Source organism: Arvicola amphibius, chromosome 11 (assembly GCF_903992535.2).
Source record: "Arvicola amphibius chromosome 11, mArvAmp1.2, whole genome shotgun sequence".
Classification (NCBI taxonomy): Eukaryota; Metazoa; Chordata; class Mammalia; order Rodentia; family Cricetidae; genus Arvicola; species Arvicola amphibius.
In genome coordinates, this window is record NC_052057.2 from 109,419,568 (window position 1) to 109,480,515 (window position 60,948).

Genomic DNA, 60,948 nt, shown 5'->3' on the forward strand with positions numbered 1-60,948 from the left:
TACATAGAGAAACCAAACCAAATTTCAAAAAACAAAAACAACAAAAAAAATCAATCTCTCTAAAAAACCTAAAATCTCTTTTCAACTGTGGGCTCTTTAAAAATCAAAATTAAATACCTTCTTCAAGAGGAAAGAACAAGGGCATAGTCACAGTCTGAACCAAGCAAAACCAAACTCCAACATATAAATTAAATAACTCAATGTCTAGTTATCTGGGAGTCATGGCTCCAGCTCTGCCCTCTGCAGCACACATGGCTTGTCTTCTAGACTCTAGCTGCCTCCACTCCACTGCTGCTGCTGTTCTTGGTGGTCATCCCATCATGGTGGTACTGCATCTCCAAATGCTGGGGTCTTCTGCTGCAGTTGGGGTGCACTTTCCCATAGGCTATCTTCATGGTGCCAAGCCTCAGCTGCTCTCCATGACCCCTTCATGCTTTCAAAACCAATATCGCCTGGGTGACTCTTACACCACCAAGTCTGGCTGCTAGCACAAGGTAGAACCTTTGCCTTTTTTGGAACAGTTTGTGTGTTCTGACTCTAAGGAAGCACTTCCCAGAAGATAACGCCTCAGTGATCCTGGTCTCTTCTCAATCACCGCTAACCTCTTAGCTCTAGCTAACCAGCAGCAATTGTCCCAGTAACATCAAGTAACATCAAGGTTTCCTTCAGTGTTGCCAGCCTCCCATTAATCACAGCTGACTCTTCAGCCCCACCTGACCAGAACAACAGAATCTCAATTAAAAATAGCAAATGGCCCTGACAGAGTCTTTAAACTTCCTTCTGAAACGTCCAGAGCCAGGCCCCCACCCTCTACCCCACCCTCCACATCCTTATCTTCCAAGCTTTCACAGAATAGCCCACTGAGCTGTCAACTCTCAATGGCTTTTCTCCCCCAAAGTTCCAAAATCCATCATCCTCAAAACATGGTCAGGTCTGTCATAGCAACATAGCACCATGGTGGTACCAACTTGTCTTAGTTAGGGTTTCTACTGCTGTGGTGAAATACTGTAACCAAAAGGCAAGTTGGGGAGCAAAGGATTTATTCAACTTAGAATTCCATAGCACTGTTCATCACTGAAGAAATCAGGACAGGAACTCAAACAGGACAGGAACTTGGAGGCGGGAGCTGGTGCAGAGGCCATGAAGGGGAGGGGAAGCTGCTTACTGGCTTACTTCCCCTGACTTGCTCCGTCTGCTTTCTTATAGAACCCAGGACCACCAGCCCAGGGAAAGCACCACCCACAATAGGCTGGGTCCTCCCCCTCAGTCACCAATTAAGAAAATGCCTACAGTCAGATCTTATGGAGACATTTTCTCTATTCCCTCTTCTCAGATAACTTTAGTTTGTGTGTGAAGTTGACATAAGACTAGCCAGCACATCATCTTTGCCTCTCCAGTTTACCCTTTCTTAAAAAAAAATGGTGGGGGCACCTCATGAACCTCATGTAACTCAAACTGTCCTCACTATGCAGTCAAGGATGACCTTGAACGGGCCCTCCTACTCCCGAGAGCTGCCTTGCATCCTTGAACGACCTTCATTTAGAATTTAGAAATAATCTTCCAAGCCTTTTAAATTTATCTGTCATTTCCTTTCTGCTCTCTTTGATCCCAAGGTTATTTATTTTTACCGCCCAAAATATCAAACAATGGAAATGAATACACAATTTAAGAAACAAGCAAATTGCTTAAATTCTGACTCTCACTTCTTTGTGCATTTCTAAAATGTGTAACTTTGACTGTATGAAAAGTAAATCACACACACACACACACACACACACAATGTGTTGTTTGGAGAAAGCACAGAGTAGACATGAGGTCTCCTTTCATCTGCAGATAGGTTTCATATTCCACCTGCTACTGACTACCGTCTGTCCAGTTCAGCCACTGAAGGCAGGAAGCACCCTCACCTGCCCTGGGAGCCCAGCGAGGCCTAGTCTTGGCTAAAATGAGTGGGGTGCTTTCTGAGGCATAATGGTTTCAAAAACATAGCTACAATTTTAGTAATTAAGATGAATAATATTTAATGCAGCTTTTCAAATGAAAATAAATGTCCTGGAGGAATAAACATGCTCTAACCTTTTTGTTGTTGTTGTTGTTGTTTGTTTGTTTGTTTTGAGACAAAGTTTCACTACATAGCTCTGATTGGCCTAGAACTTCCTTTGTAAACCAGGCTGGCCTTGGACTCACAGAAATCTGCCTGTCTCTGTCTCCTGAGTGCTGGGATTAAAAGCATGTGCCACCAAGTCTGACCTGCTATAAATTTATCTTGTGGCAATGATTGTACAACTTTATGAATAAATTGAAAGCCACAGAATTGTGGACTTTTTAAAAAGATGAGTTTGTGCCAGATGGTGGTGGCATATGCCTTTAATCCCAGCACTCCTGGGAGGCAGAGGCAGAGGCAGGTGGAGCTCTGTGAGTTCAAGGCCAGCCTGATCTACAGACTGAATTCCAGGTTAGCCAGGACTACAGAAAGAAACCCTGCCTTGAAAGACATACATATGACATATATATGACAAATATCAAATTTATAATAAAAATAAGGATCAGAATTTTCCCAAAGGCACCAAGTTCTACATCTCAAGAGCACGTATTGCTGGGGCTACAAGATGCGAGAGGGAAGGAAGGGGCCTTGCACAGCCAGGAGGACCGTCACACTTGCACTTCCTGTCTCTGTGCTGTGTTTTCTTTAATTTCCAAAACCTGCACAGCAGTTTCCTCCGAAGGCCTCTCAACAGCTTCATCCAGGCTCTTCCTTCCCCTTCTTCCTTTTCCTTCCCCATTCACAGTAGACGGTGAGGACGAGAGCTGGTCGGTGAGCTAGCTCTGAGCGTGGAAGTCAAGGCTTCTTCGTTTGTTTCGGGTGGAGGAGGACTTTGTAAGGAGAAGACAAAAAAAAAAAAAAACGCTGTTAATTAGCACTTAAATTCTTTTCTTTTTTTTTTTTTTAGTTTTTTGTTTTGTTTTGTTTTTTCAAGACAAGGTTTCTCAGTGTGGCCCTGGTTGTCCCGAACTTACTCTGTAAACCAGGCTAGCTTCAAACTCAGAGATCCACCTGCCTCAGCCTCTGGAGTGCTGGGATTAAAGGTATGGGCCACCACCACCTGGCAACAATTAAATTCTTACATGAGGAAACTTGGGAAGGAAAAACCTCCAGACTGTTTGAGAGTAAAAACTGGTGCTTCGTGGGCCTGGCATGGTGGTCTATGCCGTAATTCCAGCCCGTGGAAGGTAACGATTAGAAGTCCAGTTCCTCGAGTACACAAGAGTTTGAGGCCAGCCTGGGTTCTATGAGACTGTTTCAGAAAACAAGAAGCTGAGAAGCTGATCCCTAAGAGTGTGTATAGACTGGTGACCAGCTTGTGGGAACTAACTTGACAACCTTGGTCAAAGAGGAATTTACCTGAAGAAGTTGCCTTTAATCCCACCACTCTGGAGTTTGAGGCGGGTAGATCTCTGAGTTCAAGGCTAGCCAGGTCTACAGAGTGAGGTGCAGGCTGGTCAGAGCTACAGAGACAGTGTGACCCTGTCTCCACAAACAACCAAAAACTAAAGAAAGGGTCACATGCAAAGGAGACTCTGTTGGAGCTGGGGATGCAGCTCAGAGGCCAAGAACTTGCCTAGATCCTCACACTGAACTGAAGATAAGAGAGGAGTGGACAGAGGGCTGGAGAGATGGCTCAGCAGCTAAGAGCACTGGCTGCTCTTATAGTGAACCCTGGTTTGATTCCCAGCACCCACATGGCAGCTCACATCCAGTACTGCTGACACCCTCACACAAACATAGTGCAGGTAAAACACCAATGAACATAAAATAAAAAGATAACAACAATAAACAGATTATTTTTAAAAGAGAGGAATGAAGAGATTATGAATCTACTATAGGTATGTATATTAATTTTTAAAACAGGTAAATCTAATTGATGTTAACAGAAGTCAGGAAAGTAGTTACCTTGTGGGTTGGTATGACTCAAATGGGGGCATGAGGGAGGTTTCTGAAGTGCTGGAAATGTTCTGGGTACATGTTTGAAAACATACCAAGTCATTTTGGGTACCTTTCTGTATGCAAGTTCTACCTCAACAGACATGAAAGGGGCAACACTGCAATAGGCACACTGTCTGCAATGCTCGAGGACCAAGCAGGTCCTCTCTAGGTGCTAAGGAAAGTGGGCCGTCATCTCGGATGAGGACGGGGCCTGGATCAGGTGATAGAGATAGGCAAATAATGGTAGAAAAGGTTGGAAAGAGGAGGCGGGAACTCCCTGTGTGCGGTAGATGATGGGAAGAGGTGTTTGGGTGAGACAGGGAGCCCTGGCTTGGACAGTAGGCTGGTGGATGTTGGTGGCGTTCAATGAGACAGAGAGCACAGGGACTGGAACAGCTTGAAGTCGTCTGGCCAAGCAAGAAAAACTCTGGGTGTAGCCAGGACAGGCCAGCCACTCTCCCCGCCTATCCGATGAGAGGTTTATAATCTTAACTTGAGTCACCTGTGTTTTACTGGCAGTGGAAAAGCAGGCTCAGGCCAGTCAGAGCAGTTGAGAAAAGACTTAAGGGCTCGCTGTCACCTCGTGAAAGGGATCCGGATCCTGTAGTTTGACAAGAACTGTAGGGGAAGTTGACTTAAGTCAAGCTATTTCCCAAGTGCCAGGAAACAAACAGGTGAGGGCAAGCCACATAACCGGTGTAAGACCAGCACGGTCTTTAGCCACCTGGTGAGACACAGCTCTGGAGCCTTTGAGAATGGGCTCAGGTGTTGGTGTGGGGTTAGGGCTACACCGGGAGGGCAACTCCAGAGCAAACAGAGGTTTAATCTCGTCTCTACTACTCACTAGGACTCTTCCTGAGAGCAAGCCAGTCAGGTAATAGCAGCATCATTTTTCTCTTTGGTTTTGTTTTCTTTTGTAAAAATTTCTCAATACCGTATCCAAAGGTGATATTTAAAGAATTCACATATGTAGGACAAGCTTAGCAATTGTAATTGCCCAATTTACATAGTTTCTCTATTTTCTTGTTATGGATGAGATATGTGATCCATCTTCACGTCCTGAGGGGTAAAGCTGGTCTCTCTAGACTCACTTCTCAAATACAATGGTATTTTGGATATAGTGGGTTTCAACCCTCCCACTTTTTCTTTCAGTAGTGAGGGCTGAACCCAGGGCCTTGTACATGCTGGGCAATGCTAATCCCACGGGTTGAGAATAAGGCCATTACCACAATTTAAAGACCAATTTGAAGCAAGTTTTGATTAAATATTGGCCAGGCAGGATGGACTCCAGCCAGGTCCATATCTGGGTTCTCAGAAAATGAGCACAAGTAACGTTTGTCAGGGCCTGAAAAACACAAACCCCACAAGTCACATTCCCCAATACCCAGTGCCATGTCCAGTCAGGAGCAAGCATACATCCTGACTTATTTCCTGCCTTCATACCTCCTGTCTGCATCCAAGAGGGCAAGCATACGTCCCGATGCATTTCCTGCCCACATGTCTCCCACTGTATGCGATCAAACACATCTGGTGCAGATGGCTCAAACATAGGACAAACAGGAACTCACTCTTAGCTGCAAACAGAACCCCTAACCTACAGAACATATTTTTCCTGTTTTGGTGTCATAGCAAGTGCTTTACCGTTGAGCTACATCCTCTGCCCTCAGAAAGCTTTTCTGTTTTAGTATGCCCCTTGTATACGCGGTCTGAAAAGGGTAACCCCTGCTTGTTAGGGAAGCTCTCTTTAATCCCATCCATTCCATTTTCGATCATCCATCTCTAAAATACTATTAAAGATTGTTTTCTAAGTCTCAGAGCTTTATAGCTGTAGTTTCAAGGCATAATAAATTTGAAATGTGTGGGTTGGATGACTTGGGCAGCATTTAACCAGAAGATTTATAAGAGCAATGATTGTGATTACAGAAATGGATTTCTCTCGTGCATCTGAAGTCCAGAGGGAGAAATTCCCGGAACGGCCTGGCAGCCCTCTAGGAACAAAGGGCCTCCATCCACTGTATGTCTGTCTGTCTTCCATCTCAGTGCCCGTGTACTCACCTGCAGTGTTCTTGTGGTGCACGACGACAGCTTCAGATCCAGGCCAGAGAGCGGAGAAAAGGAGAGGCTGCTTCCAGACAAGGCCTTTGTGAAAGTCCTACAAACCTTTCAGTTCGTGTTTCAGTGACCAAACAACGCAGGTGGTGAGATGCCCAGATACAATTTAGCTTCTGGAACTAGGGAGGTAGAAAAGGCTCTGTGTTGAAAGAACAGCTAGTATTCTTTTCTCAAGGATTTTCCTTGGTCAGTATTCATTGTATGATCTTCGTTAGACACCACTCCTAATATCAAAGGAAAATAAAAGGAACAATTCCTATCTTCATAGAACTTGCAGAAGCAATACGAAATGTACTATATATTAATATATAAACATATAAAGTAATTACTGTGTGCTAGATGTGGTCCTTTATTGAGATGGGGGTCTCTCTGTGTCTTGAGTGGTTCTCAGCCTGTAGGTTGCAATCCCTTTTGGGGCTGAATGATCCTTTCACAAGGGTCACCTAAGACTATCAGATAAATACCAGATATTTACAGTATGAGTTATAGCAGTAACAAAATTACAGTTATGAAGTAGCAACAAAAATACTTCTATGATTGGGGTCACCACAATATGAGGAACAGTATTAAAAGGTCACGGCATTAGAAAGGTTGAGAACCACTGCTCTGTGTTGTCCTAGCTGGAACTCACTATGTAGACCAGACTGACCTCAAACTCACAGAGATCCTCCAACCTCTGCCTCTAAAGTACTGGAATTAAGATAGATGGTCTCATGGTTTGTTGCTGTGAAATCAGGCTAGCTGGCCCAAGCGTCAGGAGTTTCCTTGTCTGCACCTCGCGCCTCTCCGTAGGAGTCCCGGGAGTACAGATGTGCACTACTGCTCCTGGCTGTTTGTGGGTTCTGGGGTTTTCAGCCCAGGCCCTCATACGTGTACAGCGAGCCTTTTACCCACAACCCATCTCACCAGTAAAAGAAGTGCTGTGTTCTGTTTTCAGTGTGAAGTATGCTTAAAGTTCATCAGAGTAAGACAGGAGACCCCAGGCATAGCTGGTAGTTGGTGCCTGCTCGTCTTAAAACTCTGATACTGTTACCAGCCACCAGCTATGTGACAGAGGCCATCCTCAGAAGAGGGGGCAGTCTCAAGTACCAAATCATTGATTACACATGACCTATTTTGGTTCTAATACGATGGGGCATTTGGAAAGAAGGCTTTGCTAGATTGGGAATCACTAAAGACCCAGCTGGTGGAGGAGGACAGGGTTTTCTTCTGGGTGGGGATTTTAAAGCCCCTGTCTTGGGCTGCCAGCACACCAGCTCTTTTTGCCTTTTCTCTACGTTGGTAACCCTCTCTGCAGAATGGCATATTAAAAACTGCTTTGTGCTCACCAGTCTCTTGATTTTTTTACTATAATGAGGATCTTACTTCTCAAACTAGCATAAGAAGCAAAATTTGAATATAAACCAACTTGCTCCAACATGCATGCCTTTTAACCTCTGTACTGTAATGATCTTTCTTGATTTCTTCTTATGTTTAGTTCATTTTTCTTTTGTGGTTAACAGTTGCATGCATATAGTGGAGGCTTAGACTTGGGGCTTAGTGCTTACACTTGTCTCTGGTGGTGCTGAGAGGTGGTTGAACGGGGGAGGAGCTGGCTATGTCCATCTTCTCAGGCGTGAGCAGGGGAAAGCTGTCGCAGACAGGTCTAGAAATGATTAAGCTTGGATGCCCTCACAAGTAGGAAGTGTCCCTTTTTCTCTTTTAGGAATTGTAACTTCAATTGGGGACAATGATGACATCACTAGTTGCTCAATACAGAAACCCAGATGTCATCTCTGACTTTTCTGTCACTCCCACATATGATCAATTTGTGCTTTTGACTAAGCATCATAAATATTTTTAGATTTTGTTGTCTCATTTGTACCTCTGCAATCACATTCTCAAACCCATGGCATTCCCCTCTCTTGCTGTTCCTCAGAAGCTGGCTGGCTGTCTTGTCATAAAGCTGTTTTGTGTCTTAGCATTTCTTCTGTACCCAGGTCTTCTACTACCCCTCCTAATCTCCTCGTGTCCCACTGACACCAACTCCATACCATCCTTTACTGGAAGCCTAGACTCTTTGATTGCACCTCTAAGTCTTTCTAAGTCTTTCATTCTTTTTTTTTTTTTTTTTTTTTTTTTTTTTTTTTTTTTTTTTTTTTGGTTTTTCGAGACAGGGTTTCTCTGTAGCTTTTTTTAAAGCCTGTCCTGGAACTAGCTCTTGTAGACCAGGCTGGCCTCAAATTCACAGAGATCCGCCTGCCTCTGCCTCCCGAGTGCTGGGATTAAAGGCGTGCGCCACCACCGCCCGGCTAAGTCTTTCATTCTTAAAGCAGGCTGAAGAGTAATGAGTGACTTTGGAGGGAGGTTTCTTGTATCTGTGAAGGTGAAGGGAAGGAAAATGACTGGAGAGATGTTCAATTGTCATGTAGTCTTTAAAAAAAAGCAGAAAAAGCCGGGCGGTGGTGGCGCACGCCTTTAATCCCAGCACTCGGGAGGCAGAGGCAGGCGGATCTCTGTGAGTTCGAGACCAGCCTGGTCTACAAGAGCTAGTTCCAGGACAGGCTCCAAAGCCGCAGAGAAACCCTGTCTCGAAAAACCAAAAAAAAAAAAAAAAAAAAAAAAAAAAAAAAAAAAAGCAGAAAAAAAGAAAAAGAAAACAACAACAACAAGAAAATCAAACAAACCTCAGCTGCTGTTGTGGCCCATCTGAAACTGGGACTCAGAAGAATTGCCTAAATTGGGGCAAGAGAGCTGACCTTTGTATCTCATATTGACTGGCACTGGGCAGTTGCCTGGGGAAAGGGGCATGGCCTTGGATGAGGTCATCATGCTTTTTTAAGCCTCTCTCTGCTAACTCAAAACCTTTTTGGAAACAGTGAAGTAAACCTAGCACTTGTGCGTGCCACACCCTTGAGCCCTTGGGACTTGACAACTGATTTCCTCAGTATATACTGGAGAGAATGGGGTGAAAGGCTGACCATGTGCCAGTTCCTCCCCCCCCCCCCCAGATCCCTTATTTAGATGCTTTGGAAAGACTCAGCCTATGGCCTCCAAGTGCCCTACCCTGGGCTGCATCCTCTAGCCTCGACTGCTATCTAGGGTCCACTCTGCACTCTTGACTTACCTATATCCCTCTGCAACTCCTGGGTTCTTTTAACCTGGTTAGGGATTTTATTTCCCTGGGTTTCCTTTGACCCAGCTACAAGCAGACATTATTTTAGGGAACCTCCAAAGAACTTAGGCAACATCGAAGGTCAATGCACACCACCTCCCTTCACTGCTAATCAATCGTGTTTTGTGTGTGTGTGTGTGTGTGTGTGTGTGTCTTCACTTGGACAATGGGGAGAGTGGTCTAAGCAAAAGAAGGAGAAATAACCCAAATAGTTTAAAAACAAATTTTGCTCTGCTATGGATATAAGCTTTCTCTATCTCCCTCTAGCCAGATTTCTCCCTCTTGCTCCCTATATATAATATATATTTACATTATATATGTATGTATGCATATACATGCGCACACACACGGGGGGGGGGGCTTCAGTCTATTATATAGAGGCATTCTGTGAAAGAAAGTTATTTTTCATTAATTCTTGGGCATTCTCTAGGGTACTGATACAGAGTATCACTGATGTTATACAGGATTTACCCATAATCTTGCTTAGGAAATACTAAGTTGCACAAAGTAAGATGTAGGTGAAGGAGCCCTGTCTCTAATAATAACTGGAAGATAAGCAGCGACTAACCATAATTGTTAGAAACTGTGGGGGAAATTCATAACTGTAACATAATTGAAGTTTTAGCCTGTTGAGACTAAGTTTGATTGCTCACAATTAGGCCCTATTCCCATATCAAAGGATATGCTCTAACGGGCATCTCAAAGGGTCAATACTGGGTAACATCCACTCATTAAGTCATGGCTTATTAGGAAAAGCATACTTCTTCCAAATGAGCAGGATGACCCTGGGTAGCTGTTACTAGAAAGGAACACAGGTCAACTTCACAAATAATTGTGACATTATCTTTGCTAGGTAAATCTCCCACTTATCCAAAATGACCAGACTGGCAGTCGCCTGTCTCTTTTTAATTGCCCAAAGTGTAATGTGGGCCTGGGACCTAAAAGAAATTTAATGATGACAGGATATGTAGAATGTTAAATACTAGCATATAAGCTACGTCCTGTCTGTGGCTGGTTTCTCTTAGCCAAAATTGAATTTATGCTGTCAAAGAGCTTTTTCCCTATTTCCTGAGTGTCTGGAATAAATTCTCACAGGGGTGGGTTAGGGTGAGTGGGAGCTTAACTTGCTGCTTCTGTATGGCCTCGAGAACAGACTCACCATGACTTTCGCCTTCCTGAATTTTTTACACTGCAGGCTCAGCCACCTAAAACTCTCATCAAGTGCTGAGCCACTGCCCTCAGAATCCCCTCTTCAAAATCACACTCCCACCCCTAGACAAGCCCCTCAAGGGAAAGGGACACTTTGCTAAACTAATGCTTTGAAAAATGTATAATTTTCTAAAACTAGAAGGAGACTCGTCTTTACATTCTAATGGGCACAGTGAGTGGGGAGCTGGAGAGGACTCAGCAGTGAGGAGTGCTTGCTGCTCTTCCCCAGGACCCACGTTTTGTTCCCAGCACCTAGGTCAGGCGCTGTGCCACCCCCTGTAACTCTACCTCCAGGATGGCTCGTGTCCACAGGTACCCTCACACCTGTGTGACCCTCAGACATGTGTGGGGATACATGCTGTAATTCTTGCACTCCAGAGGTGGAAACAGGAGGGATCAGAAGTTCAAGATCATCCTTGGAAAACCAGGGGGCTTGAAACTAGCCTGAGCTGTATGAGACCCTGTCTTTGAGAAAAGCCAGAAAGGGAAAGGATTACCTTTCTTAAAATTGTTGTTGAAGGATTGCCCATAGGGAGTCATCTTGCCTGGCCCCTTCTCTCTTCTTTAGAAGGTTATATATTGGGAATTGATATTCAGGTTAAGTCTGGTAGTCCAATAATTTCAACATTGGTGTCACCTCTGAGTCTATATAAAACTTAGAATAGCCCCTTTCAGTCTTTCATTTTGAATATTTAAAACCCTGTGGTCCAGACTCACGTTGTTACAAATATAAAGGAAACAGAACAAAAGTTGGGTGTTTAAAAGATAAATCTGATTTACACTAATTCCTACACAATGACAGAAATCCATAAGCTCATATGAAGAGTCAGAGGAAAGACAGTCACCCTTGTGTGAACGGAAGCAAAGCAATTCCCCTGTGCTCTCTCCCACATCTCGTCTTCTGCTTGTCCTCTTTATTGACTTGACTCTTACAAGCTTTCCTGATGAAAGTGAACAGTTGTGGTTAGTGAATGAAAAAAATGAGGGCATGATGCTCCAAGGCAAGGCTGGGGAGAAGGTTTATGGTAGAGAAGAGGGAGAAAACAGCCAGAGGCATCTGGAAGGGTCCAGACTGAATGAATTGGGCCCTGAGTGGGAGAGAGAGGGTTGTGGGGAGACTGAGAGCAAGGAACAGGAAGGGAACCAAGAGAACCGAGAGAGAAGAAGAATCAAGAGGACTCGTAGCCAGATGCTGGATTCTAGACGACTTAGAGGAGCTGGGGAGGTGAGGCTCAGCGGCTGGAGGTGTTTTGGGTAGGGAGCAGAGTGTGCCAGCCAGGATGAATCTGAGAGATGCTGGGGAAAGCTGGCAGTCAGCGTTCATTTTTATATCTTAAATAGATACCACAGTTATTCATTTGTCCTGACTTTCTTTGAGACCTAACAGTTAGAAATAAGAAAAATGGCCGGAGAGAAGGCTCGGCAGCTAAGAGTATTGGCTGCTTTTCCAGACAACCAAGGTTCATTTCTGTCCTGAATAGTTTTATGTCAACTTGATACAAGCTAAAGTCATCTGAGAGGAGAGAGCCTCAATTGAGAAAATACCTCCAGGAGATAGGGCTGTACGGAAACCTGTAAGGCGTTTTCTTAATTAATTATTGACGAGGGAGGGCCCAGCCTATGATGGGTTGTGCCATCTCTGGGCAGGTGGTCTTGGGTTCTATAAGGAAGCAGGATGAGCAACCAATGGGTAGCAAGCCAGTAAGCAAGGCCCGCCCGCCCCTCCATGGCCTCTGCATCAGCTCTGCCTCCAGGTTCCTGCTGTGTTTGGATTCCTGTCCTAGCTTCCTTAAGTGCTCGTCCATCAGTGATGTGGAAGTATAAGCAAAACAAAGCCTTTCTCCCCAACTTGCTTTGGTTGTGTTGGTTTCATGTGGCAGTAGAAACCCTGAGACGGGTGCCCAGCACCCACATGGTGGCTCTCTACCAACCATTGGTTAATTTGGAGCCCTCATCTCCAACCTCTTCCCCAAATACCTGTGAAAATTGTATTGGGGACCAAACCTTGAACACATGAGTCTTTTGTGCCAAACCATAACCATTGCCTCATGGGAATATAATAGGCTCAAGAAAACATGATATTTTGTAGGTTGCCTGGCTTGGTTCATTCTGTTGTATTATAGTAGGAATAATGTTCTTTTGAAGTTTTTTTTTTCCATCGTAGCATAGCTTCTTCATGAGATAGATACTAAATTAGATAATTAGGGGGACATTATTTGTGTTGTTTGAAAAAGAACTCGTGTTGCCGAGGTTGGCCTCAAACTCCAGCTTCTTCTTCACAAGTGTCTAGATTACAGGGAAGTACCCACCAACACCAGCTTTCTAAAACTATTGGTGTGTTACTGGAGAGGGGGTACACAAATGTGTGGATGTGTGCATGGGAGGGTATAAATGTGTGGATGTGGGGGGCATGAGTGTGCGTGCATGTGTGTGTGTGTCTGTGTGTATACACATATATGCACTGAGAAACGTTTGAACATAGTGAAAGAATATAGAATGAGAAGCAATTACCCCTTCAAAGTCATGTTCTGGTCAGCCTTCTTGCAGGCAAACCATAGCTAGCAATTTCCTGGATGTCCAACCAGAAATTTCCCTACTTCACAAAGCTATGTGCACATCAACATGCTCCTTTACTCAAAATAGATGCTTTCCTGACCAAACCCCCACTTAGCTGACACAGAAGATTAACCAGCGAGCTTTACTTTCTTTTGGAAGGGCAGTGAATGTCTCCAACTTCCTCGGTTCAGCTTTCCCCGGGTGAGTTTCCAAGTCAGCCTTGTTTATGCTAAGCCTTCGTCTGCCAGCTCTGGTTATTATCATATTCAAGTCATTCAATTAATTGTTACATTAACTGATGTAAGTGAATTCCAAAAAAGGTCACTGCTTATTTATACAGAGGTTTTGGACATACTTGGTAAAGAAGGGGGATTTTTGTTTGATTGGTTTTTGTTTTTCAAGGCAAGATTTCTCTGTGTGATCTTGGCTGCCCTGGAACTCCCTCTGTAGCCCACATTGGCCTCAGACTCACAGAGATTCACCTGCCTCTGCCTCCTGAGTGCTGGGATTAAAGGTGTGCACCACCACTACCTTGTTAAGAAGGGGGATTTTTAATGTTTGTTTTTGGATTTATCAGATTAGCTATAGGACAAGTAACCAAAAATTTTCAGGGGGCAGGACTTAAAAGTCAAAAGAGCTTTGTGTGGAGGTTTCTGCAAAGTTGTTTAAATTTTATTCAGAAATACTTAGCCTCACGGTGGTGGCGCGTGCCTTTAATCCCAGCACTCAGGAAGCAGAGGCAGGAGGATCTCTGTGAGTGCGAGGCCAGCCTGGTCTACAGAGCTAGTTTTAGGAAAGGCTCCAAAGCTACAGAGAAACCCTGTCTTGAAAAACCAAATAGCAAGTTCTCTCACTACTGAAGCATCACTCATGAGTGATGTCCCCAGTATAAACACTGTTTTAAAGATTGAAAATTCCTTTAAATATGTCATTGAAAATATATTTTATGTTTAGTTAATGCAGGAGAGAGAACGTGAAACTACTCAAGTTCAAACCCAAAACAAAGATTTTAACTTAAAATTATTTTGATTTACTTTTAATTTTTTGTTTTTTGTTTTTTGAGACATAATTTCTCTGTAGCTTTGGAGCCTGTCCTGGAACCAGCTCTTGTAGACCAGGCTGGCCTCGAACTCACAGAGATCTGCTTGCCTCTGCCTCCAAGTGCTGGAGTTAAAGGCATGCACCGCCACCACCCAGTTAATTTTCTTTTAATTAATTTTTAATGACATGTTTAGTATGTGTCTGTGTATGAATCTGTGTATATATAGTCAGGTGCCAAAGGCATCTGGAGCTGGAGGAATAGCCTGTTGTGAGCTGCCCAACATGGATGCTGGGAATTGAACCCAGGTCCCCTGGAGGAACAGCCAGAGCTGTTGACCCCAGAGCCATATCCCCAGCTCCTCCAAGATCTCTTAAAAATGTAAGTCAAATCATGGCATCGCATGTGTCCCACACTCCAGTGCTTCGTATCTCTAAGTAAAATCCAAAATCACAACTATGACCTTCAGAGCCACCAAGGGCTCTTCTGTGGGTACTTTAGACATGTAGCTTCTCAGTACACAGCATGTTCCTTATTTATACAATGTCATGGCTAAATTGCTCATTCATTCAGCATCTTGCTCAAATGTTGTCTTTAATGAACCCCACCAGTCAGATCAGGACACACATTGATTGATTCTCTGTCTCCCCTCAGACACCACCAGTCAGATCAGGACACACATTGATTGATTCTCTGTCTCCCCTCAGACACACCCTAACGGTTCATTTTGTTGGTGGTGTCGCATGCTTGTCCCACTGAGTTCTGTGACAGCTGGAACTTAGCTTACTTCTGTGTTCCTGTCACTTGAAGCCGTACTTATGACATAACAGGTGTTGGATAAGTATTTGTGGATTGAATGAATGAGTGTGCTCAGCTTCTGGGGTGCGTCCACATAGAATTCCAGAAGATGTTCAATAACGGCTCCAGAGCAGCTTTGTTCGCATAGAATAGCACTTCTGCTAGCATTGATCATGAAGTGACCCAATCACACATCCAGAAAAAAGCATGCAATTCTTCAATCTGCCTTTCCCTCATTTTCTCTTATCACCACCCAGAAGAACTATGAGTTGCCAAACATAATTTAAAGACTCTCTTTCTGTTCCATCTTTAGAATATTAGTTTATTCCCTATCTCTTTCTTGAATTTATGACTTAGAAATATTCTTATTTGTTCTTTGAGAATTCATCTGTGCATACAATGCATTATCATATCCTCTTCCATTTCTTTCCTCCATCTCTATCTGGAGCACCCAGCATGCCTCCTTCCCAACTTAATGTCTTTTTTTCTTGTTGTTTGTAATGACCCACTGCAACCAATTAGTGCTACGCTTGTGTACATGGGTATGGGTCTATCTGCTGGAGCATGGGCAACCTACAGTGACTGCAACCCCAAAGAAAAATAACTACCTCTCTCTCAACAGTCAGCATCTTGCCAACTTGGATTGGGGTCTTGGGAACTTGTCTCTCGCTGATGTTGGGGTTTTGACTGGCTCAATCTTGTACACCAAGCTCTCCTTCCTTGCACGTTTGCATGGCCGATTCTTCTGCTTCGTTCATCTCAGCTCAAATACCATTGAATAAGGGAGGCAATAGCAGATGTTCGTGAGTTCTTGAGTGCAAAGCCATGGTCAGGAAGATCCTAAAGATCTACAAAAGCAACCACTGGCTACTGCCATTGCTCTTTGTCGTCTAAAGAACTAAGTGGAGAGACTGTGTTGCTGAAGGAAACCGTGCAGTTTGGTTGCAGGATACGCAACCTCCCTGTTGACTCTCTTTCATAATGCTGGAAGGTGCAATGCAATCTTCCAGGGGAGAAAAGATATCAATGATTTTATCCAGCATTGGAGCCTGTGTGCTACAATATTAGTCTGTCAGGCAGGATGTGCTCGATGGCATAATAATGTTGTACTGGCTGGTTTTATGTCAGCTTGGCGGAAGCCTGAGTCATCAGAGAGGAGGGAGCCTCAGATGAGAAAATGCCTCTGAAGATCTGGATCTAGGCAAGTTTGTAGGGTATTTTCTTAACTGTGATTGGTGAGGGAAGACCCAGCCCATTAAGGATGGTGACATCGTGGACTGGTGGTCCTAGTTTCTATAAGAAAGCAGGTTGAACAATCTATGAGGAGCAAGCCAGTAAGCAGCGCCCCTCCATGGCTTCTGCATCAACTCCTGCCTGCAGGTTCTTGCCCTGTGTAAGTTCCTGTCCTGACTTCCTTTGATAATGAACTGTCCTGTTGTAGTGTAAGCTGAATAAATCCTTTTCTCTTCATGTTGCTTTGGTCACAGTATTTCATCACAGCAATAGTAACCCTAACTAAGTCAAGTGGCATGATATTATGGGATAACTAATCACTTTCTGGTTGCATTTAAGGCCTGCTCCATACAAGGGAATTCTTGCCTGGTACAATAAACCTGGACAAAGCCCATGGCTTAAGTAAGAGGTCATAAGCCCTAGGAGTAACAATTTTTTTTGTAAATGGTCATATAGTCAAACTGCCTTCTAAATATTTATGCTTATACTCATAGACTCGAGCTTTTCTCAACCTTGCTTAAAGAATGGTCAGGAGTTAACACAGAGACTCGTAATTGGTCAGAGTGCTGAAAATAAATGACTGAGAGTCCTAAATGAGACATCTCTGTCAACCCGTGTCCCACCGCAGGCTCAGGAAACAGCTTTGGGAAAGGGGAGGACAGACGGAAGACCTGAAGGATAGGGCAGAGTACCATGGAATGCTGACTTCAGAACATGTTTGTGTTTTTTATATTCTTCTGGCAAGAAGCTAATTTCACTGAGAAATGCATGTACTGAGTAAATGCTAGTTAGTACGGTAAATGATGAAGTAGCCAGGCAGTGGTGGTGCACACCTTTAATCCCAGCACTCCAGAGGCAGAGGCAGATGGATGTCTGAGTTCAAGGCCAGCCTGGTCTATAGAGCGAGTGCCAGGACAGCCAGGGCCACACAGAGAACCCCTGTCGTTGTTGTATTTTCTTTTACTCTAGCCCCAAGTTGGACGCCAGAATAAAGTTTGTTGCTTTTTACTTTTTTTACTCTTTGCTCTTCGGGGACTCATCACCTAGCTCCTAAATAAATCATACATGGAGGCTTATACTTAGTTATAAATGCCCAGCCTAAGCTTGGCTTGTTTCTAGCCAACTGTCCTTAACTTAAATCATCCCATCTACCTTTTGCTCTGGGCTTTTTCCTTTTCTTCTTACTTTCCCTCTCACTCTGTAGCTGGCTTAGCGTCCTCCTCTCCTTGTTCTCGTGTTCCTTCTCCTCCCATTTATCCCCTCGCCTGCCAGCTCCGCCTATCCTTGCTCCTGCCTCACTATTGGCCGTTCAGCTCTTTATTAGATACTCATGTGTTTTAGGCAGGTAAAGAATCACAACTTCCCAGCACTTGGGAGGCAGAGGCAGGTGTGTCTCTGTGAGTTCGAGGCCAGCCTGGTCTACAGAGTGAGTTCCAGGACAGGCTCCATAGCTACTGAGAAAGTCTGTCTCAAAAAACAAAAGAAGAAGAAGAAAAGAATCATAACTTCACAGAATTAAAAAATGCATCATAAACAAAAGCAACACACCTTAAAATAATATTCTATAATACCCTGTCTCAAAAAAATCCAACAAATAAATAAATAGTTAATAGAGTAAGTCAAAGCCATGATCCAGATATACTCACAAAAGTTATAAAAGATTGGGAACACTATGGCAGCACAAGAGTATATAAACATTAGTGAGAATTCCCTTCCCTCCTCAGTGTTGTACGGACACAGCCTGATCTCCAGTGAATATGCATGCCGAGTAGCCAGTAAAATATCTCGTTAACAAAGTATTAGATTTTAGGGGCTAGGGCGGAAGGCCACAGGAACATATGTTTGGCATGTCAAAGGCTCAGAGTTCAATCCCCAAACCACAGAGAAAAGGAAGGAGGAGCGGGAAAAAGGCAGGATTGAGAAATATCTCTAGTGCTAAGGTGCCATAACTATGGGGCGGGGGGGGGGGGGTGGAGACTGGAGGTTGGACAGAAATGTGAACTGGAATGAGCTCACACAGCCAAGAGCTTGGAAGAAGCAAGCAAGCATGCATGTGTGTACATGTGCGCCCACACACACACACACACACACACACACACACACACACTGTAACGTTATCCTAGGATCTGAGGATAGACCACTAGGAATAACGTCTGTGAACCCCGATGTGGATGGCAGCTCATCAGCGCTGGCTTCTCCAAGCAGGAGCTGGAGAGATGGCTCAGTGGTGAAGAGGGCTTGCTCTTCTCCTAGAGAACCCACGTTCAGTCCCCAGCACCATGTCAGGTGCTCACAACTGCCTGTAGTGCAAGCTCCAGGGGATCAGACTCTTTTTTTCTGCCCTCTTTGGAACACCTACATCTGCGCCCTAAGCACAAAGAGACACACAGTCTCTCTCTCTCTCTCTCTCTCTCTCTCTCTCTCTCTCTCTCTCTCTCTCTCTCTCTCTCTCTTTCTCTCTCTCTCTCTCAAATAAATAATAAAAACGAAAACAGTATGCATTTTAAACTTGATTGATGTTGCTTTCTAAAGACAGAAAAGAGAAAATATCATTTCTTACCAATAAACAAATTTGACTATTTTAAACTGTTCTGTCCACAGCTTGACCCTATGAAAGTGCCTAGTTTGACAGGACTTCTGAGTTTTCTGGTCCAGATACAACTATGAGAGGAGAGGGCCTTAGCACAGCCATGAGAGCAGCTGGAAAACCCTCTCCCCCAGGACAATGCAGACTCTTGGGAAACCGGCTAACAAGGACTGTTTCCGAACTCCAGAAAGTACCGAAAGGGCTGAAATGGCCAGAGGAGACTCTCTGAGGGGAGGAAAAAAGCTGGCTGTAGGCTTAAAAAAGCAAATTTTGGGAGAGGAATTTGTAGCCGTAAACTGATGTAGGATGCCCCTCTGTATGCTGGTGAATCTTTGTGGGTTCGAGGCAGGCTGCTGGACAGAGTAAGTTCCTGAACAGCCAGGACTGTATAGGACATTAGTTCTCCACCTTCCTCATGCTGTGACCCTTTAATACAGTTCCTCACGTGGTGACCCCCAAACATAAAATTATTCCGGTTGCTACTTCGTAACTGTAATTTTGCTGTTATGAATCAGAATGTGAATATCTGACACATGACACGACCCACAGGTTGAGAAGCACTGGTGTTGAGACCCTGAAGCATAATGAAAATGCTAAACAGAAGTATAATGAGAAATGATAATGAAATGGTCATTAAAAAGCCAACAACTGCAGGACCAGGGAGACTGCTTACTAGTTATGGCGCTTGCTGCGTAAGTATGAAGACAGGCGTTCAAATTCCCAGGTGAATGGGTGGGCAGGGCAGTCAATTGAGGATTCTAGCCTGGCAGGTTTGGGGTGGTTGGGGAGGTGTGGCAGGATCCCCAAAGTAAGCTGGCAAGCAAGACTAGCCATATCAGGGAGCTCTGGGTTTGATTGAGACATTACTTCAATGACTAAGATAGAAGAGCAATCAAAGGAGATCCCTGGTATAAGCCACAAGCCTCCACGCCACATGCGTTTACACAGGTGCATACATAATGCCCCTCAACATGCAAGTATGCATGCAAGCATATACCCACCTCCACGCACACACGCGTGCACGCGCGCACACACACATGCATGTATGCACGCGAGCACGCGCGTGCACACACACACACACACACACACACAGCAGGGCAAGAAAAATGACTTAGCAAGTAAGAGCACTGGCTGCTTTTGCAGAGGGCCCAGTTTGGATCTTCAGCACCTACACTGTGGCTCACAATTGTTTGTAGCTCTAGTTCCAGGAGATCCAATGCCCTCTTCTGGCCTCAGCAGGCCAGAATGTATACCAATGCATGCATACATACATATGGTACACAGGTATATACAGGAAAACACTCATAAAACAAATAACAAATCATTTTAAAAAACCTATGTCCCCTTGTGAAGATCCAAGCTCACATGGCATTACCACTGAATTCTACTAAGCATTTAAGGACAAATCATATAATTTTTTAAAAAATTACAGGATATTTACTTATTTATTTTAAGACAAACTCCAAGCTAGGTGAATCTTTGAGTTCAAGGCCAGCCTGGCCTACAGAGTGAGCTCTAGGATAGCCAGGGCTACTCAGAGAAACCCTGTCTCAAAACAAACAAACAAACAAACAAGACATACCCTCAGGCTCTCTCTCTGGATGTGGACGTGTAGCCAGGATGACCTCTAAGTAGCAGAGATTCCCCCTGCCTGTCTCCCGAGTGTTGGGCTTAAAGGCATGAGTCACCAGACTTGGCTTTATAGTTAATTTTTTTCATTTATAATTTTATAGTAGAAAACAGTTAAAAAACAAAAGCAAAAGCTAGTAATCTAGATGAAATGAGACTGATTGGGTGAATCATCCTTATGAAGGAAAAAAATAAAACCTTTATAGAATATAATATAGCTGGAATTATTATCATGCACACAAATATGTATGTGTGTGTTTGGTAATACACTACAGTCTATTTTCCAGACAGAAGCACCGAGGTAATTGATTTTTTTCAGGTCACAAGACAAATAAATGTTAGAACTGAAAGTCAAACCCAGTCTGACTTTTCAGTGTGCCTGTGCTTAATTGGTAGAGTGCTTGACTCCAGTTGAGCTTACCGCAACAGTCTTTGTTCCTTCATGAAAGTTAAATTTGCTGAGCACAGTGGCCTGGGCCTTTAATTGGAGCACTCAGGAGGCAAAGGCAGGTAGATCTCTGTGAGTTTGGAGCCAGCTGGTCTACAGAGTGACTTTCACATTTTAATAATATTGTTAGTGATTTTTTTTGAAATAATTGTAATGGATTAATAAAAATGCTGCAGATCCCCGGCAGCTGCAGTGGCAGAAACACTGCAGGTCACTGAGCAGCAGCAGTGGCAGAAACACTGCAGGTCACTGAGCAGCAGCAGTGGGCAGCGCGTCCTGAGAGCAGCCAGTCCTAGGCAGGGACTGGTGCAGTTCCCCCTAGTGGCTGCAGCAGGCCATGAGGCAAGATAGACAGCTGGACACGCCACAAGACCACGCCATGAGTCCACGCCGCAGGTCTCCAAAAGTGACAGGGCAGGGAGCCACGCTGCAGGCAAGAGATAGACAGATAGGCATGCCATGCTGAGTGAGGTTGGATATTTATTTAGTGGGTTATGGAGGGGAAAGGGAGAAGGGGAGAAGAGCAGAGAGGCAGAGAGAGAGAGAGAGAGAGAGAGAGAGAGAGAGAGAGAGAGAGAGAGAGAGAGAGAGAGAGAGAGAGGAGAGACAAAAGCTGCCTCTTTGAGAGGGAGACAGAAAAGGAAGACACTCAGGCTGGAAGCTAAAGATCAGCTTGCCAGGGGAGGGAGTGGGCGTGGCTTGTCTCTTAAAGGGACAGGACAGATTAATAAATAAAATTAGAAGTAGAGGCTATGTGTCAGATGATATCTTAAAATATTAACTTAATTTTTATAGCAGTCATGGGATATATAATTGGAAGCCAAAAAGATTAAGTGAAGTAACTGCCTTATAGATCTGATAAGTGAGGGAGATGGAGTTTGGACCTAAAGCCAGTGTTGATTACGTGACTAAGCAAGGGCAGTACTGAGTTAAACACCATATAATAGACATTCAGTCCTCAAAGTGCCATCTGCAAAGACAATTTTTGTCTGTTATCATTTAGTGTAGTAAGCAATATCATGTACATATTAGTCTTAACCTCTGAAATGTAGCAAAATACACTGTGAGAGATGCCAAAATACATTGGCAATTTAAGCATCTTGGTCTTTCCTTCTAGCATATCGGTTACTTCCATTAATAGGAAGTCCAAAACACTCACTTTGGAGAGCAAGGGGCAGGCAGAAGAGTCAAGAGGGTGCTGTCTTTCAGGAGTGCTTTCTTCCAGCCGGGCATGGTAGCGTCTGAGTAGTAATCCTAGTACTTAGAAGGTTAAGGCCAGGAGCTCGGAAGATGATGGCTCAGTGGATGAAGCGCTTTGAGGACCTGAGTTGAGTTCAGGTCCTCAAAATTTATGTGACAATCTGGCAGCAGCAGTGGGTGTCTATAAACCCAGTGCTGGGTGGAAGTGGGCAGGGGAGGATCCTGGGAGCTCAGTGACCAGTCAGTCTATCTGAAATTATAGCCTTCAGATTCAATGAGAGGCCCTGTCTCAATGAATGAATGAATGAATGAATGAATGAATGAATAATAAATAAATAAATGATAAGGTGGAGAAGTGACTGAGGAAAACACCTGATGTTGACATCTGGCTCTCCACAAGCACTGACACAAGCAAATACGCTCTTGTGTATACACAAGCACACACTCACACACATACGCACACCTTCTTAGAAAGTGTTTTCTGCTCAAATCAGTTTAGGAAAATACCAACAACATCTGTTTCTTCTTGTTGGAAATAGGAGAAATATGGCTAAATAATAAACACATATTGATGTTCTGACTAAGCAAACTGTGGTTTAGCAAAATACATTGTAAAATCAAATACGAAAAAAAGAAAGTAAGTGTATAATAAGGCAGATTTTAGCTGGGCTTTCAGACAAGAGCAAAGCAGCCGAAGAGAATTTGAACTCTAGTGACCTGTGGGCACTCCCCTGGACCACACCCACATAAAGGAACATACCACACCTACAGTTTATCAACAAGACCCACAGAGGCCTGAGCAATCAATTTGCTTGCAACCTTTGTAGCACTTGAAGGTTGTTCAGGGTAATACAGGTACCCCAGGATCTAAAGGCCTCTACAAAGTAAATGTTTTATGGGAAACAAAGATATTCTCATCACCTCAGCTGTACCTAAACACCATGTTTTCCTAATTCCAATTAGAACAAAGGAGAAATAGTATTTCCCTTGTCAATTAGCATCAGGAATTAAGTGTGCCTTTGAAACTTCAAATTTACTCAATTCCTGGGAAATAACTTTCTGCACTTAAATTTGAAAAGCTTTTACAGGGACGAAAACTTACAAATATACATCTTAACACAGTAACACTTGGGAACTGCATTGCTGTGATCAGTATTACTGTGGGCTGGTTTGTGGAGACCTGGTCTCTCTGGGTCATCTGGTCACTCCCTCTAACTCGTCATCTTTCTGCCTCTGCCTCTCACATGCAAGGGTGACTGGTGTGTACCACCATCCCAGCTCTGAACTCTGATTTTTAAGATGTTTATATGAAATATTAAAAAAAAATATTGCGGACAAAGATAGAAAACTTGGTCAACATTGAAACAAAAATAGAGCTGTTAACTCAGAGAATGGATTTTCTATGAGGCCTTCCAGCTGTGAACAGGTAAAACCACACAGGAATCCTCCACGTTGGCGTTGGTGCTGGGATTAAACTCAGGCCCTGAGACTGCCAAGGTGACCTGCCACAGAGCTAGACTTCTAGGCCTAAATATCTTTACTCAGTTTCATGAATTAACTTTGTGAGAGGAAGGAAGAACTATGGTGGCTAATATTTTTTTTCTTTAAAACACAACTTTTTTAAAATTGAAGAAAGAAGAAGAAATCTGAGCAAATTTACCAGTGACTTCTGTCAATGTTGGTTAGTTTATTCATGCACTCCACAAATATTTTAATGCTTGCTTACAAGGTATAAAGTTATTAGCACTCATTGATCTTACTAGTTCAGACTTACAGCATTTCCTGTTACATACATTTACATAATTAGTAAAACATATTTGAGCCGGGCGGTGGTGGCACATGCCTTTAATCCCAACACTCAGGAGGCAGAGGCAGATCTCTGTGAGTTTGAGGCCAGCCTGGTCTACAGAGAGTTCTAGGACAGCAAAGGCTATATAGAGAAACCTGTTTTGAAAAACCAAAAGCAAACTAACAAAAAACAAAAACAAAAAAACAAAAACAAAAGCATTTAATAAACAAAACAATAAACACATTTAGCTATTTGAATACATTCAATACATAGGTTTATATATTATATAACATATGTACGTCACTATTTTTAAATGACTTTAGAGTAGCTTTAAGCTCACAGCCAAACTGAGCAGAAAATCTGGCATTCCCACACATCCCACTGCCCCTCTCTCCAGGACTTCTCTAGTGTCCAAATCTCACACTAGAGTGATACATTTATTACAACTGATGAAACAACACATCTTTATCACCCAAAGTCTACACTTAATGTTAGCATCCACTCTTGCCGTACTTTCCGGCCTGTTGTTAGTATGTCATATTCCATCACAGGGCCACGCAGAATAATTGGCAAACATTGGTAGGTATTTTTTGTCTTTACTTTGCCATTCTCAGAGGATCAATGTTGAAATCGTGCAGTACGTTGACACAACTGGCTGCTCTTCCAAAGGACCTGAGTGGCACCTACTTGGCTGTTCACAAACATCTGTAACTTGTTCTGGGGATCAGATGGGGGAACCAGACGCCCTCTTCTGTCCTCCATGGGCACAGCATGCATCTCCTAGCCTAGTCCTTTGAAAGAGTAGCAAGTGCTCTTAACAGCTGAGCTGTCTTTCCAGCCCCTAGGGCTGTTGTTCCACAGCCAGATTTGAGCAGACTAAATTTAACCAAGATGAAGTGCAACATAGTTGATCTTTATTGGGCTTTACTGCACAATTACACCAATTTTCTTTGGCTTTTCTGTGTTGCCCACGGTACCCTAATGAATGCTTTGCTGTAAGGGTTCAGGAAAGATTTGGAAAAATGAAAAAAATGCAACAAAATGCACGAATTGAGCAATTCATGTCATTGGCCACGTCCAAGGGAGTACTGCTAACACCCAGTATTGTTTTGTATATGACTAACATGCACATTTTACTTTTTTTTTTTTTGGTTTTTCGAGACAGGGTTTCCACATTTTACTTTTTTAATGATTTTTTTTTATTTTATGTGCATTGATGTTTTGCTTGCATGTATGTCTGCGTGAGGGTGTCAGACCCCTGGAACTGGAGCTACTGACAGTTGTGAGCTGCTATGTGGGTGCTGGGTTGAACCCAGGTCCTCCAGAAGAGCAGCCAGTGCTCTTAACCGCTGAGCTATGTCTCCAGCCCCTATAACAAGCACATTTTAAGGAAAACAAACCTGGCCTATAATTTTATTTGTAAGATTTCCAAAATGGAGATGCATTTCCATTTTGGAATTTTGAAACTGCTTTAACAATTTTTTAAAAGTGGGTTTTAGGATTGATTAATCACAACTGTGGCATTTAAAACCCATGCTACTGTTTTCATGTACGGATTCCATCCTACTGTAATTACCAACAAGTAATTCTCGACAATGCGAAATTAGTGTGATTGATTCTTTCTCACTGATTTTACACCAGTAGAGCAAACGACATTGCAAACCTTAAATTCTTGTAATTGTAGTTTATCATGCAAATCATAGATTGAGGCTGCCCAATTATTATTAACTACAGTCAATAGCAAAAACAAACATCTTCAAACTGAATCAATTACAAAATACCTCGAAGAAGGTCGTGGATTATTTTTTTTAAAAAAAATAACTGGAATAATAAACAGTTTAAATCAGAACAATAGTAAGCAATATAAATGTATCCTGTATCCAGGCTGAAGAAACAAATGGAAACATTTACTACCAGCCTCTTCCAGGACTGGTTTAAAATTAGAAAATTAGAATACCGTTTTGTTTTTCCACCGCAGGGGTTCTCTGAATTTGCCCAGTCTAGCCTGAAACTTGTGTGCTCAAGTGCAGGTAATCCTCCTGCCTCAGTCCCAGAAGTAACTGAGCTACGTACATGCTTCCCACACAGTGCCCAGTCTCTATTTCCCCCATTTCAGTAACGTGCCCGCGTGTAATTAAACGTTTAAGCACTAGCAACATTTTTAACAGCCTTAAAAAAAAGTAATGTAATTTAACCCAGCATGTCCAAAATCGAAAATCTATCATTCCAGCAAATAACACAAGATTTATGAATGAGACGGTTTGTCGGCATCTGCGGTGTACTGGCAACACTAACAGCCCAGCCCTGCTTGAACTAGCTACATTTCCATAACTCTCTTGGCTACATCTTAGCCAAGTTACACTCAGCTGCCCTAGTGGACGTACAATCTTGGGCGATTCCAGCATCCAGCATCCAGGGATTCCAATTCTGAATCTGGGGATTCCTTAAATAACACAGACTCTTGGCTCCTCCGGATTTGGCCAAGAGAAAGTGTAGAGGCGGCGCGCGCTGCTTAGAGACGATGCAGGGGGCGCACGGAGATTGAACCCGCGGGCGCGGGCGGCCGCAGCGGTTGGCGGCTGCAGGGCGGCGAGCACGCGGGGGCAGCTCCGCCCGTGGGCGCGCGGGCGGGCGGGCACCTAGGCGCGAGGGCACCGCCCCAGGGGGGCGGGCAGCGGACTCCGGAGGGCGGGGCGGGGCGGACCGCACCGTGCCGGGACTCGGGCGCTGGCGGCGGGTACGGAGCAGAACGCAGAGTCGCGGCGAGCGAGCGGGTCGACGGCGGCGGCGGCAGTCGGAAGGGTCAGGACCACGGGAGTCCGAGCGCGCGGCAACGGCCGCCTGGAGCGCGCAGAGCCATTAGCGCTGCGCCCGCAGCACCCCTAGCGCGCGCACGTTGAGGAGCGCGCGGTGCCGAGCGCGCGCCGAGCGGCCGGGGGCGCGCAGGCCCTGCCCGCCCCTTCCGTCCGCACGCCCGCCGCCCCGCCGGCCCTTCCTCTCCCACCTTCCATTCGCGGCCCGCGCCCCCCACCCGGCGGCCCCCGCGTCCTCCTCCCGCGGCAGCGCTGTCCGCGGCGGCCGGAGCGGGCCGGGCCGGGCCAGCGGGCCGGGGGATGGCGCTGCTGGACCTGGCCCAGGAGGGAATGGCCTTGTTCGGCTTCGTGCTCTTCGTGGTGCTGTGGCTGATGCATTTCATGTCCATCATCTACACGTGAGTCGGAGGGTCGGGGCCTCGGGGACCAGCTGTGCTGGCAGGCGTGTGCGTCGTGGCGGCTCGCGGGCTCCGGGGGTAGAGAAAGCTAATCCTCAAACGGTCCCCCCCCCCCCTTTATCTCCTTGGGGCGGTGCGGCGCGGGGTCCTGGAGAGGGAATAGCGCTGGTGTCGCGACCTGGCTCCTGGGTTGCAGGCGACTGCAGAGAGCCAGCCCTGGGGAAGGCTCCTGCTTCTGTGTCTTGGTGGATGGTTGCCTGCTCGGTCTGATTGTGTGGCGAATTCGTGTGATTTTTTTTTCCATCTGGGCCAGGATGTATGGTGTATTGTGGGCTTTCCCCCTCCCTCCGTGCGGGCCACGTCTCTGTTATGGTGATGGTCCTTAACACTCTTCCGGGAGCTGTTTGGCACCACCGGGAGACTTCCCTGTGGGTTTTCTCCTTCCTGGAAGAGCTGTGTGCTTACATAGGTGTGGAGCACCTGCCTGCTTTGAAAAACGTCAGTCTCCGAGTCCTGTCAGGGTGGCGTTTCAGTATGATTTTTCTTCCTTCCTTTCCTTTTTCTTTTTCATTTTTTCCAATAATTCATTTATTGGCTTGTTAGGAGTTGTATCCTTTCTCCCTCCACACAGAAAATTTTATTTGACAGGTATTTCCCGAGGCCTACTAGATACCACCTAGCATTGGGTTGGGGACACAAATGAGAGCAGGACAAAACTCCTGCCCTCAGGAAGCTTACATTCTAAAAGAAAGAAGCATGATAAAAATCCAAATAAGATTATTCCCTATAAAGCTTCGGAATAAAACAGAACAGGGTGAAGGGCTGGAGAGAGACATGATATGGGTGGCTAGTTTTGATCCTTCAGTAAAATGCCTTTAAAATGAAGTCTGTGTAAATAAACGAAATACATGTGTAGAGATGAACTCATTTGGCATTTTAGTCCGTTGTGTGTGTCGGGTGGTAGATTTTTACCACAAAATAGAATAGGATCGAATAGGATGTTAGGGAATTACTTTTAGTTGCTTTTCCCACTGTAGAAAAGATGTGCTTTTCTCCTTTCGGTACGCCATTTCTTGATACTGAGAAAGATGACACCTTGTACGAGATAAACTAGCAGGCTTTTTTTTTTTTTTTTTTTTTTTTTAAAGTGAAAGAAAACATACTCCAGTCGGTATGGCATTGCTGACTTTAGAATTTTTAAGTTGTATTCATTATAACTATATGGGCTCTTTAAAAAAATAGTTACTATTTAAGGAATTTAGTACAAAAAGAATTAAAGAAGATAGTTATAACTTATACCAAAATATTACGGTGTTAACCTTCTGTGCCTACCTCCCCAGTTATATTTAATAGGCAGAGGAGGAAAGAGGAGACCACATCACGACTCTCATTCTATAGCCTGCTTTAAAATCTCACCTACTTGATAAATGATTTTTGACAAGCAGTACAGGCCACTGTTGTAGGTGCTAGAAGCAAGCACAAAGAGCCAGACACACCAGACTGCTGCCCATGGGGGGGGGGGGGGCGGCCGCCTGAAAAGTGACTTCCTATTTTTTTTTCTGGATCAACAACTGTGTGAGCTCTTTCCATCGTTTCAGGAATTTTAGATACTGAGCTATTAATATTTATTTGTTGTTATTGGTAGGCAATTCAGTTGATTCCAGTTTACTAAGCAGTGTTTTAATGATTTTATTTGTATTTCTTAACTTTTTCCTGCATGTTGGGCAAGTAAGTGCTTTATCCCTGAGATAGGTTACCAGTCCCTGGGATGAATTCTTATCCATACGTCTCTTTAGTTCACATTTCAGAGGGAGGAAGTATTGGACTAAAAATGGTCCATCTTTTCATCTTTGGTACGATGTTGCCTTATAAACAATGTGATAGCTACTCACAGTCCTGGCCCTGGTGGATGGGGGTTATCATCTTGCTCTGCATCCCTGATTCCTCACCATTTCTTTTGTTTTGATTTTCATCCATTTGGCTACTGGTTCCACTGAGTAGCTTTTCAGATATTTATACGCTAGTTTCATAAATTATGCTAGTCATAAATCATGTGGCCATACTCTTTTGCCTGTACTGCAGTCTGTTGCCAAGTTCATCTGTTTAATGTGGTGGTGACTCCTGTGTTCATCCGTCTGTCACATGCTGTAATTTCCCCCCAGTCTGTTTTATTGTCTCAACGTGAGCCTGGGGTGTTAAGTGGACAGGTCTTCTGTTTTATATTTCCTTTCACCGTCTACATTCCCAGTTATATATGACAGTCATATATGTTAGTCTGCTTTCTTCCAATGTTGTGAATTTTCTTTTGATTTTTCTCACCTTTCACACTTTGATTCTCTCATCATTTTTTATGTTATACAATGAGACCTGGAACCCTAATTTTAGTTTCACTTAAATATGTACCCAACTTGTTCCCAGGTCATTTATCAAGTGGTCTCATTGTTCATTTGTTTAGAAAAATAACAGCCTTTTTCATAGACTAAATTCTTTGCACTTTGGTTCTAGTGCGGTTCATGGTCCCATTGTTTTTTTGAGCAAGATCTATTCTGCTTTAATTAATGCAGTGTTATTAACTGGCGAGATAGCCAGCCCTTTCATTCTTTTGCAGACTTTCTTGACTTTTATAAATACATTTCTTATTTAGTGATGAATTTTAAGATCTTGTTTCAGAGTCTTTAATTTATTAGTTAAAATATTAAATTTATAGCTCACCCTTAAACTTAAAGCAAACCCTTTTACCGAACCTTCTGGAATCCTGCCCCCTCCAGTCTGTGCACACAGTAAGCATCGCACTTCCTGAACGTTAGCATGATCGATGTATCTGCTACTTCAAATAGCCAGCCAGAGGGTGTTTGCTCCTTGCCTTCAAAATTTTTGTGTTTCATTGTTTATTTGTTTATTTTTTGTGACTAATGTGTTATAAACAGATTTTTCTCAAAATAATCTGACTTTTTTGTTTGTTTTTGGGATAGGGTCACACTGGGTTTCTCAGTACTTATTGTAGACCAGGCTGACCTTGAACTCACAGAGATCCACCTGCCTCTGCCAGAGTGCCGGGATCAAAGGCCTGAGCCAACCATGTCCAGCTATAATTTTACAGTTTTGAGCATGGTATAAATACACATTTAGCTTCCTTGAAGTAAAAAGGCTTTGTAATTAAAAAAAAAAAATACTCCAGGACATTACCTTTAGACTTTTAAAAAGTGTGTGTGTGTGTGTGTGTGTGTGTGTGTGTGTGTGTGTGACATGGTTTTGGAGATGCGATGATAGCCTGCAAGAGTTAGTTTTTTTCTGCCATGTGGGGGCTGGGATCAAACTCAGGTTATCAGGCCTGGTGACAAGCGCCTTTACCTGCTGAGCCATATCTCCTACCAACTCCTTATTGCTCTTTTTTTTTTTTTTTTAAACTGATAACGTTTTCTGGGGTTGGGTGTGGTGGCAGACATGGAAGTAGATGTCTAAATTCAAAGACACCCTGGTGTTGATGGTGGGTTCCAGGAGAGACAGCCAGAGTTACATGATGGAGAGACCCTGTCGCAAAACAAAAATAAAACAAACCGAATTCCTAAACAGAGATGCGCAGATCAAACAAATGAAACATAATTAATTTACAACAGGTTTCATTTGCTAACTATAGGCCTTGTAAATGCTCTTTTGAAATGGATAAGTGAGTATAAAACAAATAGGCAGAGTAGTGACCTCGGCACACACCCGTCCTCTCAGCAGGACTGTGCAGTGACCCCAGCCTGAGGTAGACTAAAGCAAATAACCAACAGAAGAGTTTGCTCATAAATTCACACATTCTCTTTCTGTTGTTTGCTTGGCTGGTTTTTACCAAGCATCTTTTTGTGACTGTCATTGTCCGCTTTTTTGTGTGCGTGTTTTCATAATAAATAAATAAATAAATAAATAAATAAATAAATAAATAAATAAATAAGCAGGGTACTTCCCAGCTCGATAAGAATTATTTTCCAGAAGAGGGCAAAGTCTTTTTTGTTTTTTCTTGCCCTTTCCTTACTGTGTAAGTAAAATCACAGTTGAGTCTCAGCATTTAACCAAGTTAAAAACTATGTAAATAATATTTTGGTTAAAACAGTGTGCAGAATGGGGACCTAGTTATTTATCTGTTGATTTAGGTTTTCCTATGTTGCTCTGGCTATCTTGGAACTCCCTCTTATAGACCAGGCTGGCCTTCTTCTGACTCCCCCAAGTGCTGGGACTAGAGGTGTGAGTCACTACCACTTGGCTTTTTCGGTGGGGAGGGGGAGAACCATCTTTATTTTAATGAAAGGACGTGTTTTCTGAATGAATGTTCAGCTTTATCCTCCCTGTCCTTTTAAGTATGACAAAAATGAATGAGCATGTGTTGGTGCGTCCTCCCCCCGACCCCAAAAACTTGTACTTGCAACTGGTTGTCTTGCAACCCCCAGGTTTCTAAACACTGGCACAGACCTTGTATCAGGTGTCAGGTCAGCATGAGGGTGGACTCCCAACTGTTAAAGGTGCATGCAGAACACTGATATTGCACTGAAAATGTAAGGAAAACTATTAGATACAGTGTATCAGTGGCACACACTGAATCTGTTCTATTGTATCTTACCTTTAGATAAAAGTCCTGGCCTGCATTTTAAGCAGTGTTGCTGACTTCTGATTCACACATTGACTAGCTCTTTGGTGAAGTTATTTGTTCTGATTTCAGAAGTCTCACAATTCCCATACCCTCATTCCCCCCTCCTGCCATTTTTGAAAGACTAGTTGGCTATCAAATAGAAACAGGTGTTTCCCATGTTAAGAATCTGTCTCTACTCACGGATAGCTCTACCACCCGCTGTGTTCCTGTTCAAGTTTAATACCAAACTGAGGCACAGTCATTTCGTAGTATTATTTTAGGTGGCAGATACTTTTATGGGAAGGGTCTTATTCCCAAGATTTTGATTTTCTAAAAATAGCAGGTGATTATAGTCTCAAGCAGTCAGTGCAGGCTAAGTGCTCTTTATGGGTTATTTTGTTTTTCCTCTTGGTCAGAGTGAGTTAGGTTTCCTAGTTGGGAACTGAGATGAAAGCATACAAAAGTCTCAAAGCAGTTGTTTTCTTCGGAAGCGGAGCCATCCTTTTTGATGATTGATGTATCTCCCATCCATTCTTGCTCTCTCTTCTCCATTGTCCCTTCCCCTCTGTGTGTAGTGCTCTACTGATTGACATTAGACTTTGATGTTTTTGTTAATTGTAAGTGCCAGCCCAGCTTGGAAATGATGCCTTTTAAAAGAGACTTACCTATTTAATTTTATGGCTATGAGTGTCTATCACTGGTACCCACAGAGGCCAGAAAGAAGGAACTGGAGTTACAGTCCTGTAACATGAGCCTCTGTGTGGTGCTGGGAGCTGAACCCAGGTCCTCTACAAGAACAGTAAGGTGGCTGCTGAGCCATCTCTCCAAACTCAGAAGTACTTCTTGCTCTTTTCGAGATAAAGTTTCCCTGTGGAGCCCTGACGGTCCTGGAACTTGCTCTGTAGACCAGGCTGGTCTCCAACTCAAATAGATCTGTCTGCTTCTGCCTCCCAAGTACTGGGATTAAAGGTGTGTACCACCGTCTGGCTCATGTGATGGTTCTAAATAGCAAAATAAAAATTCTAATTCAGTTTTACTACTCACTGATGGTTCTCTTGATTGGTTGTCAGTTTCCCTACACATTGACTCCCCTGCATTGTTGGAAACATTGCTGCTCATCAGTATCTCTAGAGTTTTGCTCTCTTTCTTCTTCAACGTTTTGTATTGTCACCTTGTTGTCATTCTGCAATCTAGGGTCCTGAACTTTAGCTCTTGCCAGGACTCCCCACTGCCTTCAGGTAGGCTTCTTACCTGTCCCACAATTCATTGGGGACATAGCCCCGCCCCTTTTCTTCAACAGCCTCTGATTATTGGCATTCCCGTGAGTGCACTGTACTGTCTTCAAGATTATCACCCCTTCCTCTTTTCTCCTCCCTTTTAAAAACATCTTGTTTTTCTTTAATTTTTGCATAACTACTTTCTTTAGACTTTGGTTTTGTAAGGGGCTTAGAGTGGGACTTCTTACGTCTTTCTGTGGTTTGGGGGAATTACCCATTTAAGTAGAAATAGAAAGTGATTTTCCCATTTCATGTATGCATTGTAAGTTATTGAGAGTACAGAAGTTTTGATATGTTGACTTATTTACCACTGTATCCACAGGATCCTCTAAACATTAAATTACTACCTGTTGAATGAATGATCTTTGAGTTTTTCTAATAGCAGTACTGTGTATGTGTGTGTTAATATCTTCATTATTTCATTCTCTGTTGGTAATTGTGCTTTGAGGCAAATGGTCAGAATTTTTGATGCTTTTAGTGGACATAGATTTTAATGAAAGCGGACCAAGTAAAATCATGTTCTCACTATGTAGCCAGTAGCAGCAGGTGAAATAGAACAGATTCATGTCAATCTGTTTACATCAGTCTGTGTTCAATTTTCCCTCAAAAGGTTTTCCTGAGGGACCAGTTGTCTTGCTAAAAATAATCTTTACATTCACTTCTGTCCTTTGGGGAATGTAGAGCCCAGAACTAGCCAGGGTTGGCTCACAAATGCGTTTTCTTCCAAACACAGAGTAGTTTAAAGGTTAGGGGCTGCTTTGAATGAGAATTGTGTAGGAACAGGGACCACTCATTGCATGCTCAAGAGAGCTGTGGTGTTTTTTGTTGTTGTTGTTGTTTTGTTTTTTGGTTTTTTGGTTTTTGGTTTTTCGAGACAGGGTTTCCCTGTAGTTTCTAGAGCCTGTCCTGGAACTAGCTCTTGTAAACCAGGCTGAACTCAGAGATCCGCCTGCCTCTGCCTCGGGAGTGCTGGGATTAAAGGCGTGCGCCACCACCGCCTGGCTCGAGCTGCGTGTTTTTGAGCATTATCTGGTGGCTCCTTCTTCTGTGAGCTACCTTTCTTGGTTGCTCTCAGCAAAACACGTACTGTTTTCTGTGGACCAGAGTTAATTGTAGCCTCACCAGAGAGTTAGTGAGGTGGGTTGTTTTTGTTTGTGAGTCTGTTGTTGAGATCTGCTGGCTTCCTGTGGTGCTATGACTCCTTTATATTCCGTGATATGTGAGTCCATTGTCCAGAGGGGACAGTTTATGCTGTCCTGTATGGTTAGATAACGCCTGGTTATTTCTTTCTCATGGGAGCCTACGTCAGCAAAGTCACAGTTGCTTGAAGAAGGTAGACTTGAGCTGCTGAAGCCCATTTAGGTGCCCATCTTTAAATGATAAGCTCTCTGTGGCAATAACATGAGTCACAACCCAACCCATGCTGATCATAAACAGCCTTCCAGAGCCCAAGTGGCGATGATAGAGGCCACTAGTCACTGGGGATGGCTGTGATGGCATGCTGATCCCACACTCAGCCTGATTTGATGTGCGATATTAGTAGTCCTGGTGTGGAGCACAGGGGAGACATTGCTGGCATGGAGCAGTTGGTTTATTGGAATCACAGAGCAGAACTTGTAAAACGAAACAAACAAAATAAGAGCACAGCCTGGGGCTATGCAGCAAGGTGACCTTTGCCCTTGCAGACTGTATTCTCTTGGAAGCCCTAGGCAAAGTCCTGGAGCCTCACCCTTATTTAAGATTACTGCCAGCTGCCTGGAGTGAGGGATCAGCCCTGCCCTCTGCAGCTAAGCCCAAACAAAACTGCAAGTTGGGGGGACAGTCAAGCCTGAGCTGTAGGTGGGTGAGCCTGAAAGATGGGAAGGCTGAAACGAGGGGTTAAACCATGGAAACCATAGCAGCATCATAGAGCTTGATAGTAGGAGGAAGCAGACATGAAGCCTCAGTTGGAGCTCATCAAGTCAAAGCATGGTGGCATCTAGCAGAATCCCTGAGTGTTTCTTCCTGTGGCTCCTGAGTAGACATGTTTAGCTCAGTGGAAAAGGTGAACTCTAAACCCTTTTTCTCTTTTTGCCCGTGGCTTGCTGCTCATAATGTTCATGTTAAGTGGGTCTCAGCATCCTAATGGTGCCTCCAGCTTCACTGTCCCTGTAGCTAACAGAGCCAGCCTTGCACACAGGGCACCTCTCTGGGACCTGACTTGACAGTGGCCTTTGAAGAGTAAAACCAAATCCACAGCCTAACTATATAATAGGGTCATTCACTTTGTACTCATTATATTCCTGAAGTTGTGATAAAAGCTGATTTCTGAAAGCAATGAATGTATTTGTTCACAGGGAAGATACTTCACTAGAATAAAAAGTATTGTTAAGAAGCTGGGGATGGGGGGGGTAGCACATGCCTTTAATCCCACTACTCATGAGGTAGAGGAGATGGGTCTCTGTGAGTTTGAGGACAGCCTGGTCTACAGAGCTAGTTCCAGGACAGCCAGGGCTACACAGAGAAACCCTGTCTCAATAAAACAAAATAAAAACAAATAAGAATATTGTTAAAAATCCCAATTACAGCTCATGCTGCCACTAAGTGAGATCCAGTGTTCCGGGTATTAAACTAGGTCGCAGAGAAGGCTCTCACCTCGAGTGGCATGGAAGTCTGTGGGGTAGGCTCTGCTCTGGGGACTGCTAGACCGTGTATATAGTCTCTGCCTAGATCCTTCACGAAGTCTGATCAGCTTGGAATTGCATGCTAATCAAGAGTTACCTTGAATAGTGTACCTACTGCAGGATGGACATTATCCTGCCTGGGTCTCAGTTTGGCTCCTTCCTAACCTACCAGTGTCACGTGAAGGGGCTTCTTGTGGTTGGGGACCAATATGCTGAGGCAGGTTTGAAGGATGGCACACAGTCGGGGCTCTGCAGAGCCTCTGCCTGCTTGAGAACCCATCTGTCTTTGAAAGTAGAACTCGGCTTAAACCATGCAAACCAAAGGGCACCAGCAGTCCTTTCTTAACTCGTAGTAACTTGCTGTGTGTAATGTTTCTTAGTCTCATCTTAGTTTTAGACTTTTGGATGTCCATAAAGCATTTGTTCATTGCAGTGCTGAGAATTGAACCCAGGGCCTCACATGTGCTGGCCAAATGCTCTACCTACCCCTGAGCTATGCCCCCCCCCCTAAATCTTTAGATATTTCCTAAATATTTGATATAATTTTTTCACTTTAAACATTACATCAGCCTATATATTGGCTTTCCTTCTGTTTGTTTAGGCTCTTGATGTCCTTTAACTTGGGATCCTACTACCGTAACCTTCAGAGTGTTGGAATTTCAGGCACATGCCTCTTTGCTTGACTCTTGGGTAGGGTTCTAGACCGTATTTCCCCTTACTCTGTTTTCATCACGTGATCACGGTCCCTACACACATGCACATACATACACGCCATCTAGTTCACTTCTGTTCCTCTCTTCCACTGTTTAACAGCCCTAAATCTCTTATCTGAACCTCGGTAATTCAGAGAAGCCGCACACAGCAAAAACACCCTTGAATTACAGCACTGGCCCTTTTTTTAACTTCTTTTTTCCTGTTTGTTTTGGGCTGTGTTTAGTATTAGCTGTCATTGGGTGTTTACTTTTCAGCCTGTATTTCTGGACCTACCCTGCCATTATGCACACATAAAGAAACAACTTGCCCAAGGGCACACAGCTGGGCTCTGAGATAGAAACCCAGGCAGCCTGCCACCAGTTCAGGCTTCTAAATCACTCTCATCTACACCGCCAGAAGCAACCTAAAAATAACCCGGAAGTGAACGAGAGGGAGTCCCATAATGGCTAGGGGATGTTCCCGACAATTTGTGACGCTCTCCTCCCAGTCTCATAGAACTGTCTTTGTCCATCTTGCTCCTCTTTCTAAAAGCTCTCCCCTCCTTTCAGGAACCCGGTCTCTTAGGTCTGTGCTTCTCTGCTTTGTACTTTGGAGTTGTCAGGAGGGGGAAGGGGACTTAACAAACCTCAGCTGCGAGGGTCTCACGCCTGGAGGTTCAGATTAAATTGGTCTCAGCGTTAGAAGTTTTTAGCTCCTGGGCGATTGTGATGATTGTGATGCGCAGCCCCTGGTGGCTGTCCATCCACAGGTGTGTCCTGCACTGTCCCCTCTCGGCTTTCTTCACTTCTCCACGTAGCCCAGAAGCCACAGTTTGCCCTCACCCTTTGCCTTGCCTCACCCTGCTCGGCGTCCTGTATCAGTTTGCCCAGTTGTCCTGGATCCATCCAGTGGCTTTAGCTTCTCAGCTTTCAGGGTCCTGCAGCAGGCCGTGGCTGACCACGTGGATTATTACCGCTACACATTCATGGTCTCAGATCACCGTCCAGAAGCACTTGTGTCTGTATTTAGTGCTCTCTCTTGCACCATGTCTTCACCATCCTACTACGTTCTTGGCAGATTGCTCTAATCCTTGACTGTGTTGTAGATTCTTTAGCCTTAATCTGTATTTGCAGATATTCTTACAGAATCCCTCCAGGGAAGTCCCCCTGTTCCATCTGGTCACTCTTGGGCCCTTTCTCTCAATTCTGCTGTTTTAGAGAAACACAACATTTTCACTATTATCATGCCTTACCTCCTGTTTATTTACTTTTCCTTTTTAAGATTTTTTAAATTATGTATGTATTTATTGCCATCTGTATTTATTGGGAATGCCACGGTGAGCATGTGGCTGTCAGAGGACAGCTTTCAGGGGTCTGAAACCTTTCTACTCTGAGTTTCTGGCCCTCAACTCAGGATGTCAGTCTTGGCAATAATTTCCTCTTACCCGCTGAGCCATTTTATTAGGTCTAAGGACTTACATTTTAAATCTGCTTTTAAAAAAGATCTGTCTGCTTCTGGGCTCCATCAGATGCTTCATTGCTGCTAAGGTGCTCAGAAGTCAGCAGGCACAGCCCTAGTACGGTGCACACTTTATTGACACACCCTCCTGGCAGCATCTGTGCTGTTCTTTCCTTAAAGAGACCTTTATGTGTCTTTCTATTTATGTGTTTATACGTGCCTGCCTGTCCGTTTGTGCACCATGCTCAGACTTTATGACTGTCACGACTAGTTCCTTGAGCTCAGCCCTGGAGTCATCTAGGTGCTCGCTCCACCATCAGACAGGCCCCGTGGATTCTTCATCTGCAGTTCCCTTTGACCCTTCCTTCCCCACACTCCCTTTTTCTAGCATTCTAAACTGTACAGCTTGCATTTTCTTTTTTGTTCTGGACGATTGTAATATCTTCCCCTGCCTTCCATCTCCCTGACCTGTACTTGGTTCTTTTCACTTAGTGCAGAAACAATCCTAGCTGTTTCGTTTTGGTCTTTCATGGTTGTCCCTTGCTGTCTCTTCAACATTGCCTGTGAAATGGAAGCATTTTACAGTGGGAAGAGACAGCCTGGCCAGACTTGGATGTGCTAAAACCCAGGTTCTGTTTTAGCGGAGGGTGGGGCAGTGGAGTGGGCCACACTCAGGCAACACTAGCAAGAGCCTCCGCCTCTGCCTCTCCCTCTCCCTTTTCCTTCTCCACAGAGGTGGGAGCTTGCTTTGCTGGTACTCTGTTACAGCTCTAATCTGAACAAGGTGAGAAACACCCATTGTGTTCTGGGCACTTAGAACTGCTGTGATAAGGACGTGTGTGTAGCCTGAAGGCGAGAAAGGGAAGCCAGTCTTGTGTCTTAAGCAGAAGGAAAGCTCTAGTCCCAGTAGCATTTCCAGGTTTGTTTCGGCTTCTTGATTCTTGATTTTGCTGCTTGGTGTGTTTTCCCAGGTCCTTGCATGCCTGGCTGTTTTTACAAGATGCAGACATTTTGAATTTCACTCTCTTGGGTTCTGGCTATTTTTCTGGTCTCAACTCTGTCTCCTGCATGTAGGGGAGTGCTCAGAAATGTCCCTGGGGGCTCCCTGTCCCACACTGGCCAGGAGGTGATCTCAGAGGAGTAGCTTGGCCCTGCCTCTTCTGTTCCTGTGTCTGTGACTCTTCCTTAACCTAGTGCCCAGTGTTGTAACTGACCTTTCCTAGAGGTTGTTTTGGGGTGGAAGGACAAATCCATTTTGTTTTGCTTTATTTTGTCTAAAAGTTGAAGTCCAGGGGGAGACTTGGGTTTTTGATTCTTTGTTAAGAGGAATGAGACTTCATGCTGTTTGTAACAGCCCTGCACCATAAACAACCAGGTGTCAACAGCTGGTAAATAGATAACTGTGAGGCAAGTTAGTAGGAAGAATTCTGTAACCAGGAGACTATCAATGTGGGCGAATCTCACACTAATGTGATGGTGAACAAAGGGCACCAGATATAAAAGGTAACTTGACAGTGGACATAGGGGTGGGGTCTGCTAGTGCTGTTGTTTTATGACCTGAGTACAGGTTGTAGGAAGTTTCACCTTAGCGGATTCCTTGCATTGCATATCTATACATGACCTTACATTATATACCAGTTTTAAAAAGTACCCATTGTGACAGAAAGGTCAAAGACATAAGCCATATGCCGTGGTGGTTCAGCAGAACTGGATTCCCAGTATGAAACCCGGAAGGAGAAAGTACAATCTAGAATCCCAGCAGAAAGCAAGTCTCCTGTTTTAGGTTTAGGGTAGACACCTATGAGAAGACCCGTGCATTGTGCAGACACCGTAGGTCTAAATCCACGCTGCTTGCCTACCACGCAAATGGTCTGTTTATACCATTTTGAAAAATGTTACTGCGGGTTTGGTTTATAACACACTTGTCACAGTCTAAGGAATTATTCCTGCATGTGACAGGCACAGTTGCTGTCCTAGCTTCAGAACACAGTTTTGTTGACCTGTCTGAGTTGTGTAGCATTTGCACAATCCCCCTTTTAAACCATAAGTTACTGACAGTAGGCAGTATGTCTGTCAAGCATTGTACCTCAGATACAAAAGGTACCATCTAGCATACACTGGGACTGAGTCTGAGGGTCAATAAAGGGATGCTGTATAGGTGTGGAGTAATACTGTGTGCTAAGCAGAGTGCTAAATATGCATGTTTTTGATTAAATGGGTATTCTTTTATGGTTTTGATAAATATTTCAAGTAAGCTGAACCATAGAGCTTTGTCAACACGGTGTTCTCCAAAGTGAGACTGCGTGTTCTAGGGAGAGTGAGCTCCACATGGATCTCTTGGCATGTGGAAGGAAATACTAAGGGCCTATTGGGTAAAGAGGAGCAGGCAGAGGCAGGCGGATCTCTGAGTTCGAGGCCAGCCTGGTCTACAAGAGCTAGCTCCAGGACAGGCTCTAGAAACTACAGGGAAACCCTGTCTCAAAAAACCAAAAAAAAAAAAAAAAGAAAGAAAAAAAAAAGAAAAAAAAAGAAAGAGGAGCAGCGCAGTGTCGTATGGTTTGAATTTGTGAGAAATCTCAGAAGTGGTCTGTAGGAGCTGTGGCCGCTTCCCGCCACCCGGCTCCTGCACTGCTAGCTTTACCCAAAATAACTACACTGAAACTGTATTCATTTAAACACTGCCTGGTCCATTAGTTTCAGCCTCTTATTGGCTAATTCTCATATCTTGCTTTAACCCATAATTAGTAATCTGTGTAGCACCACGAGATGGTGGCTTACTGGGAAAAATCTTAACTTGCATCCATCTCAGAGAGGAGAGGCATGGCGACTGCCTCACTTCCCTTCTTCCCAGAATTCTGTTCTGTCTACTCCTCCTACCTAATTTTCTGTCCTATTAAAGGGCCAAAACAGTTTCTTTATTAACCAATGAAAGTAACACATAGACAGATGACCCTCCTCCATCAGTGGTCCTTCTCCATTCTCTCCATCCATCCACCTAGAAGCCGTACTGAGTCTAACAGCAGCACTGCGTTCTCAGTACGGAGAGCTCAAGAGGAAGGAGGCCTGTCAGTCTATCGTCTTACAGTGGGCATCCTAATAAAAAGGGGAAGGAGGTAGGACTTACTCTCTGGGTCTAGAAGACCCCTCCCTGTTGCCATTGCTCACTTAGCTACCGCCTGCCAGATACAGTGGGCTTAGTAGAGGACTGCGTGCGACTATGGATTGATTGGTCAGCACGTTGACATCAGAGTTTTGAGACACTTTCTTAGCACTCAGTGGATCAATAGGTATGAATCATTACATTTTATCGGTATGGGGCTTCCTCAAGCTAAAGATAACTACCGTTTGATTCATTAAACTTCTGGGTGGATAGCAGAAGGCTTTCAGCATGTAGTAGATACACCCACAGACTCATATTTATTGAGGCATATTTGCAGTAGCCAAGCAACAGGGTCTGACTAGTTACCCGTCAACAGATAACAAAAAGCTGATAGACATTTTATTCAGCCATACAGAACAACAAAATGATGTCATTTGCAGGAAAGTGAGTGGAACTGGAGATCATTGTGTTAAAAGAAATTAGCCAAACTCAAGCAAATACCATGTTTTTGCTCATACACAGCCTCAAGATTAGTAATAATAATAGGTGTTTGTGAGGGGGCATGGTAAAGAAACTTCCCACATGACCACGCCATCATTGGGGGAACGTTTTTACTGTAAGAGCATAAAGAGCATCCAGAGACATCAGGAAGAGTCCAGAGCAGAGAGAAAGAAAGCAGATTGTTCATGGCTAGAGCTATCTTCAAGAAAAGCCAGAGAGAATAGTGGAGATAGCTGATAGGCAGGGGAAAACTTTGTCATTGTATGGACAACAAGTGGTTATGGGGGGGGGGGGCAGGTAGAGACTGAGGGAACCTGGAGGCCAGCATGGGCTTTGAGGTGTAACCACTGGCGCATTCCTCTTCTGCCAGAGGCAAGGCCAATGACCCCTTTGGGGCACGGGATATAGTGATATTTCGTTTGTATTTTAATAAATAAACTTTGCCTGAAGTTCAGCGAGCAAAACAGCTGCACTGAGCAGCCTTGTAGACCAGGCAGTGGTGACACACACCTTTAATCCCAGTACCCACACTGGTTTGCCATGGATCCCAGGCAGCAGTGGTGCACGCCTCAAGTCCCAGCACTAGAGAGGAATATGAAACGGGCAGAGACAGCTCTCGGTCAGTCTCACTTTGAGGATTCCTGGAGGCAGGATCACCATTTCTGACTGAGGCAGAGGTAAGAGTCAGTGGCTGGCTGTTTAGCTTTTCTGACCTTCAGGTTGAATCCCAATATCAGTCTCTGGGTTTTTATTAACTGTGTTATACCAGGAACCCATTTGATAGCGTGTGAGGGATGCAGGCTTCTAGCGAACCACCAGAAATCCTCTAGTTCAGTGCGAGCTCATTTCTAAATACACGATTTCCTGAGAACTGATACTAATAAGATGTCATGAAAATAGAGTTGGTGACTCTAGAAACAGATATGAGCAGAAGAAGGGGTACAAAAGAAAGTAATTGGAAGTGGTGAGAAAAAATGTCATAATAAAATGTCCTTTTAGCCTGGTGGTGGTGGTACATGCCCTTAATCCCAGCACTCAGGAGGCAGAGGCAGATGGATAGACAGAGCAAGTTCCAGGACAGTCAGGGATACACAGAGAAACCCTGTCTCAAAAGACAAAAAAATAAATAAAAATAAAAAAATAAAAAATAAAATTATTTTGATAAGTGAAAATGGATCAATAGTAAATTGCTAGTCTTAGGCCTTTTGTCCTATTACCTCCATCACGTATGTTTTTCATCATTTCTGGGTATGTTTTTGTTTTGCCTTTATTATCTATGATGTGTTCTGGCTAGTTTCATCCAATCCAGTGTCCAGTTCTGTCTTCTACTGCTGTGTGCAATTTTTTGTCTTATCTGACCTTTGAGCTGCTCATTGCATAGGACAGTGGTCCTCAACCTTTCTAACGCTGTGACCCTTTAGTTCCTCATGTTGTGGTGACGCCAACCGTAAAATTGTTTTTGCTGCTAGATCATAACTGTAGTTTTGCTACTGTTATGAATTATAATGTAAGTATTGTGCTTTCCAGTAGTCTTGGGTGACCCCTGTGAAAGATTGGTCACGTCCCGCAGACTGAGACCCACTGGCATAGATGCATGCTTTGCACTTGGTTCTTGACAGTGTCTCGTTCCTCAGCCACTGGCTCTAAGAGAAGCAGTGTCTCCAGCTTTCTCTTATGGCCTTTGCTTTCCGGGATTCCAGACACTGACACAAGGTGTCCAAACGGATTTTTTTTTTATCTTCCTCAAAGCACACTTGTCACATTTCCAGATTTCAAGGTACGGTTGTTAGCCCCACAGCGTTCTTGGGCTCCGGTCTGCAATAACTGAGGAGTTTTCCTTACTGTGTGTACACCTGCATTCTGTGCGTGGGCTCTGGCGGTTCCATCTTCACAATCTCTTGAAGGACCAGACAGGTGACTTAGGCCTGGTGTTCAGAGGTTACTGAACAGAGCCCACTGTTCAGAGGCCGAGGCAGGAGGATCAGGAGTTCAAGGCCAGGCTGTGCTACACAGTTCGCGTCTGTCAGTGACTGGCAAACTGTGGACATGCGGACCAGATGGGATGGGTGGGAGGGACAGAAAAACTTTTATGAGACCCTCAGTATTTTTCGGGATGCAGGTTTGTGATACCATGTTGCAGGTTCAGGCGGCTAAGGTGTGCAAGGTGAACTTTGTTTTCACGCCCACCATCCAGACGCCCGTTCACCAGGATGGGTTTTTGCAGACACCTGTCTGGTCTGCCATTTTGTTAGAAACGGGAAGATGTGTTTGTGTGTATGTGGCCATTGCTTCCTTTAACACTGCGGGTGAACCCTGTAGACCGGTATTTTCCAGTGTGCCCTAGCTTGGCATCTTGCCAACTACTAAGAAAAAGAAATAGCCAGTTACTGCCCAGGTGTATGGTAGTGTCAGATAGCTACATTTTAAGTTTTCTGAAAACCTTCTCTCAGTTCCTTCTCCTGGCAAAACAGTATAGCAGCTGCTGCGGTCAGTCCACACTTGGATGGTGTTCCAACGGTTCCTAGCGTTTGGTGTTGTGGCTTAGAGGTTGACACTACTCCTCCTCTTGAAACGTGTTGATTTACATTTTCCTATTGTCAGCGACCTAGTTTCTTCAAAGATGTTTCCGTGGTCGTTTATAAAACTGTAGGCGCTTGCTGCAGTGCCCTCTGCCTTCCTCTGCGAGCCCAAGCTGCCTGGTGTGCACCGGCACGGCTCTGGTGCACCCCCACGTCGTCTGTGCATTTGTAGTATTGGGTAGCATCGTTCTTTGAATTGAAGATGTGATGGTTCTAATGGGGCTTGTTGTCTGCTAGGTCTCGGTTGGTCTTCATGCTCCTGGCAGGACCGCCGTCTGGCTGGAGCAATTCTAAGATGCCATTGATTGCAGAGATACTAAAGCGTGGAGACACCTGGGTCCCAGGACACCTTGTAGCTGGACCCATGAGTGCTCCCACATCTAATTACTGCCAGCTGCCTGGTGACGGCTGGTGAGACGGACCTGCACTGTATAAGTGTGGAGGGAGACCTGAGCATGTCCTCTCCACTTGGCTGGCGCCCCTCGTTAGGAGTTGAATTGTCTTTGGCATGGACCAGTGATGTGAATCAGAGCCGGCTTCTCTGTGAACTGGTGCTGCTGGTGTCTCTTCTGGTGTCTCTCAGACAAGTTTTTTGATCTGAGTTGTCTTTTGTTTTGCTCTTTTTCCTTCCTTCAACCTTCTTTTCTACCCTGCCAGCCTGAGCTTATTGCCATTAGGCATTCATTCCGTTCGCCTTGCTCTCTTGCTTCTGTGCAGCCTGCCTGCTGCTGCTCTATAGTACATGCTCAAAGTGTGCTTATCACTTCTGCAGCCTTCTGGCAGTCTGAGAGGTGGGACAGTCATGTTGTCTAGAGGGGATGTGAACGCAGGGCCTCGTGCTTGCACAGCAAACATCGCACCCTCTAAGCTGTTTTCAAGTCAGTGTGCATCCACCGACTGCCTCTCTGGGACCCCACAGTTGCTAAGCACTGGGGCATAGCTCTGAGTAACGAACACGCAGGGTGCATCTGTGTACCGGTCTTCATTGGAACATCCATTCTGCTTCCTGGTAATTTTCCTACCCTGGTAGTTGTTTGTTCATCTTCTCTCCATTTTCAGATCTCCTCAGGAAGATGTCAGTTTGAAAATTCCCCTCTTAGTCCTGGGCTGTGGCACAGCTGTAGAGGGTTTGGCCAGCTTGTGTGAAGCCCTGGGTTCGAGTCCATAAACTGAAAGGTTCAAGAGTATCCTTGGCTATATAAGACCCTGTCTTTAAAACACACGCACATAGACGAAAACCTAGAAGCAAAATCCCCTCCCCTCGAGGTGCCCAGGCCAATCAGTCCTTTTGGATGTGTCTCCCTTTGCTCTGCCTGCCTCGCTTTCTCTTGGCCTTTGTACTTTTATTAAAGCCTTTATTAAAATATTTAACGCCAATGCTGCTTCAAAAGAAAAAGAACGGAAAGGAAAATCCCGTTTAATGATCTATCAGTGTTGTGGGTGCTTTCTTTTGATTTCACACCAACACTTTCTCTAGGAATAACTCATGTTGTTTTTGTTCTTTCTAGCCGGTTACACCTCAACAAGAAGGCAACAGACAAACAGCCATATAGCAAGCTCCCTGGTGTCTCTCTTCTGAAACCGTTGAAGGGGGTGGATCCTAACCTAATCAACAACTTGGAGACATTCTTTGAACTGGATTATCCCAAAGTAAGTGTGGTGCTTGCTGTGCCCATGAGAGATGCTCTAGACTGTGGGTTTGGTTTTTGTTTTTGTTTTTTTTGTTGTTGTTGTTGTTTTTTTTGTTTTTTTTTCTTTTCATTTCCTCATCGGAAACATTGGGAATTTTAACACTGCATATAAGGCAGAAGTACTGATGTTGTATGCACGTAAAATTAAAGTAAGGTTTGCTTGCAATAAGGAAGTTGGAAGGTTTTCAAGCCTATATTCTTTAAGTGAATGCAAAGGGAAGTTTATTCTTGTGAATGGAAAAAAATGTATTTTGTGGATTATAAGCAAACCTTAGCATCTGGCTTAGCATCCACGTGGTTTGTATGTGGAATGTAACCTCACATTGTGGTTTTTCTGCCGCCGTCCCATCTCAGCTCAGAGAACTAGTTCCATGTGGTTCCTTTCATGTTCTGTAGTATACTTGTCATTTAACTTGGTGGAAGGGAAAGCTGTGTTGATCTTCAGTATGAAATGAGTAACAGCATACACCAGAGGCATTTTCTAGTCTCATGTAGTTTACTTTCTGAAGTAGAAAGCCAGAGGAATTGGTAAGATGCCTACATCTAAGGGAGGCGTGTTCTGTCAGTATTTTACTTTGGAAACATTAACAGTGTGGTTAAGTGTAGCGCAAAGCCATCTAGTTCTTGAGCACAGATGACATGTTCGATACTACTTTTCAAAGCGTTGAATTTTTAGAGGTGGTTTCTTTAAAAACCTCTCTTGTCTGTGCTCTGTTTCCCTCAGTTTCCCAGATGAGTTCACAAGTGCACTTGTCTCCTGTCCTGGGTCAGCAGCTGCTCTAGGGACTCGGAGTCTAAGTTCATTTGCAGGAGGTGTATAGTCTATATTTGTAACCCAAATACAAAATTTTCTGTAAAACCTCGAGTATAGAGTTCTTAAAAATAATTGCTCAGGGTGTGTGTGTGTGTGTGTGTGTGTGTGTGTGTGTGTGTGTGTGTGTGAATGTATACATATACACACATATATATGTATGTATACACTTGAGAGGTAGACTGTACCTCAGTAGAGCACTTGCCTGGCTCTGGGCTCCATCATCTGAATCTCTAAGCTCCATCACCGGTGCTGCATAAACTAGGTGTGGATACAGGCATAAAACCCTAGTCCCTGGTACATAGGGAATTTGAGGCTAGTGTATTCTATATGAACCAGGTGGAGGGAAAATATATTATTTTGCTTGATATACAACATCATTAACTCATGTATTAAAGCATATTTAGGACTTAGGGTGAAAGCCTTTTCCCATTACTTAGCGTCTGGTAGAATCGCTGCTTGAAGTGCTTTCTTCGCCCAGCTTATTCATACCTGTGGAGCAGCACAAATGGCGGAGCAGAGCAAGGGATTCTTCTGGGTGAGCCTGTCTGAGCAGCTCGTTAGGAAGAAAGCTAGCTGTTGGGTTTTGCCCTTTAAAAAGTCACGTAGCCTTTCTAATCTTCATTATTAAGGACACAGTCTTTCTCCGCCGAGTGTGTTCAGAGCTCAGGAAGCTTGTAGACTCGGCCCTCTGGGAAGTTTCAGGGGTGTGGTAGGAATGGCCGCCTTTGCTCTCAGACTTTCACCCGGCCTTTTGAGGCCAGATGACTAATGGTTGGGTTAACCCTTCTTGAGGAGCACTTTTGATCAATCATCAGTGAAGCACATATTATTGGATAGAATTTGTAGAAAGAGGTAGAAATCATGAGGGATGCATTCCTTGTTTCCCCCTTCTTCTCCCACTTTCCTGGCCAAAGCTTTCCTGCCAGTTTCTCGTGAGGTGAGGTGTATGCTGAAGGCGTTATGAATATTTTGTTTCCGCTTCCTGCATTTATATACTTAACAAAGAAGTAAACAGGGCGGGCTTTCCCGTGGCTCTAGTGAGTCTCTGTGACAGGACAGCTGTGGCAGGGCCATCAAGCCCTCACAATTGCTGCTCCAACCAAACAGCATTGAGCAAAATGAAGTCCTGGGCGTTTTCATGCTTACGAGCTCCATGAAGTACGCCTTTCAGGGGAGTAAGTGTTCAGTCAAATTCTATTTGATCTATAAAAAAAAAAAAATGAAGACAGCCAAATAAATTTTTAAGAAAAAAATCTAGCCGGGCAGTGGTGGCGCACGCCTTTAATCCCAGCACTCGGGAGGCAGAGGCAGGCGGATCTCTGAGTTCGAGACCAGCCTGGTCTACAAGAGCTAGTTCCAGGACAGGCTCTAGAAACTACAGGGAAACCCTGTCTCGAAAAACCAAAAAAACAAAAAAAAAAAGAAAAAAAATCTAATGACATTTCGTCCTTTACGGGGCTTAATTTGTAGTTTGTAGCACCTTCAGGAAGTGAAACTGCATTCTAGGACACAGAGTCTGGAGAATGGGGAGGGCCCTGGGCTTCGCTTCCTCGCTTCCTCTCCGTGTAGGTTTTTACACTCCCGCCCATCTTAAAGCACCGTGTGTACGTTCAGTGGTGCAGGTCATGAACAAGCTTGATGTGCAGGTTGTCATGGGGTGGGGCCTGTCAGGGAATGACAACCATCAACCTCAGGCACTGCCGGGCTCTCCCTGTCGCTGACAGACAGCTCCTTGGCCTGGAGAAACCGTCTCCGCCCACACGACACTCACCCTGAGCATCTGTACCCTTAGGATGCCTCCCTAAACTTGTCAACTCTTTGTGCATAGTTGCTTCTTTTTTTACAGTTTTTAATCAATCTAGAAACGTTCTTAGTGAGTGCTTATTTTGTACAAGGTTAATCAATGTTAGTTCCTTCTTTTGACTAGTATGAAGTGCTCCTTTGTGTACAAGATCATGACGATCCAGCCATCGATGTATGTAAGAAACTCCTTGGAAAATACCCAAATGTTGATGCTAGATTATTTATAGGTAAGTACCAGGGTTCGTGCAAGTCATTTTGCTTTGGTAGTTTTAAATATCAGTAATCTTCTCTGCAGTTGACTCTAGATTAGGCACTCAGTAAAGATAGACAACATGCTTGCTTTAAGTGTGTTTCCTTGGGGGAGGGGAAAGATAATTCTATTAATTCAAGGGAAGTTATGGGGAAAAGGTCTTGGTTACCAAATGGCATACAAATAATATCGTACTCAATAATCAGGTGTGAGTATTTGTTGTTTTGTTTTGTTTTGGTTTTTTTTTTTTTTCTGAAATCTTTTTTTCCCTTTTTCTGTTTTGGCTCGTGCCTCAGTCCAGTATCTATCTAGTCTCAGGCTCCTGGCCATTCCAGCAGTGTTGGGCAGGTTTCCATCTCATGGAGTGGACCTTAATTATAATCAGATCCATATATAATCAGTTATGCTCACACTACCGTGCCTCTGTTGTACCATAGTGTCCTACAGGCAGGTGTAGGTATGCAGAGCGCCTTCCAGTCCCATGAGCACCAGCCAGTAGGGGTGAAGGCTCTAGGTGGTCACTAGCTCGATCTCTCCATGTTTAGTGAGTTGTGTAGGTGTTGTCTTCGACAATGGGGCCTTGCCATCAGTTTGTGGGAAGCCTTGGGGATAGCCTGGGCTTCTTGGAGGATTTTAAGGGACCCCTTTGGCCAGCAACGTGATGAACTGCAGCCTGTTCCCAGCACTGGAGGTTTCGTTTGCTAAAGAAAACGTCCAGTTGGAGCTTTTTCTCCCCCGTTATTTGGTGATCCCATTTCGATTTCTTTCATACAACTTCTATGGTATGAGGTTTCCATATACCTTCTCATGATCCTTAGTTTTAGGTGTCCCTCCTGTATTGCCCGTATTCTTTTTGTTTCTAAGGTGTTTTCAGTGTCAGCCTTTTCTTTATATAATGGTTAGTGGTGTACTAATGATGGGCAGTTTCTCTACATCGCCATCACACTGTAACTTCAAAATGAGTCCTGTGGGCTGGCTGTCTGTTTTGTCTTCAGTTATTTCCTACCACTAAATACAATGCTTGTATTTATAATAATGCATTAATAATGCATAGGGTGATGTTTTGAAATATGTGTATACTGTGGAACGGCTCAATCAAATTAGTGAACATGTATTCTTCACACTGATTTGTGATGAGGAGTCTCAGCAGTTTTCAGGTTCTCAGCCCATGGCTGTTACAACATCATTATGTTGTACATAGTGTTAAGTGTTAGCTCATAGTGGCAGTGGAAGAATTTACAAATAGAAAACAGACTGGATTGTCAAAGAGAAAGTCAAGTCTCCTTTTGTGGATGAGTAATTTTTACAGATTTATTATGAGTAATTGGGAACGTTTAAATTATGAAATATGGTAGTACTTTTTTTTCTCCATCATGTATCTTTTCAGCATTATATAAATCTGTTACTATTGTACCTTTGCATTTTTAGGTGGCAAAAAGGTTGGCATTAATCCTAAAATTAATAATTTGATGCCAGGATATGAAGTTGCAAAATATGATCTCATATGGATTTGTGATAGTGGAATAAGAGGTAAGATTTTCTTATTTTATAAAACTCTTCACTTGATGGTAAAATACCAAAAACATTTTGAAAATATATTATTTATCAATCTTTGAATTGCGTGATAATTTACGTCATATTTATGGTATTATGTCAGTTTTAGTCACTAAGATTTTAACTTTTTTTAACCTAACCTAGATTAAATTAAAATATTTGCATTTTGAAAATTTCACCCATTGAGAAAGTCGTGATGATCCGTTATCCCGTCTACAGCCTTTCTCTGGTGTAACATTTATTCTTTGTTAGACACTCTAAAACTCTGTTTTATTCTGTAATACACTATTTTACCCAGAGTCAGATCATTGAGCTCATATTCCCAAAAATATATAAATTTATTTAAAGGCATTTGTGTCTTTTTAAAAATTTATTTAAACTTTAGCAAGAAGGTTTTTTTGTTTGTTTGGTTTGGTTTGGTTTTTTTTAATGGTTATTTTTGAGACCTGTTAAGACAGAGTCTCATTGTGCAGCCTTGGGATTCACTACACAAACCGGGCTGACCTTGAACCTGTGGCTATTATGCCTATCCCTTCTGACTGCTGGAGTTATAGGTATGAGCCACCATACCTATTGCAAAAAGCCTTTTACATACCAAGCAGGATTTATAGGTGTAAACATTTGTATTAAGCTCTATGGTATTTTTGTTAGATTGAGTTCCTTGTCCTCATAGCGATCTAGTGGCCTAAAGAGTTTGTCATCCTGGCTGTCCTGGAGGAAATGTTGCCAACATGCCTGACCTTCACCCACTGGCTGCCACTAGCTCCCTTCCCCCTTCTCAACTCAACAAATGTCACTTATAAGGAATTGTCCAGGTTGAGAACCGTTACCTAAAATAGGGAGGGATTTTTGTTTGTTGAGGTGCTGTGGATTGAACATAAGATGTCATTCATGACCAGCAAACTGTAGCCACAGCCCAACCTACCCCTAAGGCGGGATCTTTGTCTTGCTGCAGCCTCCTGAGCAGCCAGGACTACAGGCCTGTGTCATGAAACTATTGCCATATGGGTATCTTAAGACACAGACACAACTTGTTTGCTTTATACCATAGGTTTAGTTCTTAACAAATAGAAGGAAATAAAAACAGTTATGTAGGGTTTGAGGTGTTTGCCATTTGAAGGTTAGACATTGGTTCAAATTTTTCATTGCCTTAAGATATAAATTTAAAAATTAACATTCAGTAACCTTACAAATTAATGAGAAATGTTAGAAGTCGAGGATTCATGGCCCAAATTCATGTTCAATATTCATGTTTGTTAATTTAGGTTATATTAATTTTAATTCACACTTGTCATACCTTCCCAACTCAATCAGGCGCATATTACTGCCAATGAGAAGGTAGGCTCACTCCTATGGTTGAGGAGTCTGTGGAAGACCATAGGTCCTTTGGCCTGCTCTTGCCTAATGGACAATGTCTTTATTCCAGTATGGAGGTTCTGACATAGAGGCTGGTACCTCATTAGGGAGGAAGTTCTCAGGCCTCTGAGGTCACTGCCAGCTGAACTACATTCTGTCTCTGAACCATCCTCATGTTGAGTTTTGGATGGTGGTTCTAGACTATTGATTTCCATAAAATCCACTTATTAAGCTTAGTAATGTTCTTTCAAAGAAAACAAAGACTGCGCCTGGCACATATTGGCTCAACCGCTCAGGCTAAAATGTGTAGCTTTTTGAAGTTTTATGTTCTCAGAATAAATGATTGCTATCTATTAAATCCAAATGGTCAAATGAACAGATTTTTATTGTAATTTACTAGCAATTCAAAATATATTACATCAATGGACATTTTACTAAAGAGTTGTGTTTTGTTTTGTTCCCGTCCCTCTCCCCATCCTTTCCCCCCTAAATTTCAGTCATTCCAGACACATTAACTGACATGGTCAATCAGATGACAGAGAAGGTGGGCTTGGTCCATGGGCTGCCGTATGTAGCAGACAGACAGGGCTTTGCAGCCACGTTAGAGCAGGTAAGTACAGTCTGTAAGTTGTGACGCCAGCTCATTGGTCTCTGTCAGGTGGGGCAAGTTCTCAGGTCCCTGGGAACCTACTGCTGAACTGCCCTCACCCTGACAGGACGAGCTGTCCTGTTTTCCCCCTAAGGAAAACATTGTTCTTGCAAGTCTGTGGTTGTGGTTTTGGTTTTTTGTTTTTTTTTTTAAAAACAACTTTGATTTCCTTTTAAAATAAATGTCTTGAAAAGCATGTTTTCCTTCTCCTTCCTTCTTCTTCCATCATGTAGGGAATGATAAATTGTGGAGACACAGAAGCACGCCCCCACCCACTAATTATAGCAATTAAGGTTCAGTTTCATTTGGTCCTTTTGGGCACTGGTGGTGGTTTTTAGTTTTGTTGCTCTCGTGTGCTCTAGAAGCGGTTTATGTATCATTTTCCACATCATGAGCTTTTCCATATTAAAGCTTCACAAAGGACATTTTTATTGGCTGACTCCTAATCTGCCGTATCTACTTCTTCCTACACTATTAAACAGAACGCAAGACTTGTCTTTGTGTCACGGGGAGAAGACTCCCGGTTTCGGTTTTGATGTTTATCCGCTTCCTCTTCAGCACATCTTACATTCGCTTGATTTTTCTAATCCCTACAAGTCTGAAAAGGGAAAGGCACATTATGAGAGCTTTGATTTGACCTTTGTCAATTTGATCTCTCTTTCTCTAACTCTCTTTCTGACGCTCGTGCATGTGCATGCATGTTCAGGTGTGTTTGTGTGTAGGAGGATGGGTGTGTATGTGTGTGGGGGTATTCAAGGTCAATATCAGTTTTCATTCTCAGATACTTCCCACCTGATTATTTGAGACACGGTCTCTCACTGAACCTGGAGCTTCCCAGTTTGACTGGACGGAGTGGCCGACAAGCTCCAGGGCCCACCCAGCAGCAGTTCCCACAAGACTGGGAACTAGATGCAGACCACATCTAGCTTTTTTATGTGTATGCTGGGTCTGTAACTGAGGTCATCATGTTGACGTGGCCCTTACTTTGCCAGCTGAGCCATTTCCCAAGTCCCATGGTCTCTCTCTTAACACTGACTTGGGAAATATTTCTCCTACTGCCAGAAATTGTCGTCTTAAAATCTTGAGTTTTTGACTGATAAAATGAACTTCAGGTAGCTGTTTTAAAATAAAATACTATTGGTTCTTTTACTTTAGAAATATCCACATAGATGTTTATGTCAGTGAAACGCACCGAGTCTGCTATGCTTAGAATGAATGGAGATCCAACCAGAAGAGTCTTCCTAGGTGATAAAGAAATCTTAAACCCAACCTCTAGTCTCCCCTCATGATTTGACTTCAGTTAACTGCCTAAGTAAGGGTTAAAATGGACACTTTTGGTCTTAGAAGTCACAGAAATACCATTGCTTCAAGGGCGTGGGCGTCTGAATTGGCCCTAGGTAGCAGGAATCATAGTCTTAGCTGCCTTGTAAAATCCTGTTGTTCTGCACTCAATAACCACCATTAAGAAAGCCTACTGTGTTGCCGGGCGGTGGTGGCGCACGCCTTTAATCCCAGCACTCGGGAGGCAGAGGCAGGCGGATCTCTGAGTTCGAGGCCAGCCTGGTCTACAAGAGCTAGTTCCAGGACAGGCTCTAGAAACTACAGGGAAACCCTGTCTCGAAAAACCAAAAAAAAAAAAAAAGAAAAAGAAAAAAAGAAAGAAAGCCTACTGTGTGTCAGGGGGTGCACATCTCAGCGCTCGGGAGGCAGAGGCAGGCGGAGCTCTTGAGTGTGAGGCCAACTTGAGAGCAAGTTCCAGGACAGGACAGCCAGGGCTATACAGAGAAGCCCTGTCTTGAAAAAATACAAAGAAAGCCTACTGCTCTGCACTTGAAGCCAATGAGAAAAGGCAGCATATCTGATATATAAATAGGGATTTATGGTGGCAGTCAGTTCCACTGTTGATGTGTCAACTTGCATATCTCAGGACTTCAAAGTGTTATAGAGAAAGAGCAGTTGGAGATTAGGGGCTGGAGAGATGGCTCAGCAGTTCAGAGTAAGTACTGTTCTAGCAGATGACCAGAACTGGGTTCTTAGCACCCAAGGTAGGCAGCTCACAGTGTCCTAGAACTCCCATCCCCAGAGGGTTGTGATCCTCCAACTTCCACAGAACCTGCATTCAGGTGCACATAACCCCCTGCAGACTTATTTACATGAATATACAGAATTAAAAATAGTTTTAAGAAGAAATAGAATTATCATGAACATTGATACACCTATATATCATCTGTATATATGTATAAAATGCTCTCTCTCTCTCACACACACACACGCCATTAAATATTATGAAATCAGGAGATATTATTTGTTGATATTTTATACATAGATTGATATTTACTCTTATTTTTATATCCAAATTCCACTTTATTTGGATTTTTAATCTTATCAATTTTAGAAAAGATAATATTTACCCAAGTGTACTCTAGAGGTAAATGTTTTTTGGTAATGATGATAGCGTGAGCTGTCAGCTGAACAAATCGCTAACTGCTTGGGCTACAGTTATGCAGTCGTGCGTTTTTATCCAGGGATCTGGTGTGAGGGTATTAGGATACGCAGTCATATTTAGCAGAAAGCATTAGGAAAAGTTTATAACCACCCATACTTTTAACATGAAAACCTAATCGATTATGTCTGTGTTTTCTTGGGCAGGTATATTTTGGAACTTCACACCCAAGATCCTATATCTCTGCCAATGTAACTGGCTTCAAATGTGTGACGGGAATGTCTTGTCTAATGAGGAAGGACGTGCTGGATCAGGCAGGAGGGCTGATCGCCTTTGCTCAGTACATTGCTGAAGATTACTTCATGGCCAAAGCAATAGCTGACCGGTGAGAAAACCGAGTTCCTTTTAGAAGCTAGCTTATTGTATTGGCTTATTCTTTCTGTTCTTTCTGTTCCAACCCTGGATTCGGCTGTTTTATTATTTCTGCCAGTGAATACAGAAGCCAGTCATTCTGGTAGAGCATTCGTATTTTGTATTCTTAGGTAAGAATAATGAGCAAGTGCCTTTCCCCATTTCCCCCAGCTGCTTCCTGTGAAAGGGCTAACAGGAGGCTTTTGAGAGAATGCAGGTAGAAATTTCCTATGTGTTTTAGAGAAATTAAAGTTCTTGGTATCAATTGAAAATGAACTTTCTGCTGGGCGGTGATGGCCCATGCCTTTAATCCCAGCAAGCGGGAGGCAGAGGCAGGTGGATTGCTGTGAGCCTGGACTACAAGAGCTAGTTCCAGGACAGCTAGGACTGTTACATAGAGAAACCCGAGGGGGTGGAGGGGGGAAGATGAACTTTCTACAAAGTTTTTTTTTAATTTTATTTTATAAATATGAGAGTTTCGCCTGTGCCTATATATATATATAGCCTCGTGGGTGCCTGGTGCCCCCAGAGGTCAGACGAGGGCATCTGCTCCCCTGGAACTGGAGTTGCCAGTGGTTGTGCGCCACAGTGTGGGTGCTGGGAATCAAACCTAGGTCCTCTGGAAGAGTAACAATTGCTCTTAAACTACTGAACTATTCTCCGGTCCCAAACTTTGAAATTTCTTGGCGCATTGTTTCACGCTTCATCAATAAGCCTCCTCACAACTTAGCATTTTTCTGTCACAGAGAATGTGTTTGGGTTAAAGGAGATCACTGCTTTGTATGATCTCTTATTTAAAAAAAAGTTTGTTTGCTTGTTTTGATGAATATATTCCTTGAAGCTCTTCCTTATGAAGTTCATGGTCACCTGGTGTCTTCAGTTGAGACACAATGCCACTTGGTTACTTTTCTTGTTGAATGAGCACACACACACAGGAGGGCAATCGGAGACAAAACTGTGAGTGTGAACTCTTCCCACCAAGTACTTTGATGGCCACGTTTAAGTTTCTTGAACTATAAACCTAGGGAATGTAGTTCCTTCTGGCCAAAATGCGATACCATTGTGGGGTAATGCAGTTGTGCAGAAACATCCATAGCATCAGGTTGTTCATCTTTAAGGACCGAGCTTGTCCTGAATACCAGCAGCTGCTTACTCTGACAGTGACTAATGAATGCAGAACCAGTCAGGCTTGAATGTGTCCATCAACATAGATCATATTATCATTGTCTTCATTTTCAGAGGTTGGAGGTTTGCAATGTCTACTCAAGTTGCCATGCAAAACTCTGGTTCGTACTCCATTTCTCAATTTCAGTCCAGAATGATCAGGTAAACCAGTAAACTAACATTTTATACTTTGTTAAAAGGAGTGTGTGTGTGTGTGTGTGTGTGTGTGTGTGTGTGTGTGTGTGTGTGTAATATGCTACGTGGTGTAGATGACGTGCTTTAAAAACCCGTCCAGGGCCAGGCCTTGTGGTGCATACCTTTAATCCCAGCACTTGGGAGTCAGAGGCAGGTGAATCTCTATGAGCTTGTATTAAGAGAAACTGAATGCCTAAATATATTTTCTTAATAATACTAAGATGTTCTTTTAAAAACCAAAAGATGTTGAAACTAAGCTCTGCATTTGCCAGAGAATAGATCATGTAAACGAATATATGGCCATTTTTATTTACTAAATAAAAATAGAAAAGAGATTCGTAAAAGCAAATCTGAGGGCTGGAGAGATGGCTCAGCCGTTAAAGGCTAAGCTCACAACCAAAAATGTGAGTTTGTTTCCCAGCACCCATGACTGTTTCTCCAGCCGAGAGAGAGAATCTGGAAAGGGAAGGCAGGGGTGTAGCTAAGTTTACAGACTGCTTTCCTAGCGTGCAGAAAGCCCCGGGTTCCACCCCCAGCATGGCATACACTGGGGGTGGTGGTGTGCCTGTAATCCCCACACTTGGGTGACAGGTGCAGAGGATCAGGAGCTGAAGGTCATCCCTAACTAACCAGGGAATTTGAGGCCAACCTGGGCTATGGAAGAGGCCGGATCGTAAAAAGGAAATAGTGCGTGTCTCTGTGTGTGTCTTTCTGTGTGTCTCTGTGTGTGTGTCTTTCTGTGACATGGTTAGAAGTTGATCATTTGTGCGGGAGTGGTTTGGGGGGTCTGTGGGGAGGGGTCTGGGCAGTGGGGTTGCAGTTTTGGGGGTCAGTGGTTACTTCTGTAAACTTTTATAACCAGGCTGATATCTTAAAGAAAATCCTGTTTTTGTTTGTTTGTTTCTTTCTTTCAGGTGGACCAAATTGAGAATTAACATGCTTCCTGCTACAATAATTTGTGAGCCAATTTCAGAATGCTTTGTTGCCAGTTTAATTATCGGGTGGGCAGCCCACCATGTGTTCAGATGGGATATCATGGTCTTCTTCATGTGTCATTGCCTGGCATGGTTTATATTTGACTACATTCAGCTCAGGGGTGTCCAGGTATGTAGATATACCAAGAAAGGGCTTACAGTAATTTGCTGAGGGACCCAAACCATTTTAATTTAGAAAAGGTTGGAGAAAGTTTGAGTCATTTTTTAGCTTAACACTGAAGAGTAAAATGTATACATAAAATTAAGCAAAATTTGGGCCAGGCGGTAGTGGCGCACACCTTTAATTCCAGCACTTGGGAGGCAGAGGCAGTTGGATCCCTGAGTTCAAGGCCAGCCTGATCTGCAAGAGCTAGTTCTAGGACAGGCTTCAAAGCTACAGAGACCCTGTCTCAAAAAACCAAAAAAAAAAATTAAGCAAAATTTGAAACGTACAGTTCAGAAAAATGATGTTAAGCAAATATTCAAGCCAAGACTGCAGTTATTTTAATGCTACTTTTACTAATAAAAACATTTTTAGACTATATTGCAAGGCTCCTTCAATTTCAGTGATGCCAAGAGAGGGGTACTAGGATCTCATTCTTCTTTCTCAGTGCACCTGTTTGTGTGTGTGTGTGTGCGCGCGCGCGCGCGCGTGTGTGCGCGCATGTGTGCGTGCGTGTGTGTGTGTGTGTGTGTGCACGCGCGTTCTCCTTGCTCCCACGTGCGGGCTTGTCCTCCCTTCTACCCGGTAGGTTCTGGGGATTGAATTCAGGCCGTCAGGCTTTGGCAGCAAATGTTTTTCCTTGCTGAGCCGCCTCACTGGCCTCAGATTTTATCCTTTCGCTGTTTAGTGTGACAGTAAATAAACTGACTTTTATTTTTAATTCTTAGGGTGGCACACTGTGTTTTTCAAAACTTGATTATGCTGTGGCTTGGTTCATCCGTGAATCCATGACAATATACATTTTCTTGTCGGCATTATGGGACCCTACTATAAGCTGGAGAACTGGTCGCTACAGGTTGCGTTGTGGAGGAACAGCAGAGGAAATCCTCGATGTGTAGCAAGAACTTCGTGACTGTACACAGAGAATGGAACAGAAGTATTATAAATTATGTTTATAGAAATGCTTTTAAGGATCTACCTTCAGTAGTTGTATCACATGTATGTTGTGGTCTCTGCTCTTTAATTTATTTGCATGGCACTTGCATCTGTGAAAAGGAAAAAAACGACAAACCGGTCTGTAGTCTTGGCTAATAGGATATTTTGTGAAAGTAGAGAATCGAGAATCAAGACAATTGGTTCTAGGAAACTGGGTTTGTTTTTTTTGTTGTTGTTGTCATTGTGTTTGTTTATTTTTTTAAACAAATGAATATATATATATCTATATATCTCTATATAAACATACACACACACACACACACACACAGGACTGCTCTGCAGCAGACACGATGACAGTATCCTCCAACAGGGAAAGTTTCTTGCTGAGTGCTCACGCCATGATCTGTACAGGCAGGACAGTAGCAGCTCTGTGAGAGAAGGGGACCGGTCACGGCCTCCCCCGTGTGAAGTGATGACGTCTCACAGGGAGGCGCCGACTGAGAAACTTTTTCATGCTTCATGCCTACCTCTTGTAGTTGTTGCAGAGCAAATAGACGTTAGAAGTTGTTATACGGTAGCTAGGCCTTGCAAAAACGAATGGGAAACTTTAAAAAGTAATAATAATAATAATAATAAAAGAGCTGGAGTCTAGTATTTATATGAATCTGTGAGAAATTTTTTTTTCTGTCTCACTGCAATGAACCAAAAGTGGCTGAGATTGGTTTTTAATCCTAACCATGAATTGAAGGCGTCTTTCGGACCAACTGTTGTTGGCTGTCTTGAACCATGTTAATCACTGTGCTGTAATTAGGAGAGCTGAATCTTTCCTTCCCTGCTCCTTGCCCAGCCTGCCCCGTCTTTCCTTAGCTTTTGTCAGGGTAGGGGGGTGGGGGGTGCTCTTGTTTTAGTGTGAGTGGATGTTTTGATAGTTGTAAGGAAATGCATTTCAGACACGGTTCACAGGAGCTATTTTCTTACCCAGTATGTCTGTATTGTTAATAAGAATGTAATTTCATGATACAGGTATTTAATATCTTTTTTAAGTCAGTAGATATTCTAGCTATCAGTAAATAAATTACAGTAGAGAATTAAGAGGACTTGATGAGGTTTTCTCTTAAAATCAGTAGTATCTAACCGAGTCTACTCTGTGTGTGTGTTGTTTATTTGTTTTTTTTGTGGGGGAGGGGGGTTGGTGTTTTTTTTCTTTTTTTACTATAATAGTCTAGTCTTATTTAAATTGAATTTTTGTATTCAGTTTGTATGACCATAGACTAGGTCAGCCTAGCTGTAAGTGCATGCCGGACCTGACCCTCCTCTCTCCATCACTCAGCTAAACTTGCTTGTCAGCCTGTGCTTAACTTGTGGTGAACTGGACTTTTGTTTAAAATAAGCAAAAATGTAAGGGGCAGTGCATCGGCCTTTTTTTCCCGTCTTTTTTTTAGGTGGTGTTTTGCTTCTCCCTCAGAATTTGGTGGCAAATTGTCCGTCTGTCGCCCGCTGCTGACACCAGCATTGTGGCAGCTTCACATCCTATGTCACAGAGGCTTCCGTGTCCGCGCACAGCGTGTAGCCTGTTAGCAATAACTTCCTTTTTATAGAGACTTCATCCTACTGAGCCAGTCCATTTACCTAATGACTACACACACGGTCTAAACTGCAGTATGTCTGTAAATGTGTATGTACTATGAGTTCACACCACACCTCCATCTTCCCGGGCCAAACTATTGTCCTCCCTTCCCGCTTCCTCCTGGCGTCATTCCTCTCTCTCTTGCCTTATGATGAATTTGTTTGAAGGGCATTTTCTTTATGAACAAAGGCTTGGACGCATATTCCTTTCTTTTTATTCCTTCTGTGAAATGGGTAACATTGCCCCCCCCCCCCCCCGAGGAAAGTCGCGCAATGAAAACAAGTCTGGTTATGAACCACTATGTGTTTATTATTATTTTTTATGGCTCTTTCATGAGTTGAGTTTCGCTGAGCATGTTTGCCGTTTGTCCGTCAGAATAGTGGAGTTTGGTAGACGCCACCCTTTGCACTGCTGAAGTGAAATCTTGCTGACTACTTAGCTTTTTTGTTGATCTCAGTATGGGCAAAGAAACAAAATCCAAATGGCTGGACAAACTTCTTTTGTTCTGTAAATATTTTTAAAAAATGTTCTGTATGTATGTTTTCTGTGGTCATGGAGTATTTCCTTAAGTGGGGCGTCAGTACGCAGAGAGTAACTCTTTGTTTAGCAAGTTTGGAGTGAAGATAAAATAGTAAGAAATACTGTAAATGTTGAAGTATCAGCAGAACTGTAGGAGTCCAAATTTATAATAAACTGTCTTTTTAAAAAAAAACAATTAAGTGTCTAGAATATATCATGTTTTATTATTTAAAATCATTGTCTTAAGTTTTTTTGTTCAGAAAATAAAAATTTGAATACAATCAACATAAGCAACAGTGTGGTTTGATTTACTCCCTTTCCTTTTACGTTATGCTCTTGATCAGCGACCTCACGCGGTCTCTCTCAAACATGTTGTCATTCATTCTCAAATCTTCCTTTCGTTTGGGCTAGACTGGGCTGGAGAACATGGAGTACACATGCCCCGTCCACACACCTGCATTAATCATCCTGGGTGGGGCTGACTTCTGCTGGGGCTGCACTTGGAGCTTCCACTGGGAGCTCTTCCCCTGGCTGAGTGAGCCTGAACTCTGCCGGTTCAGTCCCATCAC

General features: G+C 43.6%; 1 protein-coding gene across 1 annotated transcript; it reads left to right on the top strand.

Annotated features, from left to right (window-relative positions):
- Positions 1–26,763: 26,763 nt before the first annotated feature.
- Positions 26,764–60,669, top strand: Ugcg (UDP-glucose ceramide glucosyltransferase). Its single transcript, XM_038348112.1, has 9 exons — positions 26,764–26,950; positions 45,339–45,480; positions 48,263–48,365; positions 49,817–49,918; positions 51,796–51,908; positions 54,597–54,775; positions 56,041–56,127; positions 57,075–57,264; positions 58,026–60,669. Exons 1-9 carry the CDS (start codon positions 26,853–26,855, stop codon positions 58,194–58,196), a joined length of 1,185 nt encoding a protein of 394 aa, XP_038204040.1. The 5' UTR covers positions 26,764–26,852; the 3' UTR covers positions 58,197–60,669.
- Positions 60,670–60,948: the final 279 nt, after the last annotated feature.

Coding starts and splice junctions, on each gene's coding strand:
- Ugcg (XM_038348112.1), top strand. CDS start 26,853: ATGGCGCTGCTGGACCTGGCCCAGGAGGGAATGGCCTTGTTCGGCTTC. Junction 54,776..56,040: donor GCCAAAGCAATAGCTGACCG/GTGAGAAAACCG, acceptor CTTCATTTTCAG/AGGTTGGAGGTTTGCAATGT. Junction 57,265..58,025: donor TTCAGCTCAGGGGTGTCCAG/GTATGTAGATAT, acceptor TTTAATTCTTAG/GGTGGCACACTGTGTTTTTC.